We start from the raw sequence: 69,566 nt of genomic DNA on the forward strand, positions 1-69,566 counted from the left end.
CTGCCCTGCTAGACTATTTTCTCTGTGAGGACAGGGACCACATCCATTAAAAAAAAAAAAAAAAGATTTTATTTATGTATTTGAGAGACAGCGTGAGCAGGGGGAGATCAGAGGGAAAGAAAGAGAGGGATAAGCAGACTCCCCACTGAGCAGGGAGCCTGATGTTAGCCTCAACCACATCCATTTTTTTTTTTTTTTTTAATTGTGAGGAGGCACCTGGGTGGTTCAGTCAGTTAAGTGTTTGCCTTGGACTCAGGCCACGATCTCATGGGTCCTCAGATCAAGTCCCACGTTGGGCTCCCCACTCAGCAGGCAATCTGCTTCTCTCTCTCCCTCTGCCCCTCCGTGCTGTTCATGCACTCTCTCTCAAATAAAATCTTTAAAAAAAAAAGTCACCATCAAAATAAAATTCCCATTCCAGAGAATTTGAGTTGGTCTGGGGTGCAGCTGGTTGTCTACCTTAGGCTCAGGTCATGCTCCCAGGAGTCCTGGGATTGAGTCTCACCTGGCTCTCCATGCTCAGTCGGGAGTCTGCTTCTCCCTCTGCCCCTACCCCTGATTGTCCTGTCTATCTCTCTCTCCGAGATTTATTTAATAAATAAATAAAATCTTTTTTAAAAATTGTAATATAGTCAGGACATTCTCTATAGCATAAGCACTAATATATTTGTTTTTTTTTTTAAATATTTTTTTAAAATATTTTATTTATTTATTAATGAGAGACACACAGAGAGAGAGGCAGAGACACAGGGAGAGGGAGAAGCAGGCTCCATGCAGGTAGCCCAATGTGGGACTCGATCCCGGGTCTCCAGGATCACACCCCGGGCCGAAGGCGGTGCTAGACTGCTGGGCCACCAGGGCTGCCCGCACTAATATATTTGATTAAATTCAGAATCTCTACAAAAACAAAGACAATAAAAAAAAATGTCTAGTACACTCACTGTGAATATACGGTGTCATCAACAAAAGGTGAGAAACTGGATATCTGGGCAGTAGGTTCCTAATATTAAGTTAGACAGTTTCTAGGATCGAGTCAAATTGATTGGGCCACAAGCCCACAACAGACAGCAACCTTGGGACCTGAAGAGAGTAGCTAGTGACTAAGCCAACAAAGCTAAAGATAAGGGAAGAAAGCTGTCATTCTGATGGTGCTCCTCTGGGCAGCACTGAACAGGTGATCTGGTGTGCTAGTGAGGACTCCAGCTGCCCTGCCATCGACCCCTCCCACAAGTGGTTAGTGTTTATATTTCTTTTTTTTTTTAATATTGTTCTTATTTTATTGTTCACTTCATTATTTTTTTAAATTTTTATTTATTTATGATAATTTATTTATGATAGTCACACACACACAGAGAGAGAGAGAGAGAGAGAGAGAGGCAGAGACATAGACAGAGGGAGAAGCAGGCTCCATGCACCGGGAGCCCGACATGGGATTCGATTCCGGGTCTCCAGGATCATGCCCTGGGCCAAAGGCAGGCGCTAAACCGCTGCGCCACCCAGGGATCCCAGTGCTTAGATTTCTAGTGACAAGAGACATCATAATGTCATTTTACACAGGGAAACAGGACACCTTATCTTCACAATTTTTTCAACTAGCTTCAGATATGAAGAGCCCTCAGTGTTTGTATGTGGAATGAATACGTTCCTACCCAAATCAATAAGTCCCCGATTGGGGTCTGGTGCTCTTGTCTGTAATCAGCAGCAGCACAAGGTGTCCAGTCAAGAGACATTGTTTGACAATTTATGTCAAGTTCTATGTGGGCCACAAAATGGGCAAATGCCATCCCTCCCCTGAGGGAAAGAACTGGGGAGAGTAGACTTACACAAATGAGATAATTAAATAACAGGACAACATATAATTACTGCTAAATTGTGTGGTAAGAAATTAAGTGCTACAGGAATTGGGAAAAGCAGAGAACAGTGAGGGCTCAAACAGTTGGGGAGTCATCACTGAAGAGCTGGATGTGGCCCAGCTCTTGAAAAGAACTGCAGACAGGCTGACGGGAGGAAAGGTGCAGAAGTCCCAGGAGCAAGAACAGAGCCAAACCAGCACGCTGGTTATTTTGAGGCAGCAACACAAGGAATGTGAAAGGTGGCTGCCCCAAATCCCAAAGCAACGATATCTCTGAATAGTTTCCCAATATTTGCACTCCTGGGCCTTTATTTTTTGTTTCTTTCGCTTCCAATTGCTTTCTCCCTTCTCCACCTAGCAAACTCTTCACTCCTATGTAAAGGTCCAGCTCAAATGCAACTACTTTTCTGAATCGTGCCTCAGTACCCCATAACGCAGCGCTCGTGCTTCTATTGGAACCTATCTATTGTTTTTGGCTACTCACCTCCACCACTGCAATGAACAGTCACTTATGTTAGGCTTACTACGTGCTACAGGCAATGCTAAACATTTTATTTAAAGATTTTATTTATTTATTCACGAGAGACACAGACAGAGGAAGAAGCGGGCTCCATGCAGGGAGCCTGACGTGGGACTCGATCCCGGGTCTCCAGGATCTTGCCCTGGGCTGAAGGCGGCGTTAAACCCCTGGGCCACCGGGGCTGCCCTAAACATTTAAAAAAATTTTTTTAATTTTTATTTATTTATGATAGTCACAGAGAGAGAGAGGCAGAGACACAGGCAGAGGGAGAAGCAGGCTCCATGCACCGGGAGCCCGACGTGGGATTCGATCCCGAGTCTCCAGGATCGCGCCCTGGGCCAAAGGCAGGCGCCAAACAGCTGCGCCACCCAGGGATCCCTGCCCTAAACATTTTAAATGTACTATTTATCCTCAACAATTTCATAAGGTATTCTGCCTATCTTATAAAGAACCTGAGGCTTAAAGTGCTTAAGTAAATTGCCCTAGAACACATAGCTAGGAAGTAAGAAAGCTCCGATTCAAGCCATTTGTGGAACACCAGAGGCCCTTCTTAAAACACTGGACCGTGTGTTCGTCGAGGCTACAAATGTTCTTTACTCATCTGTCATCTCAGATTCTAGGATGGAGGCTGCCATATGGCTCAAGTAGTGTTGAACAAATACAACTTCCTATCACATGCCAGGGTCTAAAAATAGGTGATCCCAGCAAACTGTTTCCGCAGGTGTAGCCTTCCACCCAACCAAAAGTCACGTATCTGGGGGAAAAGAGGACAGTGGAAGTATAAGCATCCTACATTTGAATGAGTTCCTTTATTTTATAGCTTCTAGTGTGGTGAAAGAAGAACCTTTCTCTTCCACACAAAATGCACAGATAACACCGGGTGGGTCTGAGGATGAGGACTCTAACGGTGTACGTGTGGGTGGGGAGGGAGTCTCCTCTTAGGTATTCCGAAAGCAACTCAGGTTGTTTCTGTCAAGGCAGGAAAGACTAGTGGAAATCCTTCCATCAGATCCTTATCAAGGCACAGGCCGAGGCCCAGAGAGGGGAAGGAAGGGGTCGTGAGGAGCATATATGAGGAGCATATACGGCGACACAACGCTGAGCCAGAGCCGGAAGCCCGGAGGCCCGGAGGCAGAACGCTGCTGCCTTTCCATCGCTCACCCCACCCCGTCGGTCTGGGCCGGGGCCGGGGCCGGGGCCGGGGCGGGGGCCGGGGCCGGGGCGGCTGGGACTCCCGGCTTCCCGTCGGACGCTCGCGCTCCTCTCCTCCCCCGCCGGCCCCGGCCTCCACCGCCTCGTCCCGTGGCGGGGCTGGGGAACAGGGTTCCCCGTTCGCGTTTCCACGGCGTTTGCAAAGTCGTCCTCTGCTCCGAGGCCGCCCTAGCCCTGCGTCCCCGCAGTCCCTTTCCTGACGCGGCCCGGCTTCGCCACCTGCGACCTCCCGCGACCTCCCGCCGCCGCGCGCTCTCCCCTCCGGGCGGGCGGCCCCTCGGCCACGGGGAGGTGGGGCCCACGTCCCCGCCCTCGCCGGCCCCAAAGGCGCCCGCACCCCCACTTCCTGCAGCGCGGCGCGCGCCTTCCGGCCGCTCTCCTTTCTAATTGGCCGGCCGAGCGCCTCCTCAGTCCGCGGCCCCGCGGAGGGTGCCGCAGCGGCCCGTCGAGCCGCCGCCCCGGGGTCTGGGCTCGGCCTCCGGACTGCGAGTTCCCTATGCCGTTGGCGACATGTGGCGCCTCCCGGGACTCCTGGGCCGAGGTAAGGGGCGCCAGAGCCGCGGGTCGTTAGGCAGCTGAGACTTCGAACGGGAGGAAGAGGCCCGGCCAGAGGACGCAGCCCAAGCGTTAGCGGGCGGGGCTGGAGGCGAGGGAAGGCGGGGCCTAGGGGGGGCGGGGCTGCACCCGCCCGTCAGGCGCCGCGGGAGTTCGAGGTGTGGGTGGGGCTCAGGGGAAGAGGGTGGAGCTTAGAGTCCCGGAGATGGGCGGGGCTATTGGAAGGGGGAGGAGTCGGATAGCTGGAGCTCAGCGTCTACGAAAGATGAGGCGGGGCCAGTGGAGGGGGGGCGGTGGGAAGGGGCGGGATCTGGGGACCGGGAGCTTCAAACGTGGAGGGAGTTTGTGTGTGAATGTCTGGTAATTCTGTTGTAACAGTAATTGTCAGCACTGGGAGGACATCAGAACACCTGGGGAGCATCTTCAAAATATGCCCTGAGTGATCCTGGTTTATTGGTTCAGGATGGCACTTCAGAAACTGTACTAAGCAAGAGTCCCACGTATGTGCCTGTTTAAGAACTGCAGAGGGAGATGCCAGTGATTCCTGGGTTCCTGGGATGGGGCTCTGTCAAGCAGCAGAGGGAAGATCGGTGGGGCCACCATTGCCTCATTTCTGTGTATGTCGAGGTGATTGATCTTTGTTGTTCTACACAGTTCTTCCCCGACTGCTGGGACCTGGCCTCCGCGGGGTAACGCCCAAGTCCACCAACCCAGATGGGTTTCAGACTGCCTCGTCCAACCTGCTGGTCCCTGTGACCAGCTTTGACAGGTGAGATACTTCCATTCTGTCACCCATCTCTTCCTCTGGTCTCCTCCTCTCACTTGGGATAGAAGTTGATAACCTTTCTTGCTTTATCTAGGGCAGGCCACCATGGCCCAGGCCCAGGCACAAACAGGGGCCCAAGGTCCCATGGATGGAAGGATGCTTTCCAGTGGATATCTACCCGTGTTTCCTCAAACTCCTTGTGGGATGCCCTATCATGGGTAAGCCTTCCCTGGCTCTGTACTTGACCTTCTGTGTGGATGAGAATGATCCTGCATGGGAATAGAGCCTAGAAACAAGAGCTAGGGCATCATTGTCCCCACACTCAAAATTTGATTAACCCATGGCATTGGAGCCTATTTGGGGAAGTATTGCTGCTTCCCATCCCCCTGCCCTATTCCTCCTTTTTCCAATAAACATTTTTTTAATACCTCTGAGCCAGGCATTTTTCTTAGGTGCTAGTGACACAGTGGAGAATACGATAGATATGATTTTTGCCTTGATGAAGCTTACAATGAATAATACTAATTAGCTAACTTCTTATGTATTAATGCAAGTATTATGTATGCATTACCATATTTAATCCTTAGAAATTATCTTGGAAGGGAAATATAATCTCCATTTTATAGATAAAGGAAGTCAGGTTCTGAAACTTTAGGTAACATGCTTAAGGTCATAAGCTATGAAGTAGGGAAGCCATATTTCTTCAGGAGCTCATGCTCTTAGCTTCTGTGCTCTACAGCTTATTGCTTATTTCTCTGTGCACTCAAATTCTTTCTCCCTCAATGAAGATGTAAACTCCATGAGGACAGAGGCTGTAACTTGTCTTTGCCAGTGTACCCAGCACCTGTTGTAATAAGTATTTGGGTGTGCACAGGACAGATCCTGGTCCATGATTAGTTGCTCAAAAAATATTTGTTGACCCTGATCTATAAAGTCAGTGCTCAGTAGCGCACACTAGGTCCAACAAGGCAGAATCTCTGCCATGCAGGCTCTGCACATGTGCCTCTGCTTCTGTCACGTGTCTTCCCTATCACTTCCATGCTGTGTACTTTGGACAGGTGACTTGACTTCCCTGAGCATCAGTTGACTCATCTGTATATTGGTGTCATCAATAGAATGGAGCCTGGAGTCTCCATGGCAGGGCCACTTCTCTCTGTGGAGCTGCGGACTAGGGGCATAACGTACCTTGGAGAGCAGAGCATTTTCCCAATTTGTCAAAGATTGGAGCCCTAAAGCAATTCCACAGAGAGTCCTTCTAGAAACTGGACCTGGAATCCAGGGGTCTTAATGCTGTCCCTCACTGCCTTTGTGAAAGGTCCTGAGTACAAGCTGTCCCCACTGCCATGGATACATGTCCCTGTTATTACATGCTGGCACCTTCCCTTCCTTCTGGCTTCAGCTCACCCATCACCCCTACAGAGAGGCTTTCCTTGATGCCCTATTTTGTCAGACCTCCCCCTTATGCTTTGTGTAAACTCCTGGTTTGTTTCTTTTTTGGCATTTATCATAAAGTTATTGTGCTTATTTCTCTGTGTACTCGAATTTTGTCTTTCTCCCTCAGTGAAAATGTAAACTGCATGAGGACAGAGACTGTAACTTCTTTACCAGCGTACCCAAAGCCTATTGTGATAAATACGTACTGGGTGTGTACAGGAAGGGACAGAGAAAAGCAAACACTCACTGGGCTAGGAGCTAGCTTAGGTCTTCCACAGACCTGTCAGAGAAGAGACACCTTCAGCAAGTCTGTACCTGTGAATGTGTCTGTAGTGGGGTGGCTTGGGCAGAGGGAAGGGAAGAGTTGTACTCCAGGCTAGAGAAAGAGACTGAACCTGATGGGGACCTGTAACCTGTCACTGCATTTGTGGCCAAGCCCCAGCTTACCACGTTATTTCTTGCCTGCTTAGACTTTATTTATTCACTAACTCATTATGCATTTAATAAATACATGCATGTATATATTAGTTCTTTATCTTAGTATTCTTCTAGGCTCCGGGGATACATTGATGAGCAAAGCAGACATGATTCCTACCCTCGTAGTGCTTAGAGACTAACAGGAGAGACAGACCTTAGCTAAATAATTGTTGAGGTGATGATTTAAGTACCAGGGTGACCAGGGCTCTACAGGGGAAGTGTGGGCACTGGGAGAGTATGAGTTGGCCTCAGCCAGGAGTCTGGAAAGGTTTCTCGAGGAAGTGATGTGTGAGCTGCAGGATGAGGCTGGAGGAGGTGATGAGTGCAAAGCCGGGCCCTGACGTGCTGTCTTTCCCAGGGCACCCTGGCCGTGCTGGCCCTGCAGCTGGCAAGGCAGATCCACTTCCAGTCATCCCTACCAGCAGGACCTCAGCAAGTGGAGCGTGGCTCTTGGCACAGTCCCCTGGACCATTTCCTTTCATCTCCCTTGTGGCATCCGTGCTCCTGTGAGTTCTTAGTCCCAGGGACAGGAGGGATAGGCTGAGAGTTTCTCTGGGCCAGGAAGCATCTCTGGACACACCTCAGGAAAAGAGCCATCAGCAGCTCCTTGCCTTTCCTATCTGAAGTCAGAGGAAGGAGAATGTGAGGAAGTTCTATCCACCCAGGGTGTGGGCCACACCTGCCCTTCAGTGTCCTCCCATGTCCTCCCCTCACCTCCCATGGAGGGAGCCCCGCAGGGATCCAGGCCACTTTAGATCCTGGGTGTGGCTTCCTGCTTACCACTCAGCCAGTTGGGGCATTCTCTGGCTAGTCATTCATTAATAAATGAATCTTCATTGAATAGCTATTATGTACCATGGTACCCAGGCAGTACTGCCTAGTGGTTAAGGCCCTAGAACTAGTGTCAGGGTTCAAGCCCCAAAGCTGTTGCATACTAGTCTTGTGTCCATGAAGAAGTCACTTTTAACTTAATTGTGCCTCAGTTTCATCATCTATAAAATGGGATAATAATAAAACCTACCTCGTAGGTTTTGGGGAGAAGTAAAGGAGTTAATACATGCCAAAGAGTTAGAATAGTGCCTGGCACATAGTAAGTACCCAGTAAGTATTAGTTTCAGTTCTTGTTCTTACGATTATTATTATTATTTTTTAAATATTTTATTTATTTATTTGTGAGAGACAGAGAGGCAGAGAGAGAGGCACAGGGAGGAAGGAGAAGCAAGCTCCATATGAGGAGCCTGATGTGGGACTTGATCCCGGGACTCCAGGACCACACCCTGAGCCAAAGGCAGACGCTCAACCATCGAGCCACCCAGGCATCCCTGTTCTTAAGATTATAATCGTGATTGATACTATCATCAAACAAAGTGCCAGGTACTGGGGCTATAATGATGAATAAGATAAATGCCTCCTTACCATTGGAAGAATTCAGGCAGAGGAATGATTTATACCTAGGGCAGGAGATCCACATAAGTGTGGGCCCCTCTTGACCCCTACAGAGGGAAGTGGCAAAGGAAATGGAGAAGGGAGGTGGAGGTGTGTGAAGGAGGTGTCAGGAGAGTCCACAGTCTTCCCCCAAATCTCAGGGAACACTCAGTAAAGCCTGAAAAGACCGAGCTGATCCCTCTTCTGATGTGATTGCTCTTACTGGGTCTTTCCAGCACTTCGGAGGCACATCCTCCCCAGCCCTGCTGGCCCAGCTCCCAGGCATACTGGTCTCAGGGAACCCAGGCTGGGCCAGGAAGAACCCTCCACTCAGCCCGAGAACCTCTCTTCACCCAGCTCTCTGAGGGCATCCAGTCTTCAGGATCCCATTGAGGAAGGTATGTTTCTACCTTCTAGAATCAGCAAAAGGTAGAGGGGGTGGGTAATTGGACAGATGGACATTTGTTGCTATGTATTCTGGATAAGGTAATTGTCATTATTGCAGGGCCCCTGCTTTCTGGGGAATGATTTTGTTTCCTGGCAGTGGTGCTGCTGGAGGGGCTAGTGAGACTGGGATGGTGGGAGAAAAGGAGAAACCACATTCTTTCTCCTTGCCCTGACTGGGTGTCACCCATTTTCCTTGCAGATCCCAGTGATCTCAGCTTCCTGCACACCAGTAGTAGCTTCAGATCCAGGGAAAAGCCAGCCCAGCCTCAGCCCACTGGAGAAAAGCAGGTATTGTTCAGATTTGGCCTCCGGATCCTCATAATATTCCCCTGGGCAGGTGGCAGTTCCAATGAACAGTCCCATGATGAATCTTTATATTTCTTCCTCAGGAACAAGATAAATCAAAAACTGTTTCCCTTGAGGAGGCTGTGACTTCCATTCAGCAGCTCTTCCAGCTCACTGTTTCCATTGCTTTCAACTTCCTGGGTAACTGGGTGGACCCTGCATCAAGGCAGGCAGATAGGAAAAGTGGAAGGGGTATGGGGCTAGTCAAACAGAATTAGGGTAGGGAGTAGTTTAAACAAGAGAGAGTTTATTTTCTCCCAGGTAGGTAAACCAAGTGGTGGCATGGTGGCACAGTGTGTCAGGGGACCCATCCTCATGATTCTGCCATTCTTTTTTTTTTTTTTTTTTAAATTTTATTTATGATAGTCACACACACACAGAGAGAGAGGCAGAGACATAGGCAGAGGGAGAAGCAGGCTCCATGCACCGGGAGCCCGACGTGGGATTCGATCCCGGGTCTCCAGGATCGCGCCCTGGGCCAAAGGCAGGCGCTAAACCACTGCGCCACCCAGGGATCCTGATTCTGCCATTCTTAAAACTGGCTTCCATCTCAAGGTCCAGAATGTAGGCTTATGGCTTCACTTACTTGCAGAGACTAGGAAATGTAGCCTTTAGCTGAATGACCATGGGCTTACCTGGAAATTCTTCTTCTTCCTTTTTTTTTTTTTTTTTTTTTTTAAGATTTTATTTATTCATGAGAGACACACAGAGGCAGAGACACAGGCAGAGGGAGAAGCAGGCTCCCTGCAGGGAGCCTGATGTGGGACTCGATCCCAGGATCCCAGGATCAGGACCTGAGCTGAAGGCAGATGCTCAACCGCTGAACCACCCAGGTGCCCTTACCTGGAAATTCTGTCACTGTGTAAGAAGGAGAAGAGAAAATCTTGGAGGATACCTTGAATTTTCTGACACATTTAGGCAAGAATAGGCTCCTGAGATTTGGAGCAAGCCCCCAAGTGTACAAGCAGGAACCTCTTACTCACATCTGGAGACTCCAGGTGCCCCTCCACCATTTGTCTTGTTCTGCACAGTGGCTTGGCTTAAGGGCCATGCCTTTTAACGTGGTGACTCAGATAATGGGCAGAGGGGTGAGAAGCTGGGATTCATTTCTTTTGCTAGGCCCTATTTTAGGTGTCAGGGATACAGTGATTCCTAAGATAGAATCCTTACCATCATGGAGCTGACAGGTGAATTGGGAGAGGAAGAAAAACAATACATTGGCAAGCAAAGAGAATTTCAGATGGTGGTAAATGTCATAGAGAAAAATCAATAGGGGATGTGTCTGTGACCTGGGGAAGGAGCGACTTTGGATTTGGAAGTCCTTACTGATGGGAAGAACTTTGTTCTGAGACTTGACTGACACACCAAGCCAGTCTTGTTTCCATCTAGAGAAAGAGCTTTCCAAACAGCAGGAACAGCAAGTACAAAGGTCCTGAGGCAGGATTCAGTTTTGCTTGTTAAAGGAACAAAAGAAAGGTGAGTGTGGCTGGAGCTTAGAGATGACCAGAATATTAGAAAAAGAAGTCAGAGAAGCAGGGAGGGGCCAGATCAGGCAATGCCTTCTGAGCCAAGGAGGAATGGATTTCCTAGGTGAGATAAGATGTCAGTGGAGGGTTTTACACTGGAGCAGGGGGAGCTGTTACATGATCTGAGTTACTTTTTCACATTTCTCTGGCAGTTGTATGGATGCCAGAGGAAACGGGGGGAGACTGGGTTGGAGCTGTTACTGATAGCATAGTAAAGCCTCATGGTGACCTGGTTTAGGTTCGAGGCAGAGGAGACAGAGAAGAGAGATGGATGAGGGAGCCCGGCTGGGGAATGGGGACAGGGTGGGTTCCTTCGTCCTCTTGGGTCTTCTCAAGGACAGAGGGCTCTTTCTGAATCCTGGACAGTGAATTTTCAGGCAGCAGGGAGGTGACTTTAATTCACTATGGGCTGAATGGAACCTGGCTTCGGCCTCATTAGCTTTTTGTGATTTTGATGGGCAGACAGTCTCTTCTGAGAATTTTCTTGCCCATTCCTTCATTCATATATTCATTTATTCAGCAATGCTAAGCAGTGTGGCTGAACACAAAGGGAGCATAAGCCATAATCATATTTTGCATTTGTATAGAGCTTTCACCCTATGCAAAGCTATTTCTTCTACATTCTTTTTCTGCTTCTGCCTCCAGGATTTTGCAGTCTAATTGAGGAGACAGGGCTTGTACTCTGGAAACAGTTTAGTTCATAGAAAAAGGCTTGTATATTAAGTAAATGCCTAGAGAATGTATAAAGTCTGAGTGTGGTCTGAAGGTTCCAGAGGCGAAATAGGCTGGGAAGGCCTGATAGTGGAGGCAGAAAGATACCCTGGGCAGGAGAGACAGCTTGAGCAAAGGTTTGAATTGGGACTCACCTGTGCCCAGCCCCTTCCCTGTTTTTTTGTCTGCTTGATCGTTTGGATGATAAAATGAACATGGGCTTTGCTGTCGGACACACCTAAGTTCAGGTCACAGTTGTCTCACATTCTCTCTCACGATTTCCTCCTAAAGCAGGATTAACAGTATCAGTTGTTACCAGTTATATTTAGTTGGTTACAGGCAGCCTAAACCCACTCTGGCTAGCTTTTTTATTTTTTATTTTTTTTAAAGATCTTATTTATTTATTTGAGAGACAGAGAGAGAGCATGAGTCAGGTGAGAGGCAGAGGGAGAAGCAGAGTTCCTGCTGAGGAGGGAGCTCAGTCCCAGGATCATGACCTGAGCCTAAGGCAGACACTTAATGGGCTGAGCCACCCAGATGCCCCCCCAGTCTGGCTAACTTAGGCACAGAAGGACTCCATTGGGATCTATTGACATCCCAAGTCTCAGAAAGGACAGAAGTCAGGGAAGTTCCTGGGATCCTGGGGGTAGTAACTTTTTTTTTTTTTTTTTTTTTTTAATTTATTTATGATAGTCACACAGAGAGAGAGAGAGAGAGGCAGAGACACAGGCAGAGGGAGAAGCAGGCTCCATGCACCGGGAGCCCGACGTGGGACTCGATCCCGGGTCTCCGGGATCGCACCCTGGGCCAAAGGCAGGCGCCAAACCGCTACGCCACCCAGGGATCCCAGCCACCCAGGGATCCCAGCCACCCAGGGATCCCTGGGGGTAGTAACTTAGGGACAGGGTCTTCAGAGTGCTGCTGTCAGAATAAACCTGCAAAAACTGTTTTTTCTCATGCCTCAACCAGATTGAGATTCAGTTTTCTGAGAGAGGGACTTAGTGGTTGGGAAGAGCCCAGCACATTGATTGCCAACATGGGGTGGTGGGGAAGGGCTGCTGCCAGAGGGAAATTGGGATGCTGTCACCAAGAGGAGGATGTTGTATAAGAGGGCAGACCCCACTGCTGTCTCTGGCAAACCAGTGAAATATTGGGAGGATGGAAACATGCAAAGTGTCTAGCTCCAAAAAGCAAGGAAGCAGCCTGTGAGTATGTGGCCAAGGATGTGGGGAAGTTCACGGAAGAAGCTGGGTTTCTGCCCTGTGCTTTCTGCAGGGACAGAGAACGTGAGGAGTGGGGACTACACGGCAGCCTTTTCTTACTTCCAGAAAGCAGCAGACCATGGCTACAGCAAAGCACAGTACAACGTGGGCTTGTGTCACGAGCATGGCAGGGGCACCCCCAGGAACCTCGGCAAGGTACTGCACCTTCTCCCTGGCCCCAGGCCTGCCCCCTAGAGCTGCACTGCCCAGAGCTGACCTCCAGAAATGAGCAGTGGGCCCACCTTGGAGGGAGTTCAGCTTCTCTCTCTCAGCCATGAGAGAAAAATAACAAGCTCCTAACTTCTAGGAAACTAGATTCAAAAGGAGGCCACAGACTTTGTCTTTTTTCTTTGCAGCCATATCCTCAGGACCTAGAATCTTATGTTGATGAATGGATTAATTCATCCTAAAAAAGTAGGATGACTACGCAAAGATGTTATATACAAGAATCTATTTCTTAGAATTGTATATGATGGCAAAAGAAAAAAAGGAAAACAATTTGAAGTTCCTTCAGTTGTGAATTGATTAATAATATCTACGTGGGCCTTAAAAATGAGGCAGTAGATCTATATTTACTGGCAGGGAAAGACATTCCTGGTATATTGTTAAGTGAAAAAATAGGTTAGAAAATTGTGACTGTTGTTCTCTCTGTTTCTTTCTCCCTATACTCACATTATATATGTGTGTGTGTGTGTGAGAGTGTATGTGTGTATGTATAAATACCTGCGTATGTGGGAAGAAATTTGCAAAGCTGTAAATGAAAAGGTGAACAGAGAATGATCTTTAGGAGGCAGAATTTCTTGGGATTTTGTGTTTCTATTTTCAGTTTATCTGTATTTTGAAATTTTGGCTTATCTGTATTTTCTGACTAATCTGTATTGATTATGTACTATTTAATTAGAACAGTTTTTACAAATTTCACTCAGAGGGAAAGCTGGCTTGCAGAGGTACCAGTTGACTGGGTGTCCCTCCTTTTATCCCAGGCAGTCCTTTCTTACCAGCTGGCTGCCAGCCAGGGCCACAGCCTGGCTCAGTACCGCTATGCCAGGTGCCTGCTGCAAGGCCCAGCCTCCGAGTGGGGTCCTGAGCAGCAGAGGGCAGTATCTATGCTGAAGCAGGCTGCAGACTCAGGCTTGAGAGAGGTGAGTGCCTGAGGGGGGTCTCTCCTGAGCCCTTGGAGCATGTAAGGCCTGGAGTGACCAAGATAACCTTTCTCCTTTCTTGACTTACCCACAGGCTCAAGCCTTCCTCGGCGTGCTTTTCACCAAGGAGCCACACCTGGATGAGCAGAGAGCTGTGAAATACTTTTGGCTTGCAGCCAACAATGGGGTATGCGCTCTCCAGCATCAGGGCTTGTTGGGGAGCGAGTCTGATGAAGGAGGGGATTTGGGAACTGGTGCCAAGCTCCACTGTGCACAGGAGGAACACTGGGCCAGCTTCGAGTCTTAACTGTCACTGACTTACTGTGACCCCTGGGCAGGTCTAGTGGGTGTGGTGGAGCTGGCTTACACCAGTCTGCAAAGAGGGGTTGGTGGCTTAAAATCAGCTTATGGGAGGAGGTTTGCATGGCAGAAATTACTAAATGCTACAAAGCCGGGCTCATTTCCCTGGAAAGCCAGTCATTACATTTACCAGCACACTCCTGGCTGGTAGCATCTTGTTTCCCTGTTTTCCTTATCTCAAAAATCAGGGTAGTCCTGAATGCCTCGCTTGCCTACTGCCTCACAGGGTGGCAGTTGTGAGGATCAAAATCTGAGGTCACAATGTGCAAGCACTTGGTAAGCTGTGCACAGGGCAGGTACATCATCACGAGTGGTGCAATTCAGGGAAATTGGAAGACGCTGAGCAGTTTTAGGGAGTGGGGTAGGTGTCTGGGGGCATTGGCATCCAGCCTGCAAGACCCAGAGTCTGTTCTCCACTGTATTAGTTCCATGGAGTGTTTATAAGTAATAGCAGGAAAAACATGTCCAGAGGGGTTAGGGAATACTGAGTTACACAGGTGTCTTTAATGCAGGACATCTCAGAGCTTTACCCCAGTGTGAATCACCAAAGACGTCTCTGGTTTGCTATATTCCTCAAGTGTCCTTGACTGTGATTTTTTTGTTTTTTGGGTTTGTTTGGTTTTTTGTTTTGTTTTGTTTTTTTTGTTTTTTGCTGTTCCATCTGGAAGGATTGGATGAAAGCAAACCATGTGCATGTACTAGAATTGCCCTTCATAGGGGCTGCTGCTGTTCTCTGTGTTTTCTGGCCAACACAATGATAGCTGCAGTGTACTCTTAGGCATCAGAATACTTTCTTATTTTTACTCTGTCATCTGTCATTGCCATCTGAAGGGGACCAGTGTCACTGGCCAGTACTGCCTCTATGCCTGCCTTCCTTGACAACTTAGTAACAAAAAAAGGAAATAACTCTATTTAATATGGGCAAAGGACTTGAATAGACCTTTCTCCAAAGAAATGCAAATAGCCAAGATGCTCAATGTCACTGTTAGATCCCCAGAGCCTTCCTCAGGCTGAAGGTGCTTTGCCTTCTTTGTGTGCTGGACAAGCCTGGGGGTACTTTGGCCTGCTTTAGTCACCCAGCATGCTAGAAGGAGAAGTGCACAAAGGGATGCTAAGTAATGCTGTGTTGGGCACAGTCCTCACACCCATTCTAATAGGAGTTGTGTCTTTGTAGGTTTGTACTGAGCAGTGTTGCAGGGTGGGTGTTTTGGCCTTAGGAGTATTCAGTACTATATGCTAAGCTGGTCTATGGCCATGAGTCCACCATATTTATTATGTAGACTTAGGCATGCCTGTTACAGAAACTCTGTCCAGAACTTTGATGCTAGAAGGTAGAAGAGAAATGGGACCATGGTTGGGAATCAACAGAGTATTTTGCTTTTTTAAAATTGGGGGCTTGAGGGGCACCTGGGTGGCTCAGTGGTTGTCTCAAGAATAAATAAGTAAAATCTTAAAATAAAATAAAATTTAAACTTGGGGGCTTCAATATAATGATACTATTCCACCAAAGAGGGAGAGATTAATGATGTAGGCAACTGAAAGTGTGAAAATAATCACAGTAATTTTTTTTTACGATTTTATTTATTCATGAGAGAGGCAGAGACACAGGCAGAGGGAGAAGCAGGTTCCATGCAGGGAGCCTGATGTGGGACTCGATCCTGGGACTCTAGGATCATGTCCTGAGCCAAAGGCAGATGCTCAACCACTGAGTCAGTGGTTGAGGGACCAGGCGTCCCCCTAATCACAATAATCTAAGCACTTTTCATGTATTAACATGTAATTCTCATAATAATGCAGTAAGGTAGGTACTATTATTATTTCCCACTTTATGGATGAGGAAACCAAGGCATGGAGGCATAGAATAATGTCTGAGGTTCCACCACAGCAGGTGGTAGAGCCACAATTGGAACCCAGGCTGGCTGGCTCTCCAGGTTGTGCTCCGAAGCCCTCCCTGCTACTGGCTTTTCGTTCTCAAAGGAGAGAGGATCTAGAGCCTTTTAAACTTCCAAAGGAGGAACATTCTCTGTAACGTATGTGTTGCAGCAGCGACTCAGCAGAGATTCAGAAAAGCATGCAGGGCATGCCTTTGGGAAGCCGAGCCTCTGCTCTTGACCCTGGGACTCTTCCACCTTAAGTAGGAGCCTGACCCCCAGGTTCCCCATAGGTGGGCTGGTTGCTCCCTGTGGCCGTCACTTATGCTTGCCTTCAGTGCCGGCCTCAGTGACAGAAGCTGCCTAGGCAGCTCTGGCTCGAATCTCCCTGGGCAGAAGGATCTCCGTCTCGTCTGTGTTGGGAAAATGTGGGCCTCTGGCTTTTCGTCCTTAAGCTCCCTTGGGACAGGGAGGGTCAGAGCTGGGCCTTGAACCTGCCGGATGAAGCCCCGGCATGCCTGACTGTGCCACCATCCTCCCACCTTAGCATTTCAGTTCTTCACCCCTGCCTGCGTGCCTGTCTGTCTGTCACTTCCCCTTTAGGACTCCCAGAGCAGGTACCACTTGGGGATTTGCTATGAGAAGGGCCTTGGTGTGCAGAGGAATCTGGGAGAGGCTGTGAGATGTTACCAGCAGTCAGCGGCCCTGGGCAATGAACCTGCCCGCGAGAGGTTGCAGACCCTCTTCTCCACGGAGGCAGCCGCTAAAGGTAAGTGTGGCTTCCCTCCCCTGAGCAGAGTGCCCTGCGATGGAGAAAGGGGTGGCAGTAGCCCTTGGTCCACTTGGCATTTCCTGCCTCCATGATGGGGAAGAGCACACTTTTTTTAGTCAGATGCACCTGAGTTTTAACCCCTCTGCCTCTGAGCTTGGACTCCGTGTCTTAGGTTCTTCACTTCTGAAAGTGAAGGTGGTCCTGGTGCCTTACCTGGAGGTAAGGATTAATTGAGAGGACTCTTGAGGGCTTAGCACAACCCAACCTGGCACCCAGCAGGTATTGAAGAAGTGGTAGCTACTCTGATGATTTTTCAGGAGAGACAGTATCACAAGACTGCCTCCTTGCCCTGAGTTGCCCTCTGAGGGCTCTACAAGCCCTGCTCACTCATGAGTTGGTTGGGCTGGCCTGGATTGACAATTCCAGAGGCAGCTAGGTCCTTTAAGAAGTACTTGCTCCAAAGTAGGAACCAACACTGTGTGTCAGAGTTGCTCTCGCTTCTCACAGCCCTGGGGCCCAGCGACCCGGCAGTTACAGGATTGAAGTCCTTCTCCAGCCCCTCCCTCCTCAGCCTCAATACGCTACTGGCAGGAGCCTCTCGCCTCCCACACGCCTCGAGCACAGGGAACCTTGGCCTCCACTGGAAAAGTAGGCATCTTGGAGCCAGCCCTGGGGCCCCCAGCAGGGCCCTCCCCCAACACAACTACCCCTTGGAAAGGAGTCTCGTCAGCCTTGGTTTTGGCTAAGGTGAGGTCGGATATGGGTCACTGGTGTCTCCCACTGGTGTTTGGGGGCAAGGGGGAGAGTGGAGAGGGTGGATGGTAACAAAAATAGGTGTCAGTGACCCTTTCCAAGGTGGAAATGCCAGTGGACACTGAGGTTCTCAAGTGCATGGCTAATAAATGACTTTGACCTTTCCCCCAGTTGGTCGCCTCCCAGATGAGCAGTGGAAACATTCACAGTGATTCCTGGTTCTGTGCACAGAAGGGATTCATTCAGTGACCTGTGAAAAACTCTCCTGAAAGGTCCAGAGACCCTGGTCCTCACTTTGGCCTATGACCTTGAGTAAACCCCTTACCTATTCCCTCCCATGTCTCAGTTTCCTCAGGCTCAGACTACTTCAGTTTTTGCCACCAACTGACGTGTGTGCCCTGGTGGTTCACAAGAGGATTTTAGCTACACCAATTAATATTTTCTTTTTTTTTTTTTCAATTTTACTCATTTATTTGAGAGAGTGAGCAAGAGAGCACAAACAAGGGGAGGAGTAACAGAGGGAGAAGGAGAAGCAGACTCCCCACTGAGCAGAGAGCCCCACATGGGGCTCGATCCTAGGACCCCAGGATCATGACAAGCCGAAGGCAGACTCTCAACTGACTGAGCCACCCACACACCCCTAATTAATATTTTCTATCTTAGTCGTTGGATATTTAATTTATAATGCAAAATGTGACTAGCACATCGTAGTTTGACAGATATTAAAAATAATCCATTCAAAGAAAAGCCTTGTGAAATTAGATAAAGGGGAGACAGATCCAGAGGGGTGGCACAAACTGCAAGAGTAGTTCCATGAATGGTTAAAACATAGGGAACACTTGCCATTGTCAAGATGAGTCCCAACATCTGCTTTTGTTCGTCCCCCATGGATTCAGGACCGTCTCCAGTTTCACCTTTAATCTGAAAGGAACGAGTTTCTTGCCTACATGCTTGATGTGTCTGCTTGACTTTTTCAGACCTCCTCACTTCAGCCCCGAGGAAGGGAGTCTGTGGGTTCTCAGAGAGATACCACAACTTGAATCCCAAAGCAGAGGCCAGTTACCTACTCAACTCCCTAAAGAACTTCAAGCACCTGCCCCAGTAAAGAAGAAGAAAGTATGTGAAGACCCAGGTCCTGGCCATGTCACCTTGAAGCAGTGACCCGACCTGCTGCATTGTTTTCTCAGCTATAGACCAAAGGTGTTGGTGTCTGCCCTCCTACCCTACTGAGCTCACATGGGGCCTTTCACTGCAGAAAGGACCTTGGTCCTCACTTCAGCCTGGGGAGGCAGAGTGGTGCCACGGTTACATGGCTTTATGAGTCATCAGGCCAGGAGAAGACCTAGACCCTCTGATTCCTGGCCCAGGGGCTCCCTTGCACGATTTCACACAGTGGCTTTACATAGAAGTGTTACTGTCATCCTGCCAATGTGAGGAAGGAAACGGAGACTGAACACCTGGAGGCTTGGAGCAGGAAAGTGTAGATTTTGAGATCCTTGTTTGTAAAGAGTATAAAGAGTATGCTAGAAATGGATGGGAGTTTAATAAAATAGATACCGGATTATCTCATCACTGTTGCCCTTGAGTGTGTTGGGGAGAGCTGGGGGCTGGGCAGGGGAACTGAAAGCTGAGGCTCCAGCCTCATTTCTAAACTCTCCATTAACTAATTTGAAGGATCTTAAAAGCTTCTCCAAGAGAGAGACTTAGGAAAAAATGATTTCTGAGTCAACGCTAATGACTCCAATTACTGAATTTGTGCATAGCTGTTCCCTGGCTTCTGGATGTTAGCCCAAGTTCAATAGCATAGATGTGGTTGAAGGGGTGGGGGTGGGGGAGGGACTGAGGACCAGATCCTCTAGTAACTGTTCAAGTGGGAAAGACCACCTAGCTTGGCTAGTTGAAAGGTGGGAGGAATTGGGCAGGAGAGGGTTGTTCCCTCTCTGCTGCCCACCTCTCCACCTCCCCAACCTCTGATGGGTCCTGCCATACTTTTCCAGCATCTTCCTCTCACCACTGGCTTCCTCCAGCTCCAGTGCCTTCCCTGACTGCTGCTCCCTTCCCAGGCTGCCCTGCACACTGGCCTCCCCACCCGCATGCTGGTCCCCTCATGCAGCTGCCTCCCACAGATGACGCCTTGGGATCTGGGACCTTGTTGTCTTTGTATTCTGGTATCCTCAGCACTTAGCAGGTAGGGGCTCCATACACACATTGGTTAGAGCTCAGGTTTTTAAGCTGTACAATGCACTAATCTCTCTGAGGAAAAAAAAAATTCTGTGGTTAAATAAGTTTGGGAAATGCTGTACCAGACATCCCTTTTTTATAGATTCACAATGTACATCAGCATCTTTAAGGTTCAAAGAAGTCTTGCAGTAAAGAACTTGGTTAACCCAATGTTTACCAGTCTGAGCTGAGCACAGAGCTCAGCTCCATGCAGACTGCCGATCAGTCTTCCTGGAGCACCTTCTGTAAAATGGCATTTTCTGCCCTCTTGCAGAGCCCAACTCTCCAGACTCATTCTTTCCTATTATCATTTTGGTTACTGATTCCTTCTGGGGAGCAAGGAGCAGTTCAGACAGCTCCAGGACAGGGGGTGTCCTGTGTTGATGAACAGATGCAGCCCTCCATGCTTCTCAGTCATTACAAGTTAAGTACTGATTCAATTTGGGGGGTGCCAAACGTGGAGGTAGGATATTTTTAAGCTCTCCTCGTAGACAGGAAAAAAGGGAGAGTCATGAGAGAGATGTTGTCAGGGGCCCAAAAATCCTTGGCTGTTCAGTCACTGCGGTTGCCACACAGCCCCCAGGGGATGGGCTCCATCCACATACCCAGACCCTGCTGTGCTTTTGCCATTAAAATTCCATTATTAATGACTCACTGCCAGTGCCCTGAAAGGGAACAGGAGGGGGAGGGCAGGAAAGTGGCCCCTGCCAGGAGGGCCAGCCTGGGTTAGGATATTGCCGGACCCAAGCCTGGGGACCTCATACCCTCAGCAGTGAGACTTTTGTGTAGTTCTCTGCTGCCTCAGTTTCGTTATCCAGAGATACTGTTTCTAGGGAATCCTGATGTTGCAGTCAGAACAAGGCTGTTTGATTGTTCATTGTATCTTCAGTGCTAACACAGTGTAGGGTACTTAGTAACTATGTTCAGTAAATATTTATTCAAAGAATGAGTGATTTTATGCATTGCCCCCTCTCCACCTGACAGCACCAAGTCTAGCTAGCACAGGGTAGGTGCTTTAGATATTTGTTGCATGAAAGATTCTGTATCTATTCTGGATCTAATCTACCCACTGCTATTTCTAGTGCTATTTCTGACACATAGTAATCACTCAATAAATACAAAGGGGTTTGTTGAATGAATGTTTCTGATCATGCCTCCCTCCTTCCCCCACCCATACATTGTACTCCATGCTTAGTAGGAACTGGAAAGAATTGACCTATTTTCTAGGTGTATACTAGGTGCCAGGCCGAGCCCGTGCTAAAACAACTCCCTTCCTCTTCTGTCTTCCTTTGGGGATTTGGTTCTCTAGAGAGTCCCATGGGTAGTGGTTGCCATCTCATGCTTGTTCAGCCAGAGGAGAGGTAGGGTCAGTGAGCTGCCAAGCTGACGTTGGGTGACAGACAAGGAGGCTGCCTGCCAATCTCAGCTGCCCCCAGGCTCCAAGTAAGCACTGCACTCCCGGTGCTGGAGAACGGCTGACTATTGATAAAAAATGTCCCTCTGCGCTTTCCAAATTGAGACGACACTTAACTGCATGTTGGCTGGCTTGCCTGCCCCCTCAATCTCCCAGGGGACAGAGCCCATCTTGGTTGAAAACCGTTCTGAGCATGTCTGAAGTCTCAGCTTTGACATCTTGGCTGATGCGAAGAAGTTTCTGTAACCTTCCTGTTCAGCATGCTCACCTGTCACCATGCACCCTGTGTCACTCCCCGCCTGTTACTGGGAAAAGAGCTAAGTGTCCCCATGTTAGGAGGTGGTTGCATGGTGCATGTTGAGAGCACTCACCTCGAGTGTCTACATCCCCACTCCGACCGGACGTCTGTTGCCTCAGAACAGAAACAGCTGTACCCATCAGTTGTCCAGGGTCCGCGGGGAAGGCGGAACCAAGGACCCACAGAAAGGATCGCAGTGGGCCTTCATCTTATTTAGCTCATAGACCCCTTTGAAAATGTGGTGAGAACATTGACTCCTCATAAGAAAGTATACATCCTCCTAATTTTGCATGCAATTTGGCCAATTCATGGATCTTGGAGCCCAGCCATGGATCCCAGGTTAGGAACTATTGGTATATTAAAAAGAACATTTAAAAAAAAATGAACATGATATAGACTCCAGATCCAGATCCTAGCCCTTCCACAAACCTGCCATGTGGCTTTGTCCAAGTCAGTCTTTTCAAATCTTGCCTTTTCCTTGGTGATAATATGTTCTGGCTCCTTATGATTAAAATTGTAAAAAAAAAAAAAAAAAAAAAAGGGCGGGGGGAGGGATCCCTGGGTGGCTCAGTGGTTCAGCGCCTGCCTTTGGCCCAGGGTGTGATTCTGGAGTCCCAGGATCGAGTCCTGCGTCAGGCTCCCGGCATGGAGCCTGCTTCTCCCTCTGCCTGTGTCCCTGCCTTTCTTTCTCTCTCTCTCTCTCAAACTCTCTCTCTCTCTCATGAATAAATAAATAAAATCTTTAGAAAAAAAATAATAAAATAAAATTGTCAAAAAATAAAAAATAAAAAAAAATAAAATAAAATAAAATTGTCTATGTTTGTAGAGGTTGAGGCCGTGACTGAGACCAGAACAGCATAACTTTTTATAGGTTAACATATTCCTTAGAGAATCTAATAAGGACTTTGTATCTCCTGTCTAGAAAAATGCCCATACACAAGGCTTTGCCTACTAATCACAAGGTCTAACGACTACACAGTAAGGACTTCTGTACTAGAGTGAAGCAGTGATCTAGGGTATCCAATGATCCAGGTGATAGCCATGGTTCCAATGTTAATTAATTAACATTAATTTAAAAATTAATTTTTTTTTTTAAAGATTTTATTTATTCACTAGAACACACAGAGGGGAGAAAGAGAGAGAGGCAGAGACACAGGCAGAGGGAGAAGCAGGCTCCACGCAGGGAGCCTGACGCGGGACTTGATCCCATGTCTCCAGGATCTTGCCCTGGGCCGAAGGCAGCGCTAAACCGCCCAGCCACCGGGGCTGCCCTAAAAATTAATTTCTTAAGTTGCCTGTTCCCCTGTCCCTTCTCTCCACCCTCCCAACACCAGCTTGGCATCAAACATCCACTAGTAGTTGGGGCGGGGGGGAGGGAGCAGGGGGGGGTTGGCAGTCAACATTGTCTGCTCTAGTTCTAATCTACTCAGACTTTGATTTCATATAATGGAAACTTTTTTTTTCTTTCTTTATAATGACATCTTACCTAGAGCTCCAATACAGGTACAAAGGGACACTGAAACATTGATTTATTCATTTATTCATTCATTCATGCATTCAGCAAGTAGGTATGCATCAGGTGTGGCTTTGTGCCAGTCACCTGACTGGTCAGTGTGGAGACCCTGCCTGCTTAGTCTCCCCTGGCTTCTCTCATTGACTTGGGGAACCCAACAGCTTAAAAATCACTGATCTTGTAAGGAGATCACTTGAGGTGATCAGAGACCCAGAGACTCTGCTCTTTAATCACTTAACTTTGGGGAGCCTCGTTTTCCTCATCTGTGATATAGAATAACAGGATAATGGTGCCACGTTGGATTCCAAGTATACATGGCTTCCACTATCCTTGGTGGAAGTATGATTGGCCCATTTCTATGAACAGTGAATGTGCGTACTGGCCTCCAAAAGCGGGCAGAAGGAGAAGCACAGAGAGGAGTTTTCGCCTTCAGAGTGGAGGAGAGCCCCTGCTACTGAGAAGCTGAATGGCTAAATGAATAACTGCTTGGAAATTTCCAGGAAAAGTATAAGGCTGAGCCTTGGAAAAATATTTGCTATTTCTTTGCTCCCTCCTGCCCTGGAAGTTTTGCTGCTGTCAGTAACAATTTCATAGACCCAGTTCATACATTGTCCTCGAGGGCCTGAATTCACAGGCCCAAACCTGCTGTGACAGAGGAAGATTTACCCACGAACGCTGGGTCTGCAAAGATGGGCTAATTGCTGGGAAAGGACAGGAGCCTGCAGAGGCCCAGGCCTTCATCAGGTCAGATCTGAGTCGCTCTTGTTCTGTGCTTGGAAATGCAGAGCCGTGCAGGCCTTAGCAGCTTTAGAAATGTACTTCTCAACATTGTTTCATGAGGGGAATTCAGACTAAGTCTACTACTGGCAAAAAACTCACCTGTGGGGCTTTTTCCTTTCCTTTCCTTAGCTGGCAGTCTAAATGCCTAGGTCAAGGACATAGGTATTGATCTTGGTCCAGTTTGGTTCCAAAATCTTCGCTCTGTCTCCACTCTTTTTTTTTTTTTTTTTTTTTTTTAAGATTTATTTATTTTAGAGAAAGAGTGTGAGCGTGCTTGTGCAGGGGGGGGGGGAGGGGGAAAGGGAGAGAGGGAGAAGGAAGCAGACTCCCTGCTTTGTGTGAGTAGCCTCACCTATGCTGGATCTAATGACCCCTGAGGTCCTAACCTGAGCCAGAATCAAGAGTCAGATGTTTCAGCAACTTAGCTACTCAGGCACCCCTCTGCCTCTACCCTTGATCTTCAACAAGATACTCTGCTTCTCCAAGCCTCATGTCCTTGTCTGTGAAATGGGGATAACACCTCTCTCCCAGGGTTGTTGGAAATTAAATTAAATCCTAGTGTAAAGGCTGGGGCCTGGCTCACATAAACATTCTATAAATAGTCATGCTTTTCTTAGCCCTAATTTTCCAGCTGAGAAGCAGGTTATTTGATAATGTAACATTAGAGAAGTGAGATCAAGAGTCTCCATGTTCGGGGATCCCTGGGTGGTGCAGCGGTTTGGTGCCTGCCTTTGGCCCAGGGCGCGATCCTGGAGGCCCCGCGATCGAGTCTCACGTCGGGCTCCCAGTGCATGGAGCCTGCTTCTCCCTCTGCCTATGTCTCTGCCTCTCTCTCTCTCTGTGTGACTATCATAAATAAATTTAAAAAAAAATTAGAAAAAAAAAAGAGTCTCCATGTTCATCATTGTGTACTGACCACTGTGTACCAATATGCCCTACTCCTGTCCAGGTCCAGCACACCCTCTTGCCAGTGAATGGGCAACAAGGAACCCTCACTCTGCTACCCTTCCCTCCCCATCTTGACAGGTGCAAACAGGAGAATGAGCCAGTGCTTTTCCTTTATTAGTAGGTCAGAGAGCTTTGCCTGGCACCTCAGGATCCAGCCCCCCACCCTCAAGTATGTGATAAGGCCATACTCTCTTGCTCATGACACTCCTTGGCATCTGTTCCACAGGAGGACTGACCCTCCACGCTCTACATGTGTTTTGCCAGCAAACACTCACTTCAGCCACAAATGTCTCTGTCCTCCAAAAAATTCACAGGCAAAGCCAGCCCCTAATGAGGGGCTGCTTTGATCGGCCAGCTATTAGTTGTGGGGCCCCTGCCTCCTCTATGGAGCAGCATGGGTCACCCTAAAGTTCTTGGGCCACCTCTGGACAGTGAGTTCAAAGATTGTCGAAAGCAGCTCATGTCCCAAGATCCTTAGGGCCTGGGCTCCCTGACATCTCCCAGGGCCCCCGGTTCCTGGATCCACAGGCCCCTGCTGCTGCTGCTGCTGCTGCTGCTGCTGCCAGTCCTGCCCTCGGCCTCCTTCTTTCCACCTGGGCCCCCCTGTCCGTCCGTGCCTGAGGCCCCGCTGGTGGCCAGGTCCAGACTGAGGGTCCTCCCGCAGACGGACAGCCGCCTCAGCACCTCGGAGGCGGCCTCCACGGGCACGCCCGAGCGCTGCCCCAGAAGCATCTCCAACAGCGAGCTCATCTCTGAGAGGAAGGTGCTGGCCAGCCGCGTGCCTGTCAGGCTCAGCTCAGGCCCTGCCGCCTTGCCGAAGGTCTGGAAGGTCCTGGGCTCCTCCACGGCCGGAGTGTCCGGGGAGAACACGTTGTCGCGGTAGTTCATAGTGAGGGGCAGAGAGAGCCTCGCCATCCAGGCCGGGTCGGGGACGCTCAGCCGGTCCAGGGCCAGGCCTGCATGGGACGGATGAGGGGACGCAGTGAGAGCCAGGCAGCTGAGGGTGGGGCTGGGCCGGCCAAGGGCTCCGGACAAAGGAGGGAAGGGAAATGGCGGGGGACAGATGGGGAGGCCCGAGGGGGACCGGAAGGAAGAGGCCCTAACAGGGAAGCTCGCTGGGCAGGAAGGCTGCCGACTGAAGTACCCACAGGAGCAGTGGGGAGGAGGCGGCGGGAGGAAGAAAGCCTAGAATTAGAAGCTGGCCCTTTTCTAAAGAAGTTCCCGATCCTGCTGTGTGACAGGCTAGGTGTCTTCCACCCACGGGTGCAGCCAGGCTCTTCACTCCCGCAGGGCACTAGTAGCTGCGAGTGGGGGATGGGCGAGCATCCGAGTTCCTGGCTGGATGCTGCCATCTGTTTGTATTCATAGCAATAGTGACCATTTATTAAGTTCTTCCACGCCATAATAATTTATGTAATTCTCTCATTTAACCTCTGCACAAACCTTTGAAACGAAGAGTGCTATTTCATTTTATGGATGAGGAAACGAAGTTCCAAGACATGGAATCACACATCTACTAGGCAACCAAATCCAGATTTTGTCCCCAAATCTGATGACTTTGACGCCTCATGGGACTGTACCCTCCTATCCACTCTCTCAGGAGCTCCCCCTTGGCCCCCCGGGTGCTCCGGGTGCACACCTGTGGCCTCCGGATTCCCCAGGCTTGCTAAGGTTTGTATGGGCACTGTGCCCTGGACTCCTCAACCTTCACTTCTCAAGCCACAGAAAACCCAGGTCTAGAGGCAGCGCTGGGAAGGGGTTGTCTGCTAAAGCGCTGTCCCAGGAAGGGGACAGAGGTTATGAAAAACTATCACCTAGAGGCACCTGGGTGACTCAGTCAGTTAAGCATCTGCCTTTGGCTCAGGTCATGATCCCAGGGTCCTGGGATCAAGCCCTACATCAGGTTCCCTGCTCAGTGGGGAGTCAGCTTCTCCCTCCCCCTCTGCTCCTCCCCTTCTGCTCATGCTCTGTCTCTTGCTTTCTCTCTCTCAAATAAATAAATAAAATCTTTTTAAAAACACCGCAAAATTGTCCCCTAGATCCTTAATGGCCCCATCACACTTTTCCTTTTCCCATCTCCTCAACAAAAATGCTATCTCAAACTAGCCCTAGGCCAGATGGTAGAGGTCAAGCCAAAAAAAGAAAGCATAAATCTTATGGTTAAGAAACTGTGTCTTAAAAAAAAAAGTACAACATCCACTTGAGCATGTATTTAATGCTTGCTTAAAGGTGAGCTGCTTTAGAATCTGTGCATAGAATAAAAGACTGGAAGGAGGTATGTCAAAATGTTAACTGGAATTACCCCTGGACAGAAGTGATTTATTCTCTTTTTGTTTAGCTACATTTTTCTACCTTAACCAAATATTACTTTTGTAATTTGGAAAAGTTATTCCAAAATACAGCTAATGGCTGTTTATATTGATAAATGAGTTTCTGTCTTGCCTTGTCAGGGTGGAGCTTTGCAGGCTGTGAGGCAGGGCAGGCCTCTTCCCACCTGGTCCAGCCCACGCCCTGGACTTAGTGAGCATTTCTTGAATGACTCAGTGAACATAAATATTAACCCTGGACATTTGGGAAATGTAAACCTTAGTTCCTTGAGACTTGGGGTAATAAGATTGAAACTCTTCTGGTGTTACAGAATCAGGCCTTTGTACCAGGGTCAGAGAGCTTCAGGAAGAATGGGAATTGGAATGAGAAAATCACTGGAGTATATGAGAATGGCTGGGCAGCAATGGTGAGTCCACCCAGAGGCAGGTGGACGCAAGGCTGGCCTGGGCTTGATTTCCCACCTCTGCCATTTATGAGCAGTGTGACCTTGGGAAAATTGCTTAACCTCTCTGAGCCTTCTTTGTCTCTCATAAAGTGGTGAAATAGTAGTACTCATCTTGTCAGGTTGCTATGAGCATTCACTGAGCTCATGCTACCAGTAAGGTGTTATCCTCACCACATTATCAGATGGATGCAGCCATGACCCCTGGAGTCAGCGAGCTCACCCATAGCCCCTGTGCAGCTCCACCCCGTGAGCAGCATAGGCTCTTCTATCCTCCTGCCCTCATCATCCCTCAGCAATTTCCATGTCCTCTGTGCCGCGGACAAGCAGGACCACGTGACAACTGATCACATAGGTTCCAGCCCAGAGCTGGCCAGTAGAGAGACAATGTGAGCCATAAAGGTCATTTTAAATTTTCTAGGAGGCATGTTTAAAAAGTAGAAAGAAAACTGTAATTAATTTGTAAAAAAATTTCATACTTAATATCATTTTATCATGTAATGAATATTTTTAAATTAATGAGATATTTCACATTCTTTTTTCATGCGGAGTCTTCAAAATCTGAAGTGTGTTTTATGTTTATCACATCTTTTTTTTAATAACAAGTTACTCTTTTTTTTCTGCTTTTTATTTTTATTTTTATTAAGTAAGCTCTATGCCCAACATGCAGCTTGAACTCACCACCCTGGGATCAGGGGTTGCACACTCTACCCGCTGAACTGGGCAGGGGCCCCCATATATCATGTCTTGATCGGGACTAGCCATTTTCCAATGTGGCTAATGGCTACTGTGTTGGACTTCACGGTTATAGATTCTACACAATGCTGTCCTATAAAACTTTCTATATGTGTGCCATCCAAAGCAATGTCCACTAACCACATGTGGTTACTGAGTGTTTGAAATGTGGCTGGTATAACTGAGGAACTGAATTTTTCATTTTACTTAATTTTAATCAGATTAATTTTACTTACTTTTAATTTAGAGCCACATTGCCAGTGTTACTAACCATTTTCTGTACAAGCTTGGGAAAGTTACTAGACACCCTTGCCCCTCAGTTTTTTCCTTCATGAAATGGTGATCATGGATAGTTTCTGTCTCATAAAAATTTCTCATGAGGAATATGAGTGCATAGAAAGCTCTCAATGAATGTTAGCTCTATTTTCTTAACCAAGGAAAAGGAAGTCCCTGCCATGCTTTTAGTGTGTTTGCAGCCAGATAGATCACATAGGCTATGTTCAGTTGAGGAACAGATTATTAACTACCAAAACAGAAAACCACAGTTTAGGGAAGAACAGAGGTATGGTGTTACCTCAAGGAGGCTGACCAGTATCCAGCTAGCACATTCCTGAATTAAAGTTCAGATTATATACTTACTGTCAAAATGAATTATTTCTCTAGAAAATGTTATTTTTGTTTAAATTAGAAATATGAACACATTAAAGAGTTGACTGAGTTCTCAGAACGGAAGGATATTTAAACCCACCAAAGAAACACAAATGGGTGGTTTAGGAAGTGAGGGGAGGTCTCCTGACGGCAGGCAGGCCCAGGTTGGTTCCCCTTCAGTCACTGATGAGCTAAGTGACTCCGAGCAGGCTGTGGTATTTCTCTGAGCCTCAGTTTGCTTATCTCTAAATTGGAGCTCATAACATCTACCTCCAAAGACCGTTTGGAAGCTTAACCGCACTAACGTGTAAGATGCTTCCCAGTATCTGGCACACATCAAGAGCTCATTTACACTCTTAGGATTTTTAAAGATTAATCAGAGTAGAATCTGGTCTTTAAACAAATGAAGGCTGTTGGAAGCGTTAGGGAAAGTAAAATGTTACTGATATTCCTGCCCAGAAATAGAATGTCTGTGTTTTTCTTGTGGAAAAGTCTGACGCCAGGACATGTGAGGGGGTCGCAGGGGCAGAAGCAGGCTCAGGGTGATCCTAAGGAGTCCTTACCTGTGTGTGGGTCCAACAGGCTTGACAACTCTTCTTCTAGCAGCTGCTTCACAGACAGGTCCTCTTCAGGATCCAAGGGCCCTTCCTCCTGGTCTGGTTCTGTCTGGCCAGCCCTGGCACCTAGGCCGTCTGTATCTGGGATTATGCTCCTGCAAAGGAGGCCAGCCAGTCCACGAGTGAGAAAATTCACACACCAGATTCATTCATTCCTGCTCATGAACATTCTTCTACTCATGCCAGCATTCATCCACATAAGGAGGTAGATACAGAGCCCAGCTTTCAGAGTCAGACCAACCTGGATTACTTGGTCCCAGGCCTGCCTACTCTGCATCTGTTGCCTCATCTGTAAAATGGAGGTAATAAATAACACCCACCTCAAGGGGCATGCAAAATGAGACAGTTTATGTAAAGAAACTAGTACCTGGCACCATGTAAGTACTCAGCAAATACAAGAAACAATGAATGCATTGGCACCATTATTCACCAATGAATAATTCCTTCCCCCTCCTTTGCGTTGCCTGGCCCAGGGTAGGAGTGTAGTAACTTTGGTTGAAACAGTGCAGTCATCTGTCCATCCATCTATCCATCCACCTCCACCCATTCAACTATGACCTCCAGTGAGAGCAGAGATTTCTATCTGTCTCATTCCCTGGTCACCAGTGCTCAAAACAGGGCCCCAGCACATAGTAGATGCTCAATTAATACTTTGTGGACAACATGGCTGAATATTCCCTACTCCCTATTTGAGGCCAAATCCCAGACCAGAATAGCAGGGCAAAAGAAGATGCAGCTGGGATGAGGCATCAAAAAGCCACTCAGACTCTACCTGACTCTTGCTGTCTCCATCCTGTCCTCTCCCTCCCACAGACCTTGCCTGCCACCTGGAGGAGGCCAGTTCCTGAGAAGGCCTGAGTATGGGGAGGCAGGTCTGGTCCCACAGTTCAGCAGGTGGGAAAGGTCCCTCAGATTTTAAAGGTCTCAGGTCCTTTGTGCTTTTTTTTTTTTTTTCCTGTCACCATTTCTGCTGCCATGAAGGGATTAGCAGGGAAGTGGCAAGTTCATAAGTAATGATGACAACAACTAATATTTATTAAGCAGTTACTCTGAGTCAGACTTTATGTTTTGCTAAGTATGTAGACCTTCTCTTCAAACTTTTCCCATCTGTAAGGTGTTCTCTTGTCATCATTCCCAAATTGCAAATGAAAAAAGGAAGACTTGTGAAAAATTCTACACCTTGCCCAAGGTCCCCATGGACTAAGTGTTAAAGCAAGAATTCAAATCCAGACTCATGTGACTATGGAGTATGCATACTCACTGCTGCTCTACACTACCTCCCACCATCTTTGCAAAAAGAAAAAAGAAAAAAAAGCAAAAAAAGCTATGAATTGTCAAGGCAAGAGCTCTGAGCCTGTATTCAGGTGCTGGGAGCTGGTCCCAGCTTTGCCACTCACTGGCCATGTGACCTTGAACAAAGTCACTTTGGGAGGAAAGGACTTAGCAATGGTTATGCACATACTATGTGCCAGTCACTGGGCTATGGGCTTAGAATATGTTTGATTGTTAAATCCTTAACCTATCACTGCAAAGAAGTGTGGTGACCTCTCTTTTACAGATAAGAAACTGAGGCCCTGAGGATCTATCTGGCTTGCTCAAGTTCAGCATAGCTGGGTTGGATCAAACTACTCAGAGCCCCAGTTTCTATGTCTGTAACAAAAAAGAGTTAGATTAGATGTCCTGTTGAGCTCTCTTTAGTTCTAGGCCTGCCCAAAGAATACACCCACACACCTATGTCCTTAGCCAGGGAACCTTCATGTTATGTTAAAGGATCAAGAGAAAGAAAGCTGAAAATTACACATTTAAAGCCCATAGCCTAGCACCTCTGCAATCAGGGGACAGGTAGAGCCTCAGGGATGAAGTCATTTCCTTAGAGATCTGGGTCCTGTAAATACAATAAATACAGTTGCTCCAGGACCATGCTGCCCAGGATGGGGGGGATGGATGCTGTCCGATGCTCTCCCAGGGGGGCCACTGTCTGGAATGTGTTCACCCTTCCTCAGATCACAGAGGTTCCAGGGGTGAAGGCAAGCTGATGGCGGGGGCGGTGCTCGAGAAGCCTGTGGGTCCATGTGCTGCTTACCTGCCTCCGCTGGGCTTGGCCAAGTATTTATTTCCCCGGTGGTTTGGTTTGGGCTGGAATTGGCCCTGATGCAGCAAGGACAGCAGCTGGGAGATTTGCTGCAAGACAGGAAAAATCTGTTGACTCCACACAATTCCGACCCAGCACACTTCCTTGCCGGATGTTTCCCTCAATGCCGGCGCTTTCTTTTTATAGTCTTTCCTCCAGCTTCAGATGTTTGTGCGATCAGATGGGGGATGGTGAACGGTGACGGAGGCGGTGACGGAGGCTGGGACCTGTGCTGGCAGGATCCTTGCTTTGTTCTGTCACCACAGGACCTGGGTATCCCAGGGAGAGAAGGAGGACCCCCCTGGGCCCACCCCTCACTCTCACTCTGAGCAACCTCCCCCCACTGGAATCTGTGAAATGAGGCTGAAGAAGGCATTTCCCGACCATAAATTCATATTACTTTGATACAGATTATCTTAAGGAGTTGTTTCCCCACCTTCAGGAGTACTCAGTCAGCCAATTTTGGTGGACAAGACATAAGACTCTGTAATGGAGAAAGCAACATTGGTAGCATTCAATCATTCCTTTATTCATCCTTTCATTCATTCAACAAGAGTGAGAATGAAAACAGAAGGCACTGCCAGCTGAAAGGCCAGAGGAGATGGTGGAGGCTCAGAAAGGCTGGGGAGGTGGGCAGGAGTCAGGTGAGATGTCAGGGCCAGAACCTGCAGGGCCTTATGAAGGCAAAGGTGACAGACCAAGTTTCAGGAGGCCGAGTTCTAGTTCAAGGTCATTTCTAGTTTCTGTAGTGTCAGGCATGTTTTTAGAGACACTCATACCTCAGTTTCCTATTCTCTAAATTGGAGCTGGAAATACGCATCCAGCCTTCTTCATGGGGTTGTTGGGATTAACTAACCCAGTGGTTTGAGAACTTAAAATGCAAGGATTATGGGTTGCTACTCCTAGAAATACTGCTGATGGTTCCTGGGCCTACCCCCAGTCTTCCCTGAGAAGGCCCATTCAGCCTCTCTGGGCAGCTCCAGCTAGAAAGTACCAACCTCAGAGGACAGTTGGAAAATTAGATGAGGCCTGGGTCCAGTTGTCTGCCTCAGGGCAGATCCTACCTCCTGGCCCAGACCAGAAGCCTCCTAAGGCACCTGCAACTCTTCCAAGTGTTAGCTGGTAGTTCAGGGACACTCTGAGTGCCGCAGCCTGAGCACAGTGCTGTCATTCAGGGTTGCATCATAGTTAGAATGTAAACTATGGTATCTATCAGACTCAGATTCAAATCCTATATCTGGGGGCACGTGAGTGGCTCAGTGGTTGAGCATCTGCCTTTGGCTCCGGTGATCCCAGTGTCCTGGGATTGAGTCCCACATCAGGCTCCCCGCAGGGAGTTTGCTTCTCCCTCTGCCTATGTCTCTGCCTCTTTCTCTGTGTCTCTCATGAATAAATAAATAAATAAATAAATAAATAAATAAATAAATAAATCTTTAAAACAAAACAAAAAACACATCCTACATCTGCCCGTGCCCCAGTTCCATCTGGATGGCCTTGAGAAATTACGTAAGCATTTTGAGCCTCAGTTTCCTCAGCAGTAAAAAGGGAATAATAGCGAGGCCCATGTGGTTATAGTTATAAGGATGAAATGATTGAAAGTATATAATTCATTTATGTATTCTTTTTTTTTTAGGAAGAATTCTTTTTTTTTTAAGATTTTATTTATTTATTCATGAGAGACAGAGAAAGAGGGAGAGAGAGAGAGATTGAGAGAGGCAGAGACACAGACAGAGAAGCAGGCTCCATGCAGGAATCCTGATGTGGGACTTAGTCCCGGGACTCCAGGAACATGCCCTGGGCCAAAGGCAGGCGCCAAACCACTGAGCCACCCAGGGATCCCCTCATTTATGTATTCTTTTAAAACTTTTTAAAGTAATCTTAAATCTTTTTTTATTTTTATTATTTTTTTTAAGATTTTATTTATTTATTTATTCATAGACACAGAGAGAGAGAGGCAGAGACACAGGGAGAGGGAGAAGCAGGCTCCATGCAGGGAGCTCGATGTGGGACTTGATTCCGGGTCTCCAGGATCACACCCCAGGCTGCAGGCGGTGCCAAATCACTGCCCAGGGCTGCCCTTAAATCTTTTTTAAAAGTAATCTTAAAAAAACCTTTTTTAAAGTAAACTTTTTAATTTAAGTAACCTTTTTTAAATTGTTCATGGTAGGACTTGAACTCATGACTCCAAGATCAAAAGCCATATGTTCCACTGACTGAGCCGCCAGGTGCCCCTATTTATTAATAGATCTTATGACCAGCGCTTAATAACTTAATAACAAGCATTTATGATAAGCACATAATATGTGTGTAATCTCATTTAATTCTTACAATAACTCTAGGGAAAAGATACCACCATACCCATTTTGTTGATGTGGAATATGAGGCTCAGAGGGGCTACACAGCAGTTAATGGCAGGGCTAGAATTTGAACCCAGATCTGACTCACTGTGGCACTGTGCTGCTGGAAAGACATGAGCATTAGGCAAGCTGCTTCCTGTCCTCAAGCTGATCCCAGATGGGTACCCTTCTTTCCATCACCCCAGTGGATTTAGCCCCAGTGCTTGCTCTCAGCTGTATGTGTTCGCCAACAACCAATACAGTGTTTAGCTCAAAAAGCTCACTCAGTAAGCATTTGAAAATGGATGGATGGGTGGATGGATGGATGGATGGATGAACGAATGAATGAATGGTTCTGGGCAACCTCGAAGGCTACATAGGGCTCAGGGCAAGACTCCTCAGAGAGCAGCAGGGCTCTCTCCAGGTGGCTTCCTGAGGAGGATGTGGGGGAAGGAAGCTGTGTCCTTCCTTGACAGGAAACCTGAGCCAATTGCCTGGCCAAACAGACATGTGCCTTGAGTGGGCAGCCTGGCACGGGGAAAGTTCTCTGAAGTGCAGAGGAACAGATCTGGATGTGAGATCAGGCACCGTCCCTGAAAAGGATTTCCCATTTTTGTCTAGTAAATTCCAGGTTGCTACATATTTTGTCCTTCATTATTCTATGTAATCCTCAACTCCTGGGAGGCGGACACAGGGTCAGTTTAGCATCATAATTGCCATTTGGGGAAAATGAAGCTCTGATACTGACAGATTTGCTCAAGGTTGCCCTGCTATTGAGTGGCTATGCTGAAATTTGAATTCAGATCAGACTCCTAAGTTCCAAGATTGTTTCCGCTGCCCCATCCTGCAGACCTAGCTAGCAAAATTTTTTTTTTTTTAAGATTTTATTTATTCATGAAAGACACACAGAGAAAGGCAGAGACACAGGCAGAAAGAGAAGCAGGCTCCATGCAGGGAGCCTGATGTGGGACTCGATCCCGGGTCTCCAGGATCATGCCCTGGGCCAAAGGCGGCGCTAAACCGCTGAGCCACCCAGGGATCCCTAGCCAGCAAAATCTAGTCTCAGGCAAGTCCAGTGCAGCCCCAGAGCCCAGGAGCAATGATGCCCATGCTGGCCTGCTTCACAGGGAGGTTGCCCGGATGAGAAGAGGGCAGGAGGAGATGAAGAGGTTTGCAGAAGTAATTGCAACCATTTGCTGAGTGCTGACTGTGTGCCGGACATAACACTAGGCTTTAAGTGCACTCATTTCATCTTCAAGCACATTTAGGAGGTAGGTGCTGTTTACATAGGTGTCTTTAACAGCAAAGCAGAGTAACATTCCTGTGGTTCACGGCTAGGAAGAGATGAAGCCAGGATTTGATCCCAGGCAGCCTTATCCCAAAGCTTTTATTCTCAAATGTGTCTTTTGTTGTGTGTCTGCTTGTGCCAGGCCCCCTGAGTAAGTGCTTTGCAGGAATTAACTGATCAAATCCTCAGGACAACTGCGAGGCAGATGCTCTTACCATCATCTCTATTTTATAGATAGGGAAACGAAGGCTCAGAGACAGTAAGTAAGTTGCCCGGGATCACACAGCTAAATTTTGTTGACCCAGAGCTGGGCCCTGACCCACTGTATCCACTATACCATACAGTCCCTGGTGAGCCTAAGGAATGAATGTGAGAAATGTAAGGGTAATGGGGTGTCTGATGTTGTGGTCCAGGGCTGACCACAGAGAAAGCTGCCCATACCCAGGTACCTGAACAGGGGGAGAATCCATGGTGAGTTCCTCTACAGGGTTCCGCTCCGCAAAAGCAGCCACAGATAGCCGGACCAGGCTCCGCAGGATCTGACGGGGACCAGACTCTTTCTCTGGGGTCACTTTGCCATTGAGATTGGGCTGCCGCCTCAGGGTTGCAGATGAGGCTGGTGGACTCAGTGGGGCCTCCTCGCTGCCTGCGTCTCCTGACAGCCTCCCTGCCGGGCTGCCCATAGCCTTTGGGGTCCTCGAGCGTGGCTGGCCCATCACAGGCTGGGGCTCAGGAAGGTTCAGGTTCTCCCGGGAGGCATTTCGCTGCCTGGGATGGTTGAAAAGGAGATTGACAGTATCCTGCAGCACCTCTCGGCTCTCAGCCTGTGTTCCCTGGTTGCCTTGGTTACGCAGGGTCCTATACAAGGTTGGCGTGAGGTGAAAGGGGGCCTGCAGGCAGGGGTCCCAGCCTGCTTCCATCATCCCTTCCTTGCCTGTGTCCTTGTGGGGCTGCCTGATGTCTCCAGGCTCATCCACCTGGCCCCTGAGCACGGGCACAAGGTGGATATCCGCCTTCTGGATGTGTTTCTGGGGCCTCTTGGGCTGGTGGCGGTAGGTAGATTCAGCCTCCCGACAGTTGTAGGCTCTGTTGTCCTTCTTCTCTGTCCTGCAGATGGACATGATCAGAGCCAAGATCAACCCAAAGATGGCCAGCAGTACAAGTAGGCAAATCACTGTCAGCACTGAGGTGCTCAGGGTCCCAGGCTCCTGGGCCCTGTCCCTCAAGTGATCCACACTGGTGACAAACAAGATCCTCAACAAGGCTTGGGTCTGCAAGGAGGGGATGCCATGGTCTTCTACCACTATCACCAGTTCCCACTCACTCCCAATGAGACTGCTGGCATTGGTGATGTTGATGAACAACTGCCCCAGGTGGGGGCTGAGGACAAAGAGACAGGCTTCATTCCCACTCCTAATGCTATAGAGAAGCTCTCCATTTGCCCCTGAGTCTACATCTCTTGCTACAATGGTTGCCAAAAGGAATGGCCGGGAACTATGGGTTGTCAGTGGTGGTGTGTCAGCACTCGCTGGACCCAACCCATTAGGAGTTTCAATGGGCACCAGAAGGTGGCCTGTGGAGGCATTTACGAGCACTGAGAGGATGGCTTTTCCATCACTGAGCGTGGGATGAATCACCTCTGGGGCGTTATCATTGACATCCAAGAGGCTGACCCACACAGAGACGCTGGATGCAAGTTGGGGCTGCCCCATGTCCTCTGCGATCACACGGAACTCAAAACTGGCCATTTGTTCATAGTCTAGTGACCTCTGAGCAGTGACATCTCCTGTGTCTGAGTCAATAGCTACCAAATGAGAAACTGGGGAGTCCTGAATACGATATGAGATTTTTCCATTAATGCCCAAGTCTGCATCGTGAGCCTTGACGGTAATGAGGTGAAGAGAAGGTAGGTTGTTCTCCCGAGTAGAGACCTCATACCTGCTCTCTTCAAACACAGGTGCGTTGTCGTTGGCGTCACTGATCTGAATGCTGAGCTGTTTCTTGGCCGATAATGGCTGGGGTCCTTGGTCTTGAGCCAAGAGAGTGAGGGTATATTTGGGCCACTGCTCTCTGTCCAGTGTGGTGTTGGTTAGCAGCATGTATGTGTTGCCATTGGTCCTTTTCAGCCTGAAGTGGCCCAGTTCTTGGCTCAGCCAGCAGTGGACCAGACCATTATTTCCTGAGTCCAAGTCATCTGCCATGACGAGAGCAATGAAACTATCCTTTGGAAGAGCTTCTGACACCAAAGATGGCTGGGAGGCCCATGTGATGTGGATGCTTGGGGCATTGTCATTGACGTCCAGAACCTTAATGAGTACTTTGCAGTGTGCTGGGATGGGATTGGGACCCAGGTCCCTCGCCTGGACATCTATCTCATAGGCAGGATTCTTTTCATAGTCTAGGGGTTGACGCAGAATCACCTGGCCTGTCTTTGCATCAATACTGAAGGTGTCCAGCACCTCTGGAGGCACATGTTTACTGAGGAAGAATTCCACCTCCCCATTGGGACCTTGGTCAGGATCCGTGGCAGTCAAGTTTATGAGGAGAGTACCAGGGGCAGCATCTTCTTGGATTTCTAATGCCAGTGAGCTCTCAGCAAACACTGGGCTATTGTCATTGGAGTCCAGGACATTGACCTTGACTAAGCTGGTGCCTGACTTGGGGGGGTTCCCACTGTCATAGGCAGTTAGCACCAGATCAAAAAACGAGTGGATTTCCCTGTCTAGCTCCTTCACCACCACAAGTTCTGCATGTTTGGTCTCATCAGGCCCCACGATGACATCCAGGGCAAAGTGCTCACTGGGAGACAGTGTGTAAGAGTGCAGGGTGTTGGGGCCAGTGTCCGGGTCGAGAGCTCTGTCCAGGGGGATCCGGGTGCGCAAAGAGGCACTCTCAGAGATTTCTAGCTCCTGCTTACCTTTGGGAAACTGTGGCTCATGGTCATTGATGTCCAGCACCTGGATCTCCACATGGATCAGAGCCAAATCCCCCGTGGCAAGCACGTCAAAGGAAATCAGGCAAGGGTCCTGCTGCCGGCAAAGCAGCTCTCTGTCCAGCCGCCTCCCTGTGCTAAGCAGGCCGTCCTCAGGGTCCACCTGGATGGGGAGTGCCTGAGACAGCTGCAAGACCTGGAAGGACGCCTGTGTTTGTCCGCGTCTGTCCTCCCAGCTCAGGTCCCTGGACAGCTTTCCTATCACTGTGCCAGCCGGCACCTCTTCCGCCACTTGGTATTTCACAGTGAGAGTGGCCACCTCCTGACAATGCCCTGGAAGGAACAAGTAGCTGCCTGACCCCAAAAGCTCCAGCAGTAGTAGCAGAAGTAGCATCATGCTTACCGCCAGGATGGGCTAGGCTCAGAAACCACTAGAGTTCTTCAAAGGCCAGGCAAGTCCTCCAGTGTTTCCTGAGTGGCTCGATTAGTGTTCTCCTGCCCCCAGATGTGCTGTCACAGCCTCGTCCCATAATTGGATGATGATGGAAGTAGAGGATTCTCAGGCAAGGCCATCTTCATCTGAAGAGATCTCAGAGCTCCAAGCACTGAAGTGAAATTGCCAAGGGACACCCCACACAGGGGCACCCGTTGGTCCCCTTCGGTAAGTGATGGCCAAGAGCTGGTCCAAGAGGGACTTGACCCAGTAAAGCAGGATGTGGGGATCTGACTTCCAAACAGTCGCTGGGCTAGGGAAATGGAGAAGCAGCTTTTTCCTATGGAAACCCCACCTACAGGAAAAGGGAGGGTTATGCGTTTCAATGCCAATTAGAGAAGGAGGGCTTCCCGTGAAGTGCGAGGGGCCTGCGGCGGTGGTGGCGGAGGGTGGGCCCGGCCGCGAGGAAGGTACTAGCCACGCGAGGCGGCCCCTGAGAGAGAGGGAGCTGCTGTGTGGCCAGGTGGGCAGAGAGCTGAGCCCCTGCCTGCCCCAGTACCCTTCCTGGGAGCGGCATGTTCCTTGTGTCTCTCCTTTCCTCTGCTCTCTTTGTTTCCCTCATATCCCTGTGATTCCTCTCCCATTCGTCTTTTCCCCACACGCATCTACCTCTCTAAGTCCTGACTCTGCCCTGACCACTCACCCATTTTTGTCTCTCAGGAAGCAGCTGTGGTTAAGAGAGCGGCCATCAGAGCCAAAAACTGCCTGGGTTCAAATCCGGACCCTGCAATTCACTGTCTGGGGCATGTGGGACAAGTCACTTAACCTCTCTGGGCTTCTACCACTTCATCTTTAGAGTGTAGATGGGAAGGATAGGAGCCCTCACCGCAGGAAACTGTGAGGACAAATGAAATGATGCGTGAAGGGCTGGGGCCTGGCTCAGAGTCACAGGCAATGACATTCTGTGAGTAGGGGCTGTTGAGAACTGAATAGCTGGTCTCACCTCATAGCTCTGGCTCTTGCACTGGCGCCGGGGCAGTCCCTGCCCACACAGACCCATGAGGGTGCCCATGGCCTTGGCTTCTGAAGTTCAGGGATCTGTCTGACCTGACCATGTGGCTGCCCACCCCCTTCCCTTCCTGCTCCCCAGCCTGGAGGCCCATTGTTCTGTGCATCTGGTCCAGCTTGAGTCCCTATCTAGGGGAATCCCCGGCCTCCTGCTTCCCTGCCTAGGAGGTTTTTATACTTTTTCTTTTCCTACGCCTTCCTCACCTTATCCCTCCCTTCCCCTGATTCTTCTCTCCCCACTGCTGTCTATGAGTCCCATGAACAGTTCTTGCTCCCCACCCCCCAACACTCCTAGAGATATGGATGTTTTTAGGTATGCCCTCCTCTCACTCACCTGCTCACAGAAGTGAGGCCCAGGATCACTTGGGTGGCATTTGAGGTGGCTTGTGGCTTCTCATTTCCCTCCTTACTTCCTGGCCCAGCGCCCGTCTGGTCTTATACTCTGCCTCAGGCTGATTCTAGAGGTTTGTAAAACACTGGAAGTGATGGGAATTTAAGGCCAGCTTCCTTTAGGTGTGTGTTTGTAGCTGAGTCCTTGGGACATAGGGGACCCTCATCAGGGGTTGGCGTATAGGCCCGTGGCCTTAAAGCTATCTGTGCCCCTCCCTGCCCCTATATTTTCTTCCCACACCCTATCCTTTTTTTAAATTTTTAAAAAAGATTTTATTTATTTATTTATTTATTTATTTATGAGAGAGAGAGAGAGAGAGAGAGAGGTAGAGACACAGGCAGAGGGAGAAGCAGGCTCCATTCAGGGAGCCGACGTGAGACTTGATCCCTGGTCTCCAGGATCTGGACCTGGACTGAGGGTGGCGCTAAACCGCTTAAACAAGTCACTTAACCTCTCTGGGCCTCAGTTTTCTTCTCTGTAGAATGGCTGTCACCTATCTCATGAGATTATGGTAAGGATTCAATGAGATGATACCTATAAGAGCCCAGCACAGGGCCTGGTACAGAGAAAGCACCCACTCCATATTATTGCAGCTTGTATTGTTTTCTAGGTTTTATGCTTCTGATGCAAATGGTGAGGATGACCTTGCATTTGTCCCTTCGCTGTTTACTCTGCTTCCTTGGCCAAGAAAACTCATTTTCCAGGGCTTCCTCAGCTCAGGCTTTGGCCAAGTGCTGCCTGTGCTTCAAGGGGAGCCAGCACAGGCCCCAGGCTCCTGCTGCTCAGAGATGTGCCTTGTACTCACTGCCCTTGGATGACAGCCTGCAAGGCAACCACACTCTCTGGCCCTCACTCGTCCTATCGTGCAAGGCAGTTGGCAAGACAAAGTGACCAAGTGGCCTGTAGTGTAAGGAAGGGGCGGGGAAGAGGAAAGAAGGGAACCCAGTGGCTCTGTGTTCCGGCTTCGCTCAGGGGAGGCTCCTCATGGAGGGCATTGGGCCAAATCCTGAAGCCAGAGGAAGGTAGGTGAGCAAGGGAAAGGCAAACCGGGCAGAGGAAGCAGAGTGGACAAAGGCCAGAGGTGATTGAACTGGCTTCTTATAGTACCTAAAGAGGGTCTGTGTGGAGAGTGGGAAGAGGGTAGGCCAGGTATGTTAGAAGGGGCCGCCAGACCCTAGACAGCCTGGGGTCCCCTGCTAAGGATTTGGAACTTCTCCAGAAGGCCATGGGGAGCTTTTGAATGCCCCCAAGAAGGAAGATGAGGACAGCAGCTATATGCCAGGCCTTGTCCTGAGTGCTTTACCTGCACCCTCCTGTGCCACTCTCATGCCCGGGGCCATTGGGATAAAGAAGCTGAGCACAGAGGGTTAGATAACTTGCCCAAGATCATGCAGACTGGACCTCCAGAAAGCCCCTTGGGCTGTACCCTGGAGAATGGATTGGAAGAAAACAAGAGGGAGAGGGGGAGGGCAACTGGGAGTAATGCAGGGGAGCTTTGGTGCAGGAAACTCTGGTGCTGAGAATGTTTCCATAATGCCATCTGGTGGCCAAAGGCAGAGAAGAGAAAAAGGCACAGAGGCAGAGGGGTGGGTGCCTGGAGTTCACACAAATGAACAGCTCTAGACCTATACTCCACAGAAGGAGCTTACACACGGTGACAATCACTTCTCTTCACAAGAAACCTAATGAGACCCACTGCCCACTGAAGGAATTATAAAATTCATGATTTTACCAGTGTTAACATTTATATTCTTGAAAGGACACTCTTGTATTTATGCTCTGTGTGTATGTATTGCCTTAAATGTCCCATGGATGCAAAACATGGACTTACAGATCACAAGAAAGTTTTTGAATTTAGATTTCTCAGATGATATTTATGGTTGTGGCTTGTTTGTTTTATTTGCCTTGAGGGCAGAATCCAAAGCCAGCAGACAAGATACCAGACTTTTTTAAGGTCTGGGAATGAGGTCCTGGTTTACTATTTTTCTCTCTCCTTTCTGGCTGCAGGGGTCAGCTACATGTAAAAGGGTGAAAGGAGCTGTCACTGGAGTTTTTCTGGAAAGTCTTCATCACTCTGAGTTTTGAAAATAGGTTTGAAGTTGCACAGGTCCTTTGAAATAGGTTTGAAAAAGCGAAGGATGCCTCCCTCAAGTCTGAAATATTTTTTTAAAGAGGACAGAATCCGGGCTGGTATTTGGAAGTCTTTCTTGCTCACTGTCAACCTTGAGGTCGTTCACATGTGGGCCCTTGGCTATGAGGAGGTGTTGGGGGATGAAGTGGGAGGGGTGGAGTCAAGATTTTTTCAAAATGCCTGGCGTCCTGAGGAACCTTGAGAGATTAGACCAGCAAGGTAGGACACTGACCCTTTGGAGGACCCCTGGGTCAGCTGGGTAAAAGCTAGGATCATGCCCCATGCTATCAACGTGCTGCTCAGCTGGGTGCCCACCCTCTGGGCTTTTTGTGAATCTGCCTAGCAAATGCCACAGTCACCATCACCAATGCTGCTTGGTGAAGCTCGAAGCTCAAAAGCTCGGAAGCTTCGTCCTCCTGGGGATTATTCCTGTTGGGAGGATGACCGGACCACCCAAGGTCAGCCTCTTTCTTTTAGCAAGACTTTGGTGAGATTAGAGCCAGTCTGCCAGGAATCTCCACTGGGAGACTCAGGTAGGTGTTCTGAGTCAACTGCTCCTGATGTGGCACTTGGTGGTCTTTGTTGGGACAGATGACAGATGTCCACTCCCACACAGTGACACCTCTCTCTGGACCCAGTGCAAAAAGAAAAAATGTACTTTGCAGGCAAAAATTTGCCAAGAGATAGAACCTTTAAGAAATGAAAAGGCTTTGTGTCTTGGTTGTCTTGCTTAAGAGTGATAGCTCTCAAAGGGGGCCAGATACCAGAATTACTTTTCCAAATACCAGGAACAGGGCAAGACAATTCCTACACCCCCCACCCCCCAAAGAGAATTTTATAACTACCAGCTCCATTCTCCTTCCCTCCCTTCGAAAAGGCTTCACCTTTCATTTGGGACAAAGTTGGAGATGGTGATTCGAAGTTTTTTCTGGAAAGAGAGGCTTAAGTGATCTACATAATACAAGGCAAAGAGGAGAGCGGGGATTGATGAAGCTGAAGAAATTATGGAGGGGGTTCACAAGAGAAAGAAGGGGCTGTGAAGGAAGTAACGTGAACATGAGGACTTGCCAGGGAATCCTTGTGAGCCATGGATCTCCTTCATGATTTTCAAGAAAAATGCAAGAAAAGACTCAGAATTTATTTTGTGCTTTAGTAAGCATAACTGAACAACATAAATTCTGACTTAATAAGGGCTACATGTGTTTTGTCTCTCTTCCCAACCTCAGAGGGAAAGTGGGCTACTTCCAGTATGTAGATTTTAATTCTGATATACGGAACACTCTGAGGTGCACCCCATCTCCACCCCAATCTCGCTGAGAACCACTGATATAGAACTTCTTAGAACAACTAGCAACTTTGTAAGGGTCAAACCTGTACAGCCATCAGGCCTTCCTTGCTGAGCATCCTCCTGGTCGCCACCTCTCCCTCATGCCTGTGTCAGTGCTCAGCAGAAGCTCTATGCATAGCTGGTTGCCCCCTCATATTTTGCAGACTCTTCTGTTCGCTTCTCTGAAAGTTTCGGTTTTCCTTCCATCTGATTCCCAGTTACAGGTGTGTCCCCAGATACTGTCTTCAACCCTCTTTCCTCCATGGGCTTATTAGCTCAGAAATAGGTTGTCAGATTTAGCAAATAAAAATATAAGGTGCCAGTTAAATTTGAATTTTAGGTAAATGACAGTTTTTTAAAAAGATTTTTAAAATTTATTTGACAGAGAAGAGAAAAAAATGCACAAGCAGGGGGAGCTTCAGGCAAAGGAAGAGAAGCAGAACCTCCCACAGAGCAGGGAACCTGATGCGGAGCTCAATCCCAGGACCCTGGGATCATGACCTGAGCCAAAGGCAGATGCTTAACCCACTGAGCCATCCAGGTGCCCCACAATGACAGGTTTTTTTAGTGTATTTTTACCTGGCAATCCTACTCAGAAGTAATATATACTCTCAACACAGTTTCTCTTCTGTTTTTCTGTTTTCTTTCCTCCTCTCCCTCTTCCCCTTCCTCCTCTTTCGCTCCCTCTTCTCCTTCTCCTCCTTTTCCTTCTTTTTGATTTACACAGTGAATTTGAAAATCTATCAGTGAACACAAAAATCAAACATATTGACTGGGAGCATCATCTGTGCATGAATATTCAGAAGCTGACTGTGTTGATTGGCCTTGTTATGTATTCAGCATTTCTGGGTGACTCCAAGATTGAACGGTTCTCACACTGACAGAACCACCCCAGGGGAAGCCTGGATCACACTCATTCATTAACTTATCCGGTCAGCCAGTCACTCATTTATCTGGTGGAATCCAGCATGTTCTTCTCTATTTACAAGGTCAGTTTATTTGGCAAGAGAAGTAACTGACATTGATCCACATTTTCCTTTTCTCTAAACCATTGGTTTGGTTTTCTTTTTCACATAGAATCTAATCAGCCTAATTCTTGCCTTGCTTCAGAAAGGTTCTTGCAGGAAGGAAAATGAGTCTTCCCATCGTTACATAAATTCTCATGGGGCTTCCCTTTATAAGTTTATGACAGCCAGGAGTTGAGCCTGGAGCTCTGAGAGAAACAGCCACACACTGATTTATGATGGCAGCTGCTGCTAAATCTCACCCCTCTTTCCTTCTTACAGAACCATGTTACCTTGGGGTTACAAAACTCTTTTCACTGTTATTCAGGGGAATAATAATAAAATGCCAGGTTGCAAGTATAAACATGATCATTCTGTGCCTATTATTGTAAATCAAATTTTACCTTTCATCAGAAGCACAGAAAACATTTTATACTGTCAGCCACCTCAAGCCTCTTTAGGAGTCTGTTTTTATGTAACCCTGGGATGACCTGAGGTGGTGGTTGAGCTGCCCTGACCAGAGAAGCCGGTCACACAGGTGATCTGACTGCTTCTCCTTACATACCCAACTGACCATTTTCCCTGAGCAAAGCACTAATTTGATCTAAGCATAGCATTGAGCTTAATGATATGGGCTCAGGGCTGCAGTTGCCTGGGTTCAAAGATTGGTTCCATGACATACCATCTGTGTGACAGTGAAAAGTCACTTAACTTCTCTGTTATCAGTTTCCTTAGTTTTAAAATAGGGATGATCATGACGGTAACTATGTTTTAAGGTTCTGTAAGGTTTAGCTTAGTCAATATACAGCATTTAGAGTAAGGCCTGGGATGTGGCTAGCACTTTAACGTTTATTTATAATTGTGCTTTTAGTGTAGTAGCTCCTAATTTGTTTTTGACACTAAAGCCCCCATTTGAAAGAAAAACCAATTTTTCAGATTCCCATGTGATGATTATAGACCTTTTAAAGATCTGCATGGTGAGCAAATACATAATGACAAGATGCTAGTGGGAATTCAGTGATTCTTCTATATTAGAGTGGGGCTCACCACTGTCCAGAACTACCTCAGAGTTGGGGCAGGGCTTTTCCTTCCACATTGCCACCCATTTGTGTGTCAAGGCTTGTTTCAGAGGTGCTCACGAATGGTGGCCATTGAAAAGTTGACTATTAACATCACGCAGGTGGGATGAGTTCAACAAAGTCTCTGGACACCCACTGGATGCCCCAGTAATGCATGGGAACAAGGACTGTCACTGAGAGAAGCCTGCTGGTCCCTCCATTAACCAGCATGTTCTGACTCATTCCTGCTTCTCTACTCAATGGTCTATCCACACGTGAGCCCTGACCTCTGTTCTAGGTCACACATCCCATTCTCTTCTGGCCTGAGGCTCCATCACCTACTGTGCTTGGGGATAGGCAATGGAGGTAAGTTTCTTTCCCTCTACCATTATGTCATAAAATCTAATCCCGACTTCCTTAGGGTGTTCCCCTTTAATTCTGAAGGCAGGAACTATTTTATTCTCTCTGTATTTCTGCTACAACAAACCTAATTCTCTTACAGAAGAGTGTAATCACTGATGAGGAACTGGTCCTAATCCTGCATGTCACCATTGTATGACACTGGTCAAATCACTTCACCCCTTGGTGCACCAATTTCCTCATCTGTAAAACTGGGAGACAAAATTGCCTCAGTTATGAGGTCCTGGGTATTTAAATGAGATCATGCATGGAGCACCTCGGTGGTTCAATCAGTGGAGTGTCCAACTCTTGATTTCAGCTCAGGCCATGATCTCATGGGTCATGAGATCCAGCCCCAAGTCAGGCTCTGCTCTCAGTGAGGAGTCTGCTTGAGGATTCTCTCCCTCTGCCCCTCCCCCCACTAGCATGCACCCTCTCTATCAAATAAATATATAAACATTTTTAAAACCCACTAAAAAAAAAAAATAAAAAAATAAAACCCACTAAAATAAATAAGTGACATAATGTATGTAAAGTACTTAGCACAGTGGAGCGCTGGGTCCACGGGGTAAGCTCAACTTAAAAAACTAGACAGGCACATGAAACTGAAGACACAAAAGTCTATTGCTTTTCTTGAGTCTGAAACCAGAATTTTTTTTTAAAGATTTTATTTATTTATTCATGAGAGACAGAGAGAAAGAGAGAGAGGCAGAGACACAGGCAGAGGGAGAAGCAGGCTCCATGCAGGGAGCCTGATGTGGGACTCGATCCCAGGACTCCAGGATTACGCTGTGGGCCAAAGGCAGGCGCTAAACCGCTGAACCACCCAGGGATCCCCCTAAAACTAGAATTGATTAGAAAACTCTCTTTATCCAATCCTGACCTCAAAACTGGACTGTAAATATTTAGTCCAAATTATTATTATTATTATTATTATTTAAGATTTTATTTATTTATTCATGAGAGACACAGGGAGAGATAGAGGCAGAGACACAGGTAGAGGGAGAAGCAGGCTCCATGCAGGGAGTCTGAGGTGGGACTTAATCCCAGGTCTCCAGGATCAGGCCCTGGGCTAAAGGCGGCGCTAAACCGCTGAGCCACCCGAGCTGCCCTAGTCCAAATTATTAACACTGCTTTGAAATTCTCTCTTCTATTCCCTTCATCCTGTGACCTCTGACATGAGGTCATGACATGATGTCATAATTTACCTCCTGCTCTGATTTGTAAGAATTTCCCAAGTTGGTTCTTAGGCTCCCTCACTTTTTGCATCTAGGAGGTCACTGGCAGGATTCATAGTCTCACCTGTGAACACTCAAAGGTAGGGTTGCCATACATTTTGCTCTTGCTTTTACTTCCTTTGCCTAACATGAGTAATGATATTAGTGAATGGCTTCATAGACTCTTCTTCTATCTTTGCATCTTTAAGGAGCATGTTTCTGGTTTGGGTCTGGTCTGGACAGTATGGAAAATTATGAGTGATTATTTGCATCTCAAAAGTTGTCCCTCTGTCGCAGTCAGGTAAGCCCCTTCAATGTCCTGATTTTCTTCTCTCCTGAGTGCATGACCAGTTCTGTATTTTGTGGGGCTCAGTGTAGAATAAAAATAGAGCACTTCTTATTGGAAAATTAAGAACTTCAAGATAGGCATAGGAGAGCATTAGACTAAGAGCAGGGCCTTTCCAAGCCTGAGGCCTTCCTGAGAACAGGGCCCTGTGAGACTACACAGGTGACTTACCCATGAAGCCAATCCTGCCTGGAAGGCAGGGGTGGTAAAGACCTTTTGAATCCTGTAGGCTTGGATTAGAGGTTTACCCTTGAAAATTACTTTTCTTGGGGGAGAAGTATATGATATAGAGGACATAGGAGCTTATTAGATCATTAGGGCCACATTAGTTTGATGGTTTCCAGGAACCAGAACCAACATTTCAGCATCCCGCATAAGGACTGACTACCTAAAATTTTTTTATTGAGATATAATTCACATATCCCCAAATTCACCCTTTAAAAGTGTACAGCCCAGTGGTTTTTTTTTAAAATTTTTATTTATTTACTTATGATAGTCACAGAGAGAGAGAGAGAGGCAGAGACACAGGCAGAGGGAGAAGCAGGCTCCATGCACCGGGAGCCCGATGTGGGATTCGATCCCGGGTCTCCAGGATCGCGCCCTGGGCCAAAGGCAGGCGCCAAACCGCTGCGCCACCCAGGGATCCCCAGCCCAGTGGTTTTTAGTATAGTCACAAAACTGTGCAACCTTCACCACTATAGGATTTTCATCCCCCAAAATTAACCCCATATCCATTAGTAGTCACTTCCCATGCACTCCTGTCCCTATGGATTTGCCTGTTCTGGACATTTCATATAACTGGAATTATACAATATGTGGCCTTTTGTGTCTGACTTTTTCACTTAGCATAATGTTAAGGTTCATCCGTATTGTAGCATTTATCAGTATTTCACTCCTTTTTTATGACAGAATAATATTTCATTGTAAGGATGTACCATATTTAGTTTATCAATTTATCTAATGATGGACATTTAGGTTGTTTCAACCTTTTGGCAATTGTGAATACTGCAGCTATAGTGAACATTTATGTATACTATATGCAAATAAATATGTACCAGTGTACAAATGTAGTTGTGCATATGTGTACAAGTTTTTGTGTGAACATATGTTTTCAACTCTCTTGGATATATACTTAGGAGTAGAATTTCTGGGTCTTACTGAAACTCTGTGTTTAACTTTTTTTTTTTTTTAAGATTTTATTTATTCATTCATGAGAGACACAAAGAGAGGCAGAGACATAGGCAGAGGGAGAAGCAGGCTCCATGCAGGAAGCCTGATGTGAGACTCGATCCCAGGACTATGGGATCACGCCCTGAACCAAAGGCAGACGCTCAACCACTGAGCCACCCAGGCATCCCAACCTGTCTTTTTATTATAGCCATCCTAGTGCGTGTGGTTTCTCATGGTGGTTTTGATTTGCATTTCCCCAATGACTAATGATGTTGAACATCTTTTCATATGCTTCTGAACCATTTGTATGTCTTCTTTGAAGAAATGTCTATTCAGATCCTTTGCCCATGCTACAAACATGGTTAAAACTTAAACACATTTAAAACTGGATTGTCTCTTTTATTGTTGAGTTACAGAAATTCTTTTTATATCCTGAATATTAGATAAATGATTTGCAAATACTCCTATTCTGTAGGTTGTCTTCTCACTCTCTTGATAGTGTACTTTGAAGCATAAACATTCTTTATTGTGTTGAGTCCAATTTATCTCTTTCTTTCTTTTGTTGCTTGTGCTTTTGGTTTCGTAACTAAAAAACTCTTGCCTGACCCAAGTTCATGAAGACTTATTCTCACATTTTCTTTTAAGAGTTTTACAGTTTTAGCTCTTACATCTCGATCTTTGATCAATTTTGAGTTACTTTATGCATATGGTGTGAGGTAGAGGGCATGTAATTTTAATTCCCTCTCAGCCTCTCAATAATCACCTACCATTTGGTAAATTCCCCAACAGCGGGGCAGCCCCGGTGGCGCAGCGGTTTAGCGCCGCCTGCAGCCCAGGGCGTGATCCTGGAGACCGAGGATCGAGTCCCACGTCGGGCTCCCTGTCTGTGCCTCCGCCTCTCTGTCTCTGTCTCTATGAATAAATAAATACATAAAAAAATCTTTAAAAAAATAAAATAAATTCCCGAACATCTCTACGTTTCAATGTCCTCATTAATAAAATGGGAATAATCATAAGGTTACGGTGAAGATAAAGAGAAAATGTATGTAAAGCACTTAGCAAAGCGCTTGAAGCGTCCTAACTGCTCAATAAGTGCGGTAATAACAATGGTGAATGCTCTCCTAGAGGAGGTACCACAGAAATGGGCAACCTGCTTAGTCGGCCCGGAGGAGCAGGTCTGTCGTGGATAGACCATGGCCTCCCCTCACCTCTAAGGGTTGGCAAAACTTCTAATTCCCGAGCGCATCCCGGAACTACTGAAAAGAAGGAGCCCCGGGGGCACAGAAGCTGCGTTTGTATCAACTTGCCAGGGCCGCGTGTGGGGCGCGGTGACGGGACCGCGCCGGCAGCGCCGCCTTTGGCCTGCAGGGGGCGACCGAGGGACCGGGGCGGCCACGGCGCCTGCGCGAAGCCCACTCCTCGCCGGGCCGCCCCAGCCGGATCCGCCCGGCTCAGCTGACAGCTCCCTACGCGGAAGAGGCGGTGCGAGCCCTGGTTGAGCCGGGCGTCTCCGGGCCGGCCCGGCGGTGGCGGCGAGGGGACCCGGGCTAGGGCAGAGGGCGGAACTTTCTGGCTCGGCACGGCGGAGTGGCCGGAAGGTACGGTGTGGACCGCGCTCCGGGCGCGCGAGGCGGAGGAGAGCGGCCTGGCCGGGACTGCTCGGCGGGCCCGAGCCCCCCCGATTCCGGACAGGGCGTCCCCAGCCGGGCCCGGCCGAGATCCCGCCACCCCCCGGGGGCGCTCCGAGGGGCAAGGGCAAGGTCCAGGCCCTGCTCGCTGGGGACGGCGCTCTCGGCGCGCGGGCGCTGGGGCAGGGAGCGAGGCTGGGGCCGGGGCTGGGGCCGGGGCCGGGGCTCGGGCTCGGGCTCGCCGGCCGCCCCGCCTGCAGGTGAGTCGCGCCCACGACGACTCAGCACGCCGGGTCGTGCGCGGGGGCACAGGCGCGGCGGCGTGCTGACTCGGGAGCCGGGGCCGACCCCAGCTCTGCAGTTTGCACCGTGTGGCCTGGGAGGAGGAGGAGGATTTCCCGAGGCCGGAGGGGAACCCGGCGGCCCAGGGCTTCCGTCGCCCGGGTAGCCGCCTCCCGTGGGCCAAAGCCAGTATGAAACCCGAGGTCTGCCTCTCGTCTCGTGGCGCCGGGGTTTGTTCTTGCTCCTGGGTCTGAACCCAGATTTAGTTCTATATTAGCGGTGTGACCTTGGGCCGGAAAGAGACTTAAACTGCCCTTTTTTCTCATCTGTGTAATGGAAATATTAAGAGGGACTTGCTTCATGGGGCTGTGGGAATCTAACAGGAGTTGATACGTTTAAAGGGCTTAGCACAGTGCCTGACTCACGGAAAGAGCCCCCTGAGTGTTACTTTTCTTCGTGTAACTGTGACTCCTGCTTCTAGTGGGTTGTGGCAGAGCAGCCCCTGAGCCTTACACTTCGGGTCCCCAACTCAGCACACTGCATCTCACGCCAATTCAGTTACGGTGTTTTGTTTTGTTTTGTTTTTAATCCAGTGTCAAACACTAGGCACTGGTAGATGCTGAGACCAACACACAGATGCAGAAGACTTGATCCTTGCCCTTACGGAGCTAATTAATGGAGTCTGATAGTGCAGGTTCTTCATAAACCGCTCAAATGCAAAGTGGGATGTGCTAATGCCCTAGGAAAGTTACAGTAACAACAACAACAACAACAACAACAACAAAAAGCTTGCTGGATTTTGGAAGGCATCATCTCTAATTGAAAATTTCCACATAGAATAGGGGTTTGGGACATGAGCCTTAGAGGCCGAGTGGATAAAAATGAAAATGAAATGTAGGTCTGCCATGTGCATTAAGGGACTGGGACCTGATGGCAGGCAGCCTTAGAAGCTGGGGTGTGGTGGGGTAGGTATGAGGAGCTATTTAAGGGAAACACTGGAAAAAAAAAATAAGGGAAACACTGCTTGGATTAGAGCTTCTCAGTCCTAGGCACACTTAGGAATCATCTGGAGAGCTTGGAGAACTACTGATGGCTTGATTTAACTGCTCTAGAATATGGCCTAGGTATTGAGAGTTTGAAAAGCAGCTCCCCAGGTGATTCTAATGTGCAGACAAAATGGAGAACACTGACCTAAAACCAGAATCATTATAAATTCATCTTTCACCCTGTTTATAAATGTTTAAACAGGAAGAAACAAAATTATATTGTCACCGGGCACTAGGTCTGGTAAAATTGTTTAAGTAAAATAGTATAGAAGGACCTAATATAATATACAGTAGGTGCTCAATAAATGTGAATTGATTCCAAATTTCATTCTTAGTTTATTTGGGAGTCACACATCTGAGAATCTGGTTTCAAAATTACTGTTTTGTATGACATTTTTGCATGTGACTTCATAGTGTTCTTAGGTTTCCCCATAACCCATCTATGGACCACCTTCCTTTTCCCCCTTATTTCTCGTTGAGAAGTCTGGCTCTAAAACTTTCAGAATAGAACTAAAAACTTGTTTTAAATATCTTTCTGTCATGGTTAAATTGACCTAATGTTGAATATCCCTAGCAGGATTAATTTATTAGCAGGTAATTCATTAGTAAGAAATGAAGAAATAGAAGAAGCTGAAGAGGAAAGAAGAAACAGAAGCAGACCCAGGAAGATGTTTAGGTGTTTGTTATGGGACTTGATGTGCTCACTTCCCATATGACCTTGGTATTCCACCTCGGCTCCTCCCAGGGCTGAAGGCAGTCAGATAAGGCTTGTCATTGCTGATGACTTGCAAATACCCCTTTAACCACGTGGCTCAATTAGGCTTTCCTAAAGAAATACACAGCTGTAGATTGGCATTGACTATATGTCAGGATGTATTTGACTTAAGTGGTAATAACAGAAATTCAGAATTTAAATTTGGAGATTGAGGGATCCCTGGGTGGCTCAGTGGTTTAGCGCCTGCCTTCTGCCCAGGGAGTGATCCTGGAGTCCCACATCGGGCTCCCTGCGTGGGGCCTGCTTCTCCCTCTGCCTGTGTCTATGTCCCCCTCTCTCTCTCTCTCTGTCTCTCATGAATAAATAAACTTTTAAAAAATCTTTAAAAAAAATAAATAAATTTGGAGATTGTCCTAACTCCATGTTTTGTTTTTTGTTGTTTTTTTTTTTTTTTAATTTTTCTGCAGATGGCAGGATTTCTATAGTATCTCTAGTATGAGTTCCAGATCTTGGCCTTGTATCCAACAGTATCAACAGTCTCAACACCACCTTCTGGAGAATAAATGGGATTTGCATGAATTCCAAATTTTGAACTGAAAAACAGACTGCAGTGTTAATATCCTTTTCTTCTGGTTGTTAATAACAGGTACTAACCTCAATGGAAATATGTCACCGTGTTCTATTTGGGATAGGGATGAAGCTTAAGCAAAACCATGATCCTCTGTTGGCAAAAAAAAAAAAAAATTGAAAACAATCATTTTATATAAATTTGTTCAAATTTTATAGTGTCACCTTTAATAATGTCTTAACTTTTCAGTTGTATACATTTCAATTTTTAAAAAAAAATCTTATTTATTTTTATTTATTTATGATAGTCACAGAGAGAGAAAGAGAGAGGCAGAGACATAGGCAGAGGGAGAAGCAGACTCCATGCACCGGGAGCCCGATGTGGGATTCAATCCCAGGTCGCCAGGATCGCACCCTGGGCCAAAGGCAGGCACCAAACAGCTGTGCCACCCAGGGATCCCTAATTTAAAAAAATTTTTGAAGGCATATTTGCAAATCCACTTAATAGTCCAATATTTTAATTGACAGATCAGTAATTTTTTGTTTTAATGAATTTTTATAGATTCTCATTACATATTTTTCTGTATACACATTATCTGAAATTGTGGTGCATCTTTCAGTTGCTGCACTTAAAAAGCATCAATTTTACATTTTAATTGTAGTGTATTTTCATTCCTACTTTTGCCTAAAATAATGGTAAGTCTTAGAATTGTTTTGATGGACTCTGGTAGTATTTTTAAAAATTTAACGTTTCTTTGCTGCATCCTTAGTTATCTAACCCTCTCCTGTAGTATCTGCCCCTGAAATGTTCTCTAGAACAGGGTGCTCTCAACTGGGAGCAGTACCCCTTCTCTGCACCCCTGGTTGGGGAAGCACATTTGGCTATGTTGAGGGGGAGGCATGCTGTTGGCATCTAGTGGGTTGAAGCCAGGGATTCTAGTACACATCCTGTAATGCACAGGACAGCCTCCCACCACAAAGAATTATTTGTTCCCGAGTGTCAAGAGTGTTGAGGTTGAGAAAACTTGCCCTAGAGGTTTCTGTACATTTAAAAAACTCATTGATTTTTAGGAAGATATCACATGTATTTTAGTCTTCTGTGAGCAAGGCACTTAGCTAGATTTGGTGGGCAAATCAAAATAATTTGTGATTTGTCTTTTTTTTTTTTAAGATTTATTCATTTATTTGAGAGAGCGCACGCACAAGCAGGAGAGGGAGAGAGAAACTCAAGCCAACTCTACATGGAGCATGGAGCCTGATGCGAGGCTTGATTCCACAACTCTGAGATCACTACCTGAGCTGAAGTCAAGGGAGTCTGATGCTTAACTGACTATGCCACCCAGGGACCCCAATGATTTGTCCTTTTTTTTTTTTTTTAAAGATTTTATTTATTTATTCATAGACACAGAGAGAGGCAGAGACACAGGCAGAGGGAGAAGCAGGCTCCACACAGGGAGCCCGATGTGGGACTTGATCCCAGGTCTCCAGGATCACACCCCAGGCTGCAGGCGGCGCCAAACCGCTGCACCACCGGGGCTGCCCTGATTTGTCCTTTTTAAAAAAAAAATTTAAGGGCGCCTGAGTGGCTCAGTCAGTTGAGCATATGCCTTCGGCTCAGGTCAATGATCCCGGGTCCTGGGATCCAACCTCATATTGGGCTCCCTGCTAGGTGGGGAGTGTGCTTCTTCCTCTGCCCTTTCCCTCTGCTCGTGCTTTCTCTGGCTCTCTCCCTCTCTCTCTCAAATAAAAAAATAAAATCTTAAAGTTTTTTTAAATCATGCTTTTTTTTTCTATAATTTTTTTTTAAGATTTTATTTATTTATTCATGAGACACACAAAGAGAGAGGCAGACACAGGCAGAGGGAGAAGCAGGCTCCATGCAGGGAGCCTGACGTGGGACTCGATTCCGGGTCTCCAGGATCAGGCCCTGGGCTGCAGGCAGCGCTAAACCACTGAGCCACCTGGGCTGCCCTAATTCATGCTTTTTTTTTTTTTTTTTTCTAAATCAGTGATATTTAACTGATGAAGGCAGCAGTTAGAAGCACCACAACCGTCATTTTTGAAAAAGTTATTGCTATTGCAATGCTACTGGAATATTAGATATGTCTATCATATCTAGTTTAGCAGAAAAGTGGAAATATGGAAATAGTGATTAATTCTTTGCAGTTGTTTGTAAGGAACTTTACCTTTCTTTTTTTTTTTTTTTTTTGGTGCCACTAGGCTTGTCCAAACTCTGTGCCTTTTCTGTTCTTAACTAATTTCAATGATTATCTTCAGCTCTTCAGAAAATTAAATGTCGTCAGAAGATCGAGAAGCTCAGGAGGATGAATTGCTGGCCCTGGCGAGTATTTATGATGGAGATGAATTTAGAAAAGCAGAGTCTGTCCAAGGTGGAGAAACCAGGATCTATTTGGATTTGCCACAAAATTTCAAGATATTTGTGAGCGGTTAGTTAATAATATTCTCTTAAACAGATTTTTATAAATGTTATTCTCAATTTCTTAGTGTACCTCAAACTTACTATCTTGTGTTTGTAGGCATTAGTGATAGATGGTAGTACTACAGACTTAAGGCATGTTTCTGTTTTAATTGAAAATTGGACTGAGAGTAAATAGTTCTCAATTTGATTCGCCTTTTGACCACCGAATTGGGATATTATCCTGCATATTTCATGCATTCTAATTTTCTAACTAGCAGTTTATCAGCTATGAGTCATTGGCTGTTAAATAGGGATAATAAAAGAGAAAATGACATAATGTATGTAAAAATGCTTGGAAAGTTTTAAAGTCCCGTGGTGGTTGTTAATATTGTTTGGTTTCCAGAATCATTTCAACTACCATAAACCTGTGACATATGCTGTTATTCTGTGACCTTTTGCTTCAGAAAAAAAAAAAAAAAACCAAACTACTTTTGATACAAACGTTCACAGAAGACTTTGATGCACACTTTCTCAAAATGTTTCTACTATAAAGGCATTGAGTAAAGAAAGTAAGTGTGATTTTTTAAATGAAACTTTGATTACGAGAATGTTGTGTGTTGTATCTTGCCCTCAAGCCTGAGATCATTGTGTTGGCACAAATTCTCCCAAGTATGATTCATGAGTAGTTGGCACATGCTGCTCTAAGTAGGTCATGGCTCTTTAATAGAAATAAACATCCTTTTCTCTAGATTGTGTCTGTAATCATCTACTGTAAAACAACAAAAGAAAACATTGTTTATTACTTATTAGCTAGTGTTAGGAATTGTACTCAAAAGTATACACGAGAATAAGTTATGTGTCTTCAGAAATATCATGGTGCTTAATAGATTTTTCAAGGACTTACGATTTTTTTTTTTAAAGGTGGTGGCTATGAAGTTAAAATAAGGAAATAGAAACTGCTTTGGGGGAGGGTTCTTCTCCCCTCAACTAAAGCATTAGTCCTTCTTGAGCACTGTTCAACAGTAATGGACACTCAAGTGTTGACCAGCTGATTCTTTCTAATCTTTGTTTTTGGTTCAGGCAATTCAAATGAGTGTCTCCAGAATGGTGGCTTTGAATACACCATTTGCTTTCTGCCTCCACTTGTGCTGAACTTTGAACTGCCACCAGATTATCCATCCTCCTCCCCACCTTCATTCACACTTAGTGGCAAATGGCTGTCACCAACTCAGGTTAGACCCGAAACTTAATTTCTCCTATCCGTTTTTAGAAACTTAAAAAACCATCTTTAATTGAAGACTATCTTGATGATCTTGAATTCATTGCATGAAGAACAAATGGCTTTGGTTTTGTAATTTTTTTTCCCCGTGCCTTCATGAATCCTAATGGTAATGAATTGAAAGTGTTTGGTGTTGTAGAAAGGAATGACATTAATTAGGATGACTAATCATTATGAATTGCAGTAGGAATCATTTTTAATCAAGTATATATATATATTTTTTCCTTATCTTGCTATTTTTCCACTTAATCTGCTTTGTAATAGAGATTATAAGGTCCTCCTAATTTTCCTTAGATGTTGGTATTACTTTTTTCCCTTAGTTTCTTACCATTCCTTAAATGAAGATTTAACTATAATTAGGAGGACTAAAATTGAGCTGATGTAGTTAGAATAAACACATTTCCTAAGTCAACATAATAAGCACTTTTATTTTTAGAGATCTGTGTATTAATAACAAATGTTGACTGGTCTCCCACAGATGTAAATGTACACAAATAGAAATGCATAGGATTCCTATATTTCCTATTTCACAAGCCCTGTATTATGAAGCCTTCATTTCCTCTGGCTTACATATCCTTTCATAGTAATAGCCTCAGCTCTTGATTGAGACATAAATATGACTTGAAGGTAATATAAAGTACTCTGGGATAGATAATGGATCAATAGCAGCTACTTCTCTAGAAGTCGTGATGAAGATTGATAGGCTGATGTATATTAAGACAAAAGCTGTCAGAGTTACTTGACCTCAAGGAACAGCTTGTCAGTTTTTCCCTTTTGATCATGGAGTTTTCATTCCACCCCACTGACCAGTCTAATCTTTCAGATGAGAGTGCTTTTGTAAAATTGAGCTTATGATTTAAAAACAAAATTAAATTTTAAGTTAGGCTGATACATGTCTAATAAAAAAGGAATATTACCTAGCATTCTGATATCTGTGCCAGAGGCAATACATGTAATATAGTGAATTATTTGCCCAAGCATATCAAGGCTGTTTGACATTTAGATCACTGAGAGTTGACTAAATTATTTAGATACTGATAATCTCATTTCTTCAGAGAGCTCTTGATACTTTATATCCGTACATGTGTGTACATGGATACACACAAGCACAAACAAGGACAGATTCACTGTGTGTGTGGTTGCAGTTTCAGATTCCAGCCAAGTAGCATCTACTTACTGCTGGCTTGTGGGAGTGTGGGAAAGGAGAGTTGTTCATTATTTTATGTGTTACAGCTGAAATTACAGTAGGATTCTCTATCAGATGCATTCTTGTAATTGATGTTTTAATTGGCCTCCTATTCCTTCCTGGTTCAATTCTTGTTTGCTGGACCCTGATTCCTTGGCATTGTGAATCTCACTTCTTTGTTGGACTTGGTGGCTCAAATAGTACTCAGAGCTCTCCTTTTAGTATTTATTACATTTTACACATTTCAGCAAGTTTCTCAGAAGTATGATGATCTTATAAGCATATTCATGTCAGTGTGAAAAAGTATTTTGCACGGTATTTAACGTAGTAAGTTTTTAAGATCAGGAAGTGTTTAAGTTTGTCCCTGTGTAGGGTGTGGTAAATGGCACTACACAGAGCAAGGAACAGAAAATGTGGTCTTACCACTTGTTATTTAAATTTACAAAATTTGTCTGCATCTGGAAGGCTTATTTTTTCTGTTTAGCTAAAAAGAAAAGCTGCTTATAATTCCTGAGCTCTACTTACCAATATTTTACATTTCTAATGGAAAATCCTCTTATATTTGCCTTTCAAATTGAACAAACCACCTTTAAAGAGAAAAGTCAGAGTAGTCTAAACTTTGGTTGCTTAGCTTAGGAAGTGTAAGCTTTCCCTATGGCAGCAAAACCCTGTTGAGAGCTTATAATCAAGTCCAGGTTCCATATCATTTTGTCCCCCTCCATTAACCAGGATCTGGCGTAAGCCCAGATTGCTTAGTTAACACTAGCTTGTAAATCTGACTAACAAGGATTCTGAGGTTGGATTCTGTTAGAATCTTTCACATGAGTTGGCTTTTTGTTAGGACTGAAAAAGTTAGAATTAAAAAGTTGGGTGATATTATTAAGCTGCTCTAATCATTATGTAGCATACCTATAGGACTAGGACTCCAAAGGATAGAAGTAGTTCATTTTAGGGTTGTCTGGGTGGCTCAGTGAGAAGGATCTGCCTTTGGCTCGGGTCATGATCCTAGGGTCCTGGGATTGAGTCCCAAATCAAGCTCTCTCTCCACAGGGAGCCTGCTGCTCCTTCTGCCTCTCTCTCTCTCTCTCTCTCTCTCTCTCTTTGTCTCTGTCTCTCTTTCTCTCTCTTTCATGAGTAAATAAAATCTTTTTTTTTAAGTGGTGCATTTTAGAGTCACATCTCTTTCTCCTACATGAGAATATGTATCAATACTTGAACAACCAAGAATAGAAAAAAAATCCTCCATTTCAGCTGCTCATGTGTAGACCTATACTCTTAGAGCGTCCTGCCATTTCTCTTGTTTTCAGGATACTCTTTTTAGCTTCTGACTGTGTGTTCTGCTGTGACTCAGTGTTGTTGAATAGTGTAAGAAGTGCCCCAGTAAGAATATTGGTGTTTTTTACAGCACACTTTATCAGAGCAGTAAAAAAAAAAAAAAAAAAAAAAAAAAAAAATTATGTTAGGAATTGTAAGGGCTTCACTTAGAAGTTAAAAAGATTGCAAGAGAAATGAAGAGTTGACAGTATGATCATCTTTCCATGCTCACTAGCACCCTCCTGTGCTCTCTCCTAGCTCTCTGCTCTCTGCAAGCACTTAGACAACCTATGGGAAGAACACCGTGGCAACGTGGTCCTGTTCGCTTGGATGCAATTTCTTAAGGAAGAGACTTTAGCATACCTGAATATTGTCTCTCCTTTTGAGCTCAAGATGGGTTCTCAGAAAAAGGTGCAGAGAAGGACGGCTCAACCCTCTCCCAACACAGAACTAGATTTTGGAGGAGCTGCTGGATCGGATGCAGATCAAGAGGAGGTTGTGGATGAGAGAGCTGTACAGGATGTGGAATCGTTGTCAAGTCTGATTCAGGAAATCTTGGACTTTGATCAAGCTCAGCAGATAAAATGCTTTAACAGTAAATTGTTCATGTGCAATATCTGTTTTTGTGAGAAGCTGGGCAGTGAATGCATGTACTTCTTGGAGTGCAGACATGTGTACTGCAAAGCCTGTCTAAAAGACTACTTTGAAATCCAGATCAGAGATGGCCAAGTTCAGTGCCTCAACTGCCCAGAACCCAAGTGCCCTTCGGTGGCCACCCCTGGTCAGGTAATCCTCTACTCTGCTGATAGCTGCCTCCTGATTCTCTTTCATAAAGGGAGGCATCTTCTCAGCAATTTCCTTGATGGGGCTCATCAGGGTAGGGTGAGGCCTTGAAGCCTGCCCACCTGCAGGTAGTTTCAATATGTCCATCAAGAATGCCTTGGTCTTCCTCAATGATTGAAGCAAATGTAAATACTTCCTTTGCCGGCCTGGGCATGAGCAGTTCTTGGCAGGGATGAGTGTCAGAAAAATTACTGTAAAGTGTTCTGTTGAGTTACTTGCTTATCTGCTGGATTCCATCAACCCTGGAGAATCAGTAACCCGCCTTTATGTGACGTTGGGATCTGAATGGTTAACAGAATCAGGGACAGCGTATTTAGTTTGACTTTTCTAATCAACTTTATTAAGCCGTAAATGTACCCATTTAAAGTGTACAGTTTGCTTAGCTTTGACACATATGTAGGCCCATGTAGCCACCATCTCAATCAAGGTATAGTCTCAGCCACATTTGGTTTGTTTTTGAAGTGAGACAGTTTTAGTTCATGTGCATCTAGTTAGCACCAACATTTTAAGGATCTCCTCAGAATCAGAACTGGCTGGGAAATCATCACATTTATGTGTTTTATATTCCCTCCAGGTCAAAGAGCTAGTGGATACAGAGTTATTTGCCCGTTATGACCGCCTTCTCCTCCAGTCCACCTTGGACCTGATGGCAGATGTGGTGTACTGTCCGCGACCGTGCTGCCAGTTGCCTGTAATGCAAGAGCCTGGCTGCACCATGGGCATCTGCTCCAGTTGCAATTTTGCTTTCTGTACCTTGTGCAGATTGACTTACCATGGGGTCTCTCCATGTAAGGTAACTGCAGGTAAGTTGTAACTGTGTGAACTCGATCCTTCTAGCCTCTACACACCACCACTCCTCCCACCCCTCTGCCCCAAGAGAAAACTAACATTTTAATCCTCCAGTTTGAAAGTGTTCATTCAGCAGATTTTTTTAAAAATTTTTTCTCCCGTTTTCTTTTCTTTTCTTTTTTTTTTTTTAAAGGTTTTATTTATTTATTCATGAGAGACAGAGAGAGGGAGAGAGGGAGAGAGGCAGAGACACAGGCAGAGGGAGAAGCAGGCTCCATGCAGGGAGCCCGATGTGGGACTCAATCCTGGGGCTCCAGGATCATGCCCTGGGCTGAAGGCAGGCACCAAACCACTGAGCCACCCAGGGATCCCCTCAGCAGATATTTTTGTTTCAGTTATTGTCCTAGGCTCTGGAGATACCCTCATGGAATTTATATTTTAATGGCAGAGATAGGCAAACAAAATAAAAAGAATATTAGATGGTTGTAGGTGCTGTGGAGGAAAAAAATAATAAACCAGGGACAGGATATGAAATGTTCTGAAGGGGAAGTGGTTTGGGATTTTACTTAGGGGAAAAAAGGGAAGACTTCAGTGGCAAAGTGGTTTGAATAAAAGGCTTGAAGGAACCAAGGAAACAAGCCATGCAGATAGCCAGGGGGAACATGCCAGAAAAGGAATGGCAAGCTAATTTCTGTCTATGAACATGGGATAATGTAGCTTCAAGTTAACAAATCAGACTGTCTTAGCTGCTACTCTTTTTCCATGGCACCTATGTCTGATCAGTCATCAAGTTCTTTATCATTGAGCCCAGGGAAGCCACAGAATGTTCATCAACACTTAGCGCTTCAGAAAGCCACCATTTATTGAAGCGGGTACAGGAGGTGCAACTATTTGCTAATTCTGATCTAATAAATAAGGACTGAGAAATCAGGCCTCAGACCTCAGTTTAACTAGATTTCATGGGTTAGTTTTTTTCAGGCTAGCAGGGGTAATGATAATAGCTATTTCATAGGGTTATTTGAAGGATCAAATAAACTATCGTAGTGCTACTTGAAGCTCGTATTTTTACACTAGTCTGTGATAAAAGAAATTGAGAGTGAGAGCTAGAAAGTTACAGTGATTTCACAAAATAATTTTATGTCAGATCTAATAAAAATTTAAGCTTTGTTTCTTGTTTTTAAAATAATTTTTCTAATAATTCATTTGATTATATTTTGCAAAAGTTGGTCCCTGATAGGCAGGAGGAATAGGTGGCGGCAGGTGTGTGTGTGTGTGTGTGTGTGTGTGCGCGCGCGCGCGCGCATGCAGAAAACTGGTTTTTCACCATAAACAGTTTGAGAACTGGGCTGATCCATTTAAAATGCAAAATGTTAACCATTAATGCCATTATTACTATAGTTACTATAGCAGAGTGTTATTATCTCCCAAGAAAGTAACCCTAAGAGGAGAATGACTGGATTCTTCCAGTTGCCTAGAGCAGAGTCTTGTAGTGGATATGGGCAGATGGGATGGAGGATTCACCAGAGTATAATATAAGCCTTTGCTTTAGACTTCTATAACCTTATCTTGAGACGCTGAAGTACATTTTAGGTGTTTCATAGCATTTGTGGAAGAAGTCAGAGAGGCTTGGGGACTTTAACAAAATTAAGAATTCCTTTCTTGGGATGCCTGGGTGGCTCAGTGGTTGAGCATCTGCTTTTGGCTCGGGTCGTGATCCCAGGATCCAGGATTGAGTCCCACATCGGACTCCCTGTGAGGAGCCTGCTTCTCCCTTTGCCTATGTCTCTGCCTCTCTCTCATGAGTAAATACTCATGTCCCTCATGAGTAAATAAATAAAATCTTAAAAAAAAAAAAGAATGTCTTTCTGTATCTGTCTCTGTAGATCTAGCCATAATTGATATTATTCTATAAAATACATGAAATACTAACAATTATTTTGAGAACATTAGAGCAATAATCTTTGAAATTCTCAAGAAATCTGGGAACACAAAAATGCTTTGATTTTTTTTTTTTTTTTTTTTTAGAAGGATAAAAATGACAAGATAAAAAGGTACGTGTCTGCTACATCTAAGTAGAGGTGATGGAGCCATGGAATGCACAGTACAGAGAAAGAAATCTTCCCCCCAAAGATCAACTACATAAAAAGGGAGTCAGACTAGTAAATAAAATAATTAGAACAACGTTGAGAGAGGTCTTCAATTAATCTTGTTGAAAAATTAAGGTGATAGAATGTGAACAAAAGTTTTTGTCTATAAGTAAAGCCCTTGAGAATGGCTGCCTGCTGCAGCTGAGTTAAGTGATAGAACAGTGCAGTGAAATTGAAAAATATCAGCGGAAAGGTTGAAAGGAGGAACTTTACCTGTGGGTGGTAAATTTCAGTCACTGACTTTTTTTAATCTACAGAATTGAATAGTCTTTGCTCTTAAGCCAAAGATGCTTTGTTTATTTGGTAGGCCTTGTTATTGTCAAGTGTGAATGATGCTGACTTTGTGGAAAATCAGTGTGTGTTTCAACCTGTGACTTCTAGCTAAATCAGTCTTTAACTGTATGCTACTAGTTGCTCAAACATGTCAACATTAATAAGTCAGACTCAACAAAAAAGATGACCTCTTATTCTAATGCCTTGAGCAAGTCCCACTTCTCTAGCTAGAGCATTCTTTTATATTCTTTGTCATTTGTACATGTAATATTTTTACCTACTTAGTTCTAACCTAAATATGCCTTTTTCTGGATTCTGTAATGAGTATTTTAATTGAGTTATAGCCTGCTCATAAGTTTTTAATAACTAAATATTGTCATTAATTGGTTCTTTCACATGTGGTTGTTCCCTTGGACATTTAATTTGTTTGCCATTGTTATGTGCATCTCCATGCATATAACTTTACTTTAGATTATTTCCTCGTGATTAAACTTCCAGTAATAGCATTATTGAATAATCAAAGGTTATAACCATTTTTTAATGGTTTTTAGTCAGCTTTGGAAAGTTGTATAAAAGTTAATTTTCCATTTCACTTTCCAGAGAAATTAATGGACTTACGAAATGAGTACCTGCAAGCAGATGAGGCCAATAAAAGATTTTTGGAACAGAGGTATGGTAAGAGGGTGATTCAGAAGGCACTGGAAGAGATGGAAAGTAAGGAATGGCTAGAAAAGAACTCAAAGAGCTGCCCATGTTGTGGGACTCCCATAGAGGTAAAGGTTTGGGCCAGATTTGGCAGACAGACTTACAAGCTTGTTACGATTGCCTTAAGAAGCCTATTAATTTTATGACTAAGAAAACACATTTATTAAGCTTTCTTACTTATAAAATGCAAATTCACTACCAAATATTGTTAATGATCCTAAATGTATGTAGACTTACCTTTTTAAATGCTTTCATAGAGTGAAAATTGTCCTCACATTGTATTCACATCAAATTTGAATATGTTATGGAGAGCCCTAGTGGAGCTACAATGAACTCTTAACTCATCTACATGATAAAAAAAAAAAATCAAGCTTGACTTCTTAGAACTATTTATCCTGGAAATTAACACACCTGCTTATTAAGAAGTATACACTTAGGAAATGAAGACATTTTCCTGTTAGTCTGAGCCAAAATAGACATTTAATTAAATCTATTGCTTCTTGACAAAATCGTAATATGTTTTAAAATCAGAATATAACTTGGCATTTGATGCTCCTGTTTTAATCCATTGTATCCTAACTGAACCAAGTGGTGGTTCCCCAGTTACTTTGTTAAGGAAACTGGCATTGTGTTTAACCACTTTAGGCATGCCTCGGCACGTTACAGTGGAGGATTTGGTACCAAATGTTTACTTAGATTTATGTAAAAAGTTTAAAGTCACACATATTAAACCCAAACATTTTTTTAACCCAAACATTTTTAATATTAATTTACAAGTTCAGCTAATATTATACATACTTGGTTTGAATCTACTATTCATCGAAAAGATTTTGTGAAGTATCTAGTTGTAGGTACACCTGCTAAATATTTTCTGTATTTCACTTGTAAAGCAACAGAGTAAGCATGTAATAGTCCCTGCATGAGGAAAAAGGAAGAGACTGGGAGACCATTGTACTCAATCTTTTTAGCATGTGCTTTTCTCTTTTGTTTTTATAGCCTTGATATTTTTCTCTATCTTTCCCACCAGAAATTAGATGGATGTAACAAGATGACATGTACTGGCTGTATGCAGTATTTCTGCTGGATTTGCATGGGTTCTCTCTCTAGAGCAAACCCTTACAAACATTTCACTGATCCTGCTTCCCCGTGTTTTAATCGGTATGTATACACAGTCCAGTCCCCTTGGTACTTCATTTGTGGACCACTTTGCTTAGAGAATTCTCTTACATATTTTTTTTCATGTATGTGGACTTTCTATTTTCTTGAAAACGAGTTAATGATGAAAAATGTGCTGTCTGGAAATTTTATTTTTTATCCGCCTCAATTTTTTATAGTGAAACTGTTCAAACATACAGAAGAGGTGAAAGTTGAAAGAGTATGATTAGTAGGATACCATCTATGAAGATGAACAAGTGATAATAAAATTCTTCTATATAACAAGAATATTTAAAGAAATTTAATGATGATGGCATATTTTAATGTAATAAACATATTTAAGGATGCCTGGGTGGCTCAGTGGTTGAGCATCTGTCTGCCTTTGGCTCAGTTGGGTGATCCCGGAGTCCCAGGATCGAGTCCTACATCAGGCTCCCCTTGGAGAGTCTGCTTTTCCCTTCACCTATGTCTCTGCCTCTCTCTCTGTGTTCTCATGAATAAATAAACCATATTGAAAACTTCCCACTTATCCCTGAAAGTATCTTTTAAAGCTGTTTTACTGAACCAGGATATAATCAGGTTCAAACATTTTACTTGGTTCTGTCTCTTCAGTATCTTACTATAGAAGAGTTTTGCCCACCTTTTTTCCTCTATGTTAAGGAAAAACATGTTTCCTCTATGTTGACACTTTAGAGAGTCCAGGCCACTTGTCCCGTGGAGAACAGCTTGATTTCTAGAGTTTTATTTCTCCCTGTTGTCTTTTTGTTAGTTTCTCTGTCCTTAGTTTCTCTGTCCTATTTCCTATAAATTGGAAGTTAGATCTAGACTGAGTTTGAATAGATTTAGAGTCACATTTTTGACAAGAATACATGAGGGTTGATGTGTACTTCTTATTGATCACATTAGGTCCATAATGTCAGGCTGTCCCAGGTTAGTATGCTGCTCAGTTCTATTTGCTACATTGTAAATGTAAGTTTTCTTTTTCTGTTATTAGTAAGTAATCTCTGGGGTGGTTTCTTGGCACAGTGTGAATATCCTGTTTTTTCAACAGCTCTGATTTCAACATCAGCTGATGATTTTTGTTAAAAGACGTCTGTATAGTATCTACAATCATTGATGTTACTAAATTATAAGAGAAATTGAAGAAATAGGATCTTTCCATGAGCCATTATAAATCTAGTGTTGAAATTGCATAAATTTCATTTTATTTTTTTAAATTGCGTAAATTTTAGGTAACATGGGAAAGTAAAACAAATTGGCAGCTATAAAACATACTGTTGGAGAGTGCAAGGACAATGAAACAGAGAGTATAGTGACTCACATGTAATAGAGTAATGGTGGTTTGAAAGAATTCCCCCTTCTAGATTGCCTGACTCCCCAATCCTGGCTTAATTCCATCTACTGTATATGTGTACACTGAGTATCAATTTTTTGATACCCATTTTCCGTTATTGTTAATTCTTGGCCCTAGAGAATTTGGATCTGAAAAGGGCTATTCTTGGAAACTTTAAGACAGCTTATTCAGGGGCGCTTGGATGGCTCAGATGGTTAAGCATCTACCTTCAGCTCAGGTCACGATCTCTGGGTTCTAGGATCAAGCCCCATGTTGGGCTCCCTGCTTAGTGGAGAGCCTGCTTCTCTCTCTCCCTCTGCCTGGTGGTCCCCCTGCTTGTGTGCTTGCTCTCTGTCTCGCTCTCTCTCAAATAAAAAAATAAAATACTAAAAAAAAAAAAAAAACTTGTTCAAAGGGAGCCATATTTCAGCCCTCCTTGGTGTAGTGATTAAAGGAAAGGAAAAGATGGGGATCCCTGGGTGGCTCGGTGGCTTGGCGCCTGCCTTTGGCCCGGAGTGTGATCCTGGGGTCCTGGGATCGGGTCCTGCGTCGGGCTCCCTGCGTGGGGCCTGCTTCTCCCTCTCCCTGTGTCTCTGCCTCTCTCTCTCTCTGCATCTGTCATGAATAAATAAATAAAATCTTAAAAAAAAATAAATAATAAATAAATACATAAATAAAGGAAAGGAAAAGATACACATGTTATCAGAAGAATGCAGAAAGTAATTTTGAGAAAAGGAAAGAGATGATACTAAGTTTTTCCCAAGTGCCTATAAATGTACCTTATTTTATGCTTCTAGGTTGTTCCATGCTGTGGATGTTAATGGAGATATTTGGGAAGATGAGATTGAAGACTAGTTAACTCCTACTGCTCAAGATAAGGAAGTGGAATGGTTTGCCCTAATCTTTTGTCGAGTACAGAAAATAACTGCAGGATATTTAGGGTACCGTTAATTCACTCTTCCTTTGTAGAAGATGTGGAAGAACAAGGTTTATATTTTCGTGTGGTACTACTGATTAAGGCACATTCATATGTTTTTCATTGTAACATAGAGAAAATTATAAGCCAAAGGTTCAGAAAATGAAAACTAGAGAATATTAAATACTACAGTGTGCCCGAAGCTCTGAATAGTTAAAAAATAAATATTTATTTTCTTCCCCAAGCTTTAGGTAAGGAAAGGAGTCAAGAGTTAAAGACCTTTTTACCTGAAAACATCCCTCTAAGACATGTGGGAGTCCCCTCAGTATTACTCCTTAAAACTGGGATGGGTAGAAAGAAGCCTTATTAAAATTGTACTGAGAGCCTGATCTCATTAACTCCATGTTACATTCCTTTCAACCTAACTGCCAAGTTAGTATTCTTTGGAGGAAGCCCTTTATTCTGTAACTGATTGGATGGCCCAATGTCATTTTGATCTACTGCTTTTCAGAATAGAAATTTATAGATAATTTGAAAAATATTTTTAATGCCACAAACACTGTGGGTCACCTGGTATTTATTAGTGGTGTGCAGTCCACTGGTTTTGAGCCAAGTCTAGAATTTCATGACACTGGCCCAGAAGAATTTGAGTCCCATTCAACTCTTCGGGGCTGTAGAGCCTAGATGCAAGATGACTTGTCTTTGCTACCTTTTTGTTCTACATTCTCTCCCTTTCCTCTTACCCTACCTTCCATCAGTGAGGACAATTTTAATATTAACTCCAGCAGCTCATATTTTTATTTCTGCTGAAGTAAGAGAAAGCCTAATATATTCCCAAGCTGAACAAGCTGTACTTTCTTTAATTACCTCCATTTTGAACTCCATACCATTGTAGTTCCAGCCTTCATTTTCTGAATTCTTTTTAAAGGTCTTTTCTAATGAGCTATGGAAATTTGGCTTCCTACCCCTTTTTGTAACAGCACTGTTTTGGGGGATAATTTTGGCTTAATTCCTAGATCCCTGTTTCTGGGTTTTGATGGCTTTTTGAAAAATTGTCTTTTCTTATGGTTTGGTGAATGGTTTGGTAGCAAAATAAGATTTTTTGAAAAAGAGGACAAGAGGGATACAGCTGCAGCTGTGAACAGTTCTTTTTTCCCAAATTGTCATTGAAAATTGGGGAATCACTTTTCACCATTTTATGCGTGTGTATCCAGAGTCAGCAGGGACTGTTTCTGGATTGTCAATGAGGCTGCTTAATCTTAAAAATAAAAATAATTTAAAAATTGTCTTATAATTAGAGCAGAGTTTCTGCTACTCTGTTGCCAAGGCATCTGATCACATTTTTAAAAACAATATGGCATGTAACACGTATTCTTAAAGTGAGCAGAAAAAAGTCATGGAATAGCATTTCTTCTCTTAACCAGACTCATGACTGAACCTAGCTTTTAGTGCCTCTATTTTGTTTGGACCATATGGCTCATGAGCTTTCATTTTGCACATTTTATATAAGAACTAAAGAATAAGTTGAATAAGAAATGGAAATTAAAATAGTTATACACAATACACCTAAGAAGAGTGGCTCTGTGATTGAATAGGAATTCAGTTGAAAAATTTTTTTAAGTAGTAGCCACTCAGAAGTTCCCCAGTTCATGGACTAGTTGGTATTTGCTAGAGGTTATTTTATTATTTTAGGCTTTTGCACATTATGTTGATGACATAGTGGAAATAAGAAAGCTTCATAATGAAGGTTTGCGAAAGAAATGGGATATTTCTCTTTCTTGATGATTTTAAAAAACACAAGTGGTTAGTCTCAGACTTGTTTGTTCATCTGAATGTTTCATCCTTTTTCCTTAATTTCATCCTCTTTCCTGCCATTTTAACAAAGACAATAGGGCTTGTGAAGTCTTAATTTTGAGACATGAGTTATGCAGTAATTTTAAGATGGCATAGTTTTGGCTAGAACACTTTTGTCTCTGAGTAAAATGAAAAATTGGCTTAACTCCCTGAATGCCCTATGAAATGCCTGGGTTTATGGAAGGTTGGTATATCAAGAAACTATATAATAGAACAAAGAGTTTTATACCTAGTTTAATTTCATGAAGGCTCCCCCCCCTCCTTTCTTTTTTTCACAATTGGGCCAGGATTTATCCTACATTGACATGAACCTCATGTGTTCTCTTGATGAAAGCAAGAGAGCCAAGGATTCCTGTGTTATAGCAGTTTGTAACTGCCAGTTCATCATGCTGAAAATTGTAGTTTGAAAAGGCTACGTCTTTTGATTTAAATAAAAGGTTTGAGTCTAGAACAGATAGTTAAAAATAAGTTACTAAATAACTTTTAAAGTCAAACTAGAACTTTTGTGACT

The 69,566-nt window shown here is 45.5% G+C and overlaps 3 protein-coding genes and 1 long non-coding RNA gene across 16 annotated transcripts; 3 read left to right on the forward strand and 1 right to left on the reverse strand.

The window, feature by feature from the left end:
• Positions 1–3,951: 3,951 nt before the first annotated feature.
• DELE1 (DAP3 binding cell death enhancer 1) lies at positions 3,952–18,999 on the forward strand. 3 transcript variants are annotated; one of them, XR_012031148.1, is made up of 14 exons: positions 3,964–4,125; positions 4,794–4,908; positions 5,000–5,123; positions 7,175–7,322; positions 8,478–8,639; positions 8,888–8,976; positions 9,078–9,174; positions 12,546–12,688; positions 13,516–13,674; positions 13,769–13,861; positions 16,509–16,674; positions 17,185–17,424; positions 17,602–17,702; positions 18,408–18,999. XR_012031148.1 is itself a non-coding variant. In XM_072826263.1 (13 exons), exons 1-12 carry the CDS (start codon positions 4,095–4,097, stop codon positions 17,421–17,423), a joined length of 1,566 nt encoding a protein of 521 aa, XP_072682364.1. In that variant the 5' UTR covers positions 3,952–4,094; the 3' UTR covers position 17,424; positions 18,408–18,999. The 3 variants fall into 3 exon arrangements, 2 of the variants coding, with proteins under 2 accessions (XP_072682364.1, XP_072682365.1); XM_072826263.1 differs by lacking the exon at positions 17,602–17,702 and having other exon boundaries at positions 3,952–4,125; XM_072826264.1 differs by lacking the exons at positions 17,185–17,424; positions 17,602–17,702 and having other exon boundaries at positions 3,960–4,125.
• A 5,695-nt stretch (positions 19,000–24,694) lies between these two features.
• PCDH12 (protocadherin 12) lies at positions 24,695–38,823 on the reverse strand. The gene is made up of 4 exons (XM_072826265.1): positions 35,578–38,823; positions 31,457–31,554; positions 29,320–29,468; positions 24,695–25,559 (listed from the first exon to the last, which is right to left on the reverse strand). Exons 1-4 carry the CDS (start codon positions 38,455–38,457, stop codon positions 25,078–25,080), a joined length of 3,609 nt encoding a protein of 1,202 aa, XP_072682366.1. The 5' UTR covers positions 38,458–38,823; the 3' UTR covers positions 24,695–25,077.
• On the forward strand, positions 35,998–43,846 carry LOC140633563 (uncharacterized). Its single transcript, XR_012031149.1, has 3 exons — positions 35,998–36,129; positions 38,566–38,721; positions 42,961–43,846. It is a non-coding gene; the product is annotated as an uncharacterized lncRNA (long non-coding RNA).
• Positions 43,847–47,085: 3,239 nt separating this feature from the next.
• RNF14 (ring finger protein 14) lies at positions 47,086–68,764 on the forward strand. Of its 11 annotated transcripts, none has more exons than XM_072826267.1 (10): positions 47,145–47,189; positions 47,298–47,389; positions 52,743–52,921; positions 55,120–55,289; positions 56,342–56,493; positions 59,299–59,826; positions 60,458–60,686; positions 63,693–63,865; positions 64,825–64,955; positions 67,083–68,764. In XM_072826267.1, exons 4-10 carry the CDS (start codon positions 55,136–55,138, stop codon positions 67,138–67,140), a joined length of 1,425 nt encoding a protein of 474 aa, XP_072682368.1. In that variant the 5' UTR covers positions 47,145–47,189; positions 47,298–47,389; positions 52,743–52,921; positions 55,120–55,135; the 3' UTR covers positions 67,141–68,764. The 11 variants fall into 11 exon arrangements, with proteins under 11 accessions (XP_072682369.1, XP_072682368.1, XP_072682373.1 ...); XM_072826278.1 differs by lacking the exons at positions 47,145–47,189; positions 47,298–47,389 and adding exons at positions 50,033–50,202; positions 55,665–55,830; XM_072826268.1 differs by lacking the exon at positions 47,298–47,389 and having other exon boundaries at positions 47,086–47,189.
• The last annotated feature ends 802 nt before the right edge of the window (positions 68,765–69,566 follow it).

Source organism: Canis lupus, chromosome 5 (assembly GCF_048164855.1).
Source record: "Canis lupus baileyi chromosome 5, mCanLup2.hap1, whole genome shotgun sequence".
Classification (NCBI taxonomy): Eukaryota; Metazoa; Chordata; class Mammalia; order Carnivora; family Canidae; genus Canis; species Canis lupus.

Coding starts and splice junctions, on each gene's coding strand:
- RNF14 (XM_072826268.1), top strand. CDS start 55,136: ATGTCGTCAGAAGATCGAGAAGCTCAGGAGGATGAATTGCTGGCCCTG. Junction 63,866..64,824: donor GTTGTGGGACTCCCATAGAG/GTAAAGGTTTGG, acceptor CTTTCCCACCAG/AAATTAGATGGATGTAACAA. Junction 64,956..67,082: donor GCTTCCCCGTGTTTTAATCG/GTATGTATACAC, acceptor TTATGCTTCTAG/GTTGTTCCATGCTGTGGATG.
- PCDH12 (XM_072826265.1), bottom strand. CDS start 38,457: ATGATGCTACTTCTGCTACTACTGCTGGAGCTTTTGGGGTCAGGCAGC. Junction 31,555..35,577: donor TGGATTCTCCCCCTGTTCAG/GTACCTGGGTAT, acceptor CCTGTCTTGCAG/CAAATCTCCCAGCTGCTGTC. Junction 29,469..31,456: donor GCCAAGCCCAGCGGAGGCAG/GTAAGCAGCACA, acceptor CCTCCTTTGCAG/GAGCATAATCCCAGATACAG.
- DELE1 (XM_072826263.1), top strand. CDS start 4,095: ATGTGGCGCCTCCCGGGACTCCTGGGCCGAG. Junction 4,126..4,793: donor CCCGGGACTCCTGGGCCGAG/GTAAGGGGCGCC, acceptor TGTTCTACACAG/TTCTTCCCCGACTGCTGGGA. Junction 12,689..13,515: donor CCCCCAGGAACCTCGGCAAG/GTACTGCACCTT, acceptor CTTTTATCCCAG/GCAGTCCTTTCTTACCAGCT.